Source organism: Leptidea sinapis, chromosome 12 (genome assembly GCF_905404315.1).
Source record: "Leptidea sinapis chromosome 12, ilLepSina1.1, whole genome shotgun sequence".
Taxonomy (NCBI): Eukaryota; Metazoa; Arthropoda; class Insecta; order Lepidoptera; family Pieridae; genus Leptidea; species Leptidea sinapis.
In genome coordinates this window covers 6,990,948-7,063,036 of record NC_066276.1, presented here as the reverse complement: position 1 = coordinate 7,063,036, position 72,089 = coordinate 6,990,948, and the positions used below count along the sequence as shown (strand labels likewise).

Below are 72,089 nucleotides of genomic sequence, written 5' to 3'. Positions count from 1 at the left end.
GATACGCCCTGCCCATTACAATGCAATATCGCTCAGGATTCTTGAAAAACCCAACAATTCTAAGCGGCACTACAGTTACGCTCGTCACCTTGAGACATAAGACGTTAAGTCTCATTTGCCCAGTAATTTCACTAGCTACGGCGCCCTTCAAACCGAAACACAGTAATGCTTACACATTACTATCACGGCAAAAATCGGCGCCCTTATGGTAACCATAATCTAGGCGGCATCATGTGCAAAGGGGCCTCCTACTGTATGCTCTTAAATAACATAATTTAAACTTCCTTAATGACATTATACTAAAAAAATAATCGAAGTTTGTATATAAAATGTTGAGTTATTAGAAATACACCATAGAAGTGAAAACTTATTGTAAAAATTCCATCTAGGTAATTAAAAACGTTGTTTTTGATGCAACAATATATTATACTTAATATGATGTAGTCAACAAAATGAACACAAGAAGTGATATCAAACGAAACCGAACAAATTAGAAAGCAGTAATAGGTTTTTGCATGTATAATTTAAATAAAGTATTATGAAATACTGTTAATGTATTTTTGATGATAATACGCGTGCCTAATGAACTTTTAGATCTTCAATTTTATTCGCGAAAAATATTTACGACTTCAAAAATTTAAAGAAATAAACATTTTGTCTGTTGCCTCTCAATATATTCTTAATCTAATTCTTGTGTCATGGTGTGTAACTTTGAACTCCTCCGAAACGGCTTGACAGATGAAATTTTGAGTGCATATTGGGTACGTCTGAGAATCGGACAACATCTATTTTTCATCCCCCTAAATGTTAAGGGTAAGGTCCACACGATTTTTTTTTAATTTTTTTGACATTTTTTTTTAAATTTGTTTGATTATGAGTCAGCATTAAAAAATACATACAACTTCAAATTTTCACCCATCTATGATCAACAGTTACTTTTGTATCGCGATTTTATTATCGGCAATACAACGTTTGCTGGGTCAGCTAGTATTATATATGTATGTACATAGGCACATAAGTGAATTTGGTGGGAACTGTCATAACCATAATGTTAACACCAGGAACAAACATAAACAAGATCCCAGATAATGTTCAAAGCAAATGTAATATGAAATTAAAAAGAATTGTTAAAAAAACGTTTGTGTGGTAAAGCTTACTATAACATAAATGACTTTCTTATTGATTCAACTGATTGGGAATAGAGCGACCGCCCAAAGGCTATTAAATAATAAAATGTATTGTTGCCGTTCTTCTCAGGTCTGAGGCATACCTTTTGGAATGGATGGTAGTTTTTGACTTTCAATAAGTGATTTTATATACTATTTTGAATAAAAATATTTGATTATCTATTATTACGGCTTTACTCATGTTTTTGTCGGTGTCGGTACCGACTAGTTTCGGACCATTCGGAGGCCCTATCCGGAGTACATTCTGTGCACCCGTGGACACCAATAGTGATAGTGTCAGTGATACCGTGCTCGTCATCACCGGCGCACCCCGCGCACTACGAGCACAAGACCGCAATGAGAGGTGGGACGTTATCGCGAACCAACCACACTCACCTTGATGATGGACTTCCGAATGGTCCGAAACTAGTCGGTACCGACACCGACAAAACGTGAGTAAAACCGTATTAATAGATAATTTAATGAAAGTTTTAATAATTAAAAAAAATTTGAATTTGAACAGAATAACCAGTAACATAATATGACAGTGAGCTATGTAACATTTTGAAGTTATTTCTTATAGATGCGCGAAAACGGTAAAATCAAATATTACTGTTACTGCCATTCACAGTGTACAAAGTACCCATCATATAAATTATGAAAAGCAGTAAAATAGCTTCAATATGTACATGACAACGTGAAAGAGGCGATGTTTTAATAGTTAATAATAAAAGATTTATCCCAGGAAGTCTTGTATTGAATAACTATCGTTTCTTGTCCATCATATGTTTTTATGATATTGTGTAGCTTTAACGTCATTGTACAATTACTTGACACTTTTTAAATCATCTTTTTTTTTTCATGATAATAAGGGACTAGACGAGGAGGACGTTCAGCTGATGGTAATTGATACGCCATGCCCATTACAATGCAGTGCCGCTCAGGATTCTCAAAAAAACCAAAAATTCTGAGCGGCACTACAATTGCGCTCGTCACCTTGAGACATAAGATGTTAAGCCTCATTTGCCCAGTGTTTTCACTAGCTACGGCGCCCTTCAGACCAAAACACAGTAATGCTTACACATTACTGCTTCACAGCAGAATCTAGCCGGCTTCCTGTGCAAAGGAGCCTCCCACTGGTTTTAGCTTCTTATCAATCCTTAATCTATATTTATTTATTTGTTTATTAACATATATCTACTCACATTTAACTTACATATATTTACTCGCCAAACGTTACGTTTATCGGCGAGATGCGCTCATTAATTTTATACATAACCCACTAATAACCTATAATATACAAACATAACATAAAATGGTTCTAAAATATTATACCTAATATTATCTAATAATACATCCTTAAGCTTTTTCTTACGTAATCCAATCTTTATCTTGGGGGTCTGTCTTAATATGTCTTTATTATTAAATACATTGGGTACCATATATCTATCTGTATGTTTACCGTAATAGTTTGATATTTTATTATTAACTAGCTGACCCGGCAAACGTTGTTTTGCCATATAAAGTATAATTCACGCGATAGTTTTATAAGTAATAAAATATTGCCTATATTATAGCCTGTACACCATTTTGTTCTATTGTCAATAGTTTTTGCAGCGCACGCAAAAATAGGTTTTCGATTTTACACCTTGTGTTACAAAATAGCAATTTTATTACGGATCCCTAATTTTGAAAAAAAAACATAGCCTATAGCCTTCCTCGATAAATGGACTACCCAACACTGAAAGAATCATTCAAATCGGACCAGTAGTACCAGAGATTAGCGCGTTCAAACAAACAAACACTGTAGCTTTATAATATTAGTATAGATTCGCTTTTGTTCCCTAACGCTTCTAGTATTATATTTATTATGCAGAGTGTCTTTCTACTTTTCACTATAGTAGTATTCTACGCCTATTAAGACATTGACTATTTGACGTTTGAGTGTGTCTGTTGCATCATTTTACATTTTACATATTATATTGTAATTTGAAATGATTTGTAAATCGATGTACTTAAATGTAAATGTTGATATAAAAGAGTGGCAATGAGCAATGGCAACCCTTTACGAAGTAGCGGTAGATTCAATAAGAAATTTTCTTTTTGACGTTCATAAGTGTCACCGTGACCTACGTGAATGAACTGATTTTGATTTGATTTGATTTGATTTATTAAATATTCGACTTTCTGTTATATCGGTAGTATTTCACATATATAAAATAACTTATGATACTCTTTTTTGCATGCTATTTTTACTTTATTAGTTACTAAACATTTAATCAATCGAATTTGTATATTCTTAATGTCTTTAATGTTGCATGTACCTATTCTATTATATTACTGACAATACTGTGTGCACTGTTTTTTTATGGAAAAGGAGGACAAACGAGCGTATGGTTCACCTGGTGTTAAGTGATCACCGCCGCCCACATTTTCTTGCAACACAAGAGGAATCACAGGAGTCTTGCCGGCCTTTAAAGAAGGTGTCTTGCGCTTTTATTTGAAGGTACCCATGTCGTATCGTCCCGGAAACACTGCACAAGGAAGCTCATTCCACAGCTTTGTAGTACGTGGAAGAAAGCTCCTTGAAAACCGCACTTTTGAGGATGACCACACATTCAGATGGTGGGGATGATATCCTAATTTGTGGCGTGTTGTGCGAAGGGGGATATCGGCGGCAGGAATCAGAAGAAACAGGTCTTCGGAACAATCTCCGTGATAAATGCGATACAAGACACACAATTAAGCGACGTCTCTATGCAATGACAAGTGATCCAGCCGTTCACAGAGCACTGGGTCCCCAACAATTCAAGATTGAAGGTCAAATAGATTGAGCTGATACTCGTGGCACCAGACCAGAGATGAGATGACAGCAATACTCCATATGTGGCCGAATCTACGCTTGCAAATAATAATAATAATTATATCCTTATTAAAAGGTATGCACCCAGTTAAAATTACAACTTAAAGTAAAATAATATAATACAATTAAATTTAAAATTAAATAAATTAAAATACAATTCTGTATTCACGTCTATTTATTTCCTATTAGCCTCCTGGTGCACTGAACGCCAATGCTTACACATTACTGCTTCACGGCAGAAATAGGCGCCGTTGTGGTACCCATAGTCTAGCAGGCATCCTGTGCAAAGGAGACTCCTACTGGTTTTACATTAAGTTCAGGTGAGTAGTAAATGCTTTTTTCTCTCAAAACAATGACCGATATAAATTTTCCTTCAGCATTGTTGACCTTACGTCCGAATGTGTTCCACTTCCAACATGATTTATGAGATGTAAGAACAAATCAAAGCATAGTATGAGTGACGAATATAAATGTGTTCGATTCGGTTCGTTTGGCATCAGCCAAATTGTGCAACACGCCGGTTATACGAACTATATTACTACAACGAGATGACTAAGGTTGTTAGTACACTTCTTAATCTATATATATATATATATAAATGAATTGCTGTTCTTTACTAAGCTGACCTAAGTAATGGAAAATGTGTCAAAAACATTTAACTACACCCTACTATATGGCTAATACTTTATAATGCGCAACTAGATTATTGAAACAGCTTGAAGTACAATAATTATTGTATGCAAATAAATAATGTATACCCATTAAAATGATGATGTTGTTACGGGCTACCATTTATCCATATGAAGTAATAATCAACATTCCGCTTAGAAATTATGATAATGTACCATTTCAATAAGCACATCGCTAGCATCCACCGTGCCATGCTAACCGGCTGCGTCGTGCAATCCACCACACGAGTTTCTTCTTTGGCGCCACTAAAGTACTGGTATTATAATACCAACTAGTTCAAGCAACTTTCAGTCTACTCAACACATTTATAACGTTTGTATTCCTTTGCGTAGTAAAATTACATTATTTCTCGTATCCTGAACATCCAGCTCGGATCCACAACTTAGATCATTATGAAATTTCAAAGAATAACAACTATCCCATTACCATAACTGAAGATGCGGGAATGTTGTATATTTTATACACTTTCGAAACGGATTAAGTGAAATAAATATAATCCGTTATCCGTAGGTAATATTAAAATAATGTTTGATGTTAAATCATGTTAAAGTGTGGGATGGGAATTGATTTTTATGGGAACATAAAATAGGTTACTTCTTTAAAGTTTTAAAAAGTTGTATTTTGACAGAAGCGACGCAAGACGATAATAATTCCATTCAAATATTTATTATTATGGTTAATTTCCATAGTTACGTTAAGTGTGTCTGTGTTTGTTTACTTTTGACCAGAATTATTTTTGTGACAATAAGAGACGAGACGAGCAGGATGGTAATTGATACGCTCTGCACTTTACAATGCAGTGCCGCTCAGGATTCTTGAAAAACCCGAAAGCTCTGTGTGGCACTACAACTGTTTCATTTGCCCAGTAATTTCACTAGCTACGGCGCCCTTCAAACTGAAACACAGCTTACACATTACTGCTTCACGGCAGAAATAGGCGCCGTTGTGGCACCCATAATCTAACCGGCATTCTGTGTAAAGGAGCTTCGCACTGTATGCAAAATATTGATACCTACCGGAGAGCGTCGACGGCATAGAGGTTAGTGCCGTTGCCTATCTGAGAAGCTCTGGTGCGATCTCCACCCGCCACAGATTTCAGCTACAGTAAAAGAAAATATCAATGAAACCTAAACAGAACACATACCTAAAATACCTTAAAAGGTTGTGTCTGAAATTGACCAACACCTACTGGTTTTACAAATGCTTGAACCCAGGCTGTTTTAACGTAAATTAGGCACAAAATACACGTCGTTTTTAGATGAATAATTATATTTATCTAAGATAACCAAAGAATGAAAGTATTAAAACCTAATTAAGCTTAACAATAGATAATAATTTAGGTTTTTTTAGTTCCAGTTAACAAACAAATCAGCACCAAAAATCTAGGCATTGTGTTTGGTTGCCTAACGTTTTAGTTTTAACCGTTTATCACTATTACAACATATTTATTAGTTTAAATATCAAGCAAGTAGCTGTTGTTTATGCAACCTAACGCTGTTTTCGGCCATTATTTTACATTAGTAGGACACTTGACTTCATAATGGTAATTTATTAGTTATCGTGACGCTCACCGCTGAATTATGGGGGGTAAATAAGCCATAAATGTCAGGAAGAGATATTAATTTACTTGCTATAATCACGTGTAACTAACCTGGCCTTATGGCTTATGGCTTAATAGGCTATTGATCAACAATGATATTCTTAAAGCTATAAAGCTCTTTTCAGACTACGCTATACTATTGTGATATTATATAGTATAGCAAATAAGGATCTAATGTTATATTTAACGTACGTAACGTACTTTACGCGATATAATCGCAAGTATTTATAGTAAGCATATGGCAGGCTCCTTTGCACAGGATGCCGCTAGATTATGGGTACTATAACGGCGCCTATTTTTGCCGTGAAGCAGTAATGTGGAAACATTAGTGTGTTTCGGTCTGAAGGGCGCCGTAGCTAGTGAAATTACTGGGCAAATGAGACTTAACATCTTATGTCTCAAGGTGACGCTCGCAATTGTAGTGCCGCTCAGAATTTTTGGGTTTTTCAAGAATCCTGACGGGACTGCATTGTAATGGGCAGGGCGTATCAATTACAATCAGCTGAACGTCCTGTTCATCTCGTCCCTTATTTTTATAAAAAAAACACGATCGTCACAATGGATTTAATACTGGATAGTCTTGAAAGCTTTTGTCATTAATTAGCATTAAAAAAAGAAGACAAATGCCAGACCATGGATATCAAATGATATAAAGTTCAGAGGAGAACGTGGTGATTTAAAACTTTTTGAAGATGGAAGAAGGAGGATGAGGGTGCCTCACGATATAGCACAGCATGAACTCAGAATACGATCAATTTTATTGCGTAAAGTAAGCGTATATCGTACAGTGACGTGTGAACGTGTCCATAATAATATATGGTGCTCGATATTGTTGTGCTGTAAACTATATGATATGTAGTCTGATCTGAAAAGAGCTTAACTCTGTATAGGTATCTTTTTAAGGCTTAAATAGTGGTTTCTTACTGATGGTTGGAACGGGATGTCCTCTTACCAACTCGTGTATTTAACGCTTATTTTTTTCTTATAATGGTGGCTTTTTCTTCTTCGTTTGATACCGCGGTTTTAATATTAAACCGGGTGCTCTCACCCCTGCTTCACCCAAACTTGTTTTGTTTTAGCTACAGTATCCTTAATTTTTTTCCTTTCCTAGATTTTGCTTCATCTTGTGAGTGCATATCTAAAGTTACTCATTCAAATAAGCAGCTAAAACATATAATTTAGCTGCTCAATAGGTTTTTTATGAAAATAAGGGACCAGACGCGCAGGACATTCAGCTGATGCAGTGCCGCTCAGTATTCTTGAAACAACCAAAATTTTTGAGCGACACTACAACTGCGCTCGTCGCCTTGAGACTGGCATCAGGCTCAATTGGAAAAATTAACCTTAACGCTATTATAAAATATAATTTACAATTAGCGCCTTAAAAATTATATACCGAGTTGATATTATCTGTTGCAATACAGGTGGCTTCTACTTAGCTAAAACATATATATTCACTGTATGATCTATTGCTAATATCAATAATTTAAAAAATATGGTTGAAATTATGGTTGAAAAGCGCGTCTTGGAGGAATGCAACACATTCACATTCACTTGACGATTTCTCTTAATGTAAGACGAAGGTAATTGAACCTACAGACACTTGATGTGAACATCATCGCTCACACCCTCTAGCAACACCACAGGAAATACGGCAGCGTTTCGGAGCTTTTAAGAAGGTGAACGCGCTTTTCCTTAACCATATCTTACCATCCACGAAATATCGCGCAAGGAAAGCTAGTTTGGTTGTACGTGGTAGAATGGTCCTTGCAAACCGCATTGTAAAGGAATTCGTCACATCCCCATTTTGGGGATGATATTTAAGCTTATGACGGATTCGGCGAAAGGAATCAAGATAAAGAGTTTTCGGAAGAGGGGAGTGCCCCGTGAAGTGTGGTAGAAGTGTAGTATAAATGTGGTAGAAAACACAATGAAGCAGGCCACACCGCAAGTGATGGTGCCGTTCAAAGAGGACTGGACGCCAACAATTTGAGCAGCCTGAACAATGTTCATTTTACTCCATTCTGTTATCTGCACAAGAGTGGTCTCGAAGATATACGTTTCTTCCGGCGCTGTTTGACGATTTCCTGAGAGAGACTTTAAACCTTGATTGTTTTAATGGATTCCATCATACTGTCTTTATGAACGTTTAACCCTTAATTCACCCTTTTAGGGGTATAATTTTGAGAAACGTCTTCTATTTCTAACAAAAAAAAAGATAAATGAAATGTTGGATATAATTTTACTCTCATTACATCTCCCCTTAAATGCGAATTTTCCAAAAAATACTTCCTTGAGCAAATTTTCAAGTTTGTAGTCCCAGTTGTTAGGACACTACGTCACTGAATCAGTCAAGACCATTAAAATACAAATATACAGAATATATATAAACATACTGATAGGAATTTACTGACAATCAATATTTTAGTTTGAATTTGTAAAATTAACAATGCAAAGTCATTACTACCTAGCATAAAACTTACTGCAGCATAACTAACTGTTCTTGAAAATCTATTCACCCGTGTCATATTCATTTAACATAAACCTTCGCGAGGATTATTTTCTATGCGTTTTGCTAAGAATTGTAATTACCGTCTTGTTGCACGTCTATTCCTGACAGATACTGAAGAGGGACGCATTTATCACATCCGTTGTACATTGAGGTAGGCAACCCGAATGAATAGCAAGTAATTTAAATCCCTCTTGTTGAAATCTGGTGGGTGGTGCTGCATCAATCTTAAACCAGGAATAGACACGTTCGCAACAAAACCGCGTTCATGTAACTCGGTTGAAATAATCGCTTACTATGCAATTCACACTTATTGTGTGCCTGTTTGGTTGGTAACTAATGGTTTATTTCCATTACAGTTGTAAGGATTACATAATTTCAATGCTTGAGTTATGTTAGCCTGTTGATCGAGTGGTGTATATCAAGCAACGGGCTGTGGGCTCAACCAGCACCAGGCATATTATATATTTTTCATACCTGGAAAAAGAGTTTGTGTTGCTTTTCGACGATATCACAGATCAATCTTTATCTTATATCTTTAAATGAGATGATAAATTTATATATATATATAATTGGAATCTCGGAATCGGCTCCAACGATTTTCATAAAATTTAGTATATAGGGGGTTTCGGGGGCGATAAATCGATCTAGCTAGGTTTCAATTTAAAAAAATGTAGTTTTATCCGTTTTAATGAGAAACAGCTACAATAACTTTAGAATACAAAGGTAAATTGCGACACTATATACAAGACTATAGTAGCTCAGATGGGACATTGGGTGATCCGGAAAGCAGAAGACCCGGTTCGAATAAAGATGTCCTATTAGTTTTTTTTTTAAATTCAAGTTTGTACATTCTTAAAAATCCGAGCAAGACTCGGTTGTCCGGATATTTATCTTTGAACGAGCAATTCTTGTATATATATATATATATATATATATATATATATATATATGATCTAAGTCTCGGAAACGGCTCCAACGATTTTAATTAAATTTAGTATACAGGTAGTTTCGGGGGCGAAAAATCGATTCGATTTTAAAAAATGTAGTTTTATCCGTGTTTTAATGAGAAACAGCTACAATAACATTAGAATATAAAGGTAAATTTCGCCATAATATACAAGACTTGAATAGCTCAGATGGGTGATCCGGAAAGCAGAAGACCCCGGTGCGAATCCAGATGTCATATTAGTTTTTTATTTTTGTTCAAGTTTTGTACATTCTTAAAAATCTGAGCAAGGCTCGGTCATCCGAATATTATAATATGATATAAATAAACCCAGCCAAATTTTACTGTGACTTATTTTTATAGTATATTCAACTTTGACTGACACTATAACCTTACAGCAATTACTTTACAAAGTTTCGTTACAATCGGATGAACGGTATGGTAGTAAATACAAACTTAAATTATTATGCATGTATCTTACAATTATTCATTTGGAGTTTTGTTTTAGAACCATAGATATTAAGTTGGAGGCTCCTTTGCATGCTAGATTATGGGTACCACATCGGCGCATATTTCTGCCTTGAAGCAGTAATGTTTAAGCATTACTGTGTTTCGGTCTGTAGAGCGCCGTAGCTAGTGAAATTACTGGGTAAATGAGATAACATCTTATGTCTCAAGGAGACGAGCGCAATTGTAGTGCCGGTCAGAATATTTGTTTTTTTTTTTTTCAAGATTTTGTGTTTTAATGGGCAGCGCGTATCAATGACCAACAGCTGAACGTCCTACTCGTCGCGTTTATTACTGTCATAAAAAAAAAACCCTTCAAATGTTACATTAATCGTAATATGGGGCAGGCTTCAATTACGTTTAACAGGTAAGGGGCAAAAGTAAAACTGTGACGAGTTTTGCATAAAGCTGTTATACTTACACTTCACTTTGGATGAGTGCATTGAAATGGCGAGTAAATACACGCGTAACGAACTGGAACCACAAATGGCCGGTCTCGTCTCATCTACAAAGAGGATTGCCGACTCATCGCATGGTCTCCCGCCCTGAATGATATCGTTTGCTACTACCAACACTACACAACGAGAGGAACTCTACATTTCTTTCTTATTCTCAGTGTAATGGTTAGGATTTTGTAATTTGTAACGATTATATGTATCATGGTTATGGGTACATGATGGCGGCTGCTAGTTCTGTCCCCATTTCTTATAACAAATAGCCACCTTATAGTTATTTTATTCTCGTGTTTATATAAAGATGTAGATAGTAGGCAAACAAACAGAACAAATCTTAAAACTATATTTACAATAATATAATAATCATAACACCAAGAATACTGGCTGCATTTCCACTTTGGATAGCTTGGCTGATCCGTTGACCGAAATAGCTGCCAGCACTTGGATTGCCAGTAGTTTTGTGGCGAGCAGATAGTACTTTGTACGTTCTTCGCGTCTCTGGGCTCCACAGGTTAAGTGTCTCTACACCAAACTCACTGACACCGACATATTTCCGATGCTTGCTGTCTTCGGCAGTCGAAGCGGCAGCCCCAGCACCAACTGACGTAACTTGGACATGAGAAGGAGCCAAAGTGTAGACGCCAGTCGCGTTCCACACCAGCGCCCTTCTCCGTGCCCAAGCCACCAGGGTCATTCCATCAGGAATGTATCATTATATTATTAACATTTAGATATTATTAATGTTTATTTTTTACAAACTTCGTTCATTTACATTAACATTGCACATATTATTACACCATAATTATGGGATGGGGTGTTAAAGAAAATATAATTTCAGTGATTGCCTTGCACAAAGTGGGTGTGGTCTGTAATATTCAGGGCACTTCAAGAGCTTCATGTCAGTCTTACTTACCAGTGTTAGGCTCATTTGCACAGGATGCCGGCTAGATTATTTGTATCACAACGGCGCCTATTTCTGCCGTGAAGAAGTAATGTGTAAGTTAGTGTGCGTGACAAAGTTACGTCTTACACTCGCGATTCGTATGATACCTTTGTTTTAGTGTGCGTGAATTGCTCAAAATAGAGGTTAGTTCTAAAGACTATTTTTTTGACGTTTTGACAGATGTCATAGTCAATCTAGACGTATAACGGCCGTTTTTAATAACGTATCTCTTGTTACGTTTCTACCCTGAAGCAGTAATGTGTAAACATTACTGTGTTTCGGTCTGAACGGCGCCGTAGCTAGTGAAATTACTGGGCAAATGAGACTTAACATTCTATGTCTCAAGGTGACGAGCGCAATTGTATTTTGGGTTTTTCAAGAATCCTGAGTGGCACTGCATTATAATGGGTACGGTGTATCAATTACCATCAGTTCAGCTCATATATTTTCAATATAAAAAATATAATCCTGAAATTCCACCAGTTATCATCAGTTTTTTGTTATGTTTAGTAAGTACAAATATAATATACCATAAAGATATAGACTAACACATCTTTAACTAGTGCAGAAGTCAACACATCTTAATATATAAAATTACTTTAGCAGTCCAATTCTGTTACGATAATTTACAACGTTACGGCTAAAATAAATTTTTCCCGTTTTATTACTGGACTGGCCATCTGTTTTCGAACGTAAGAAGCACAGGCATGCTAACGTTTAGTGTATGATACAATGGCTTGAAACCTATATACTTAACAAATATATTTTCCTAAAGCCCAACCGACGCAGTCGATAAAAACCGTAAAACCGTCTGTAAATATTTTGAAAAACAACAATGCCTCACTGAAGTGTTTACTAAAGAATCGAGATTCATTAGGCCAAGACTTTTGTTTACATGAATGACAAAATAAAAAGGCTTTCGAAGCTCTACAGACAATGTTGAATGATGAAACAGATACTCAATAAACACTCGACTATTGGATGCCTCTGTCTATATCTATTCAGATGGTAAGCTCTGTTACTAAGTAAATTGAATTATTTACAAGATGAAAATAATGTAATGTCTTTTAGGCGGCATCACACTGCTGCTTTCAAACGTTCCTTTAGTTATAACGGAACTAAGTGCTGGAACAATATACCTTTCTAAGTTAGTCAGTTAATTTCATTAAATTAAAAATGAAAGGATATCTTTTAAATGAATATTGAAGTCATTATTACCAGCTTTAGTTGCGTTCAAAGAGACTGGGAGTTACCAGTTAGACGTTACTAGTGGGAGGCTCCTTTGCACCGGATGCCGGCTAAATTATGGGTACCACAACGGCGCCTATTTCTGCCGTGGAGCAGTAATGTGTAAGCATTACTGTCTTTTGGACTGAAGGGCGCCGTAGCTAGTGAAATTACTAGGTAATTACGACTTGACTCCTTATATCTCAAGAGTTTTGACACTACAATGTAATGGGCAGGGTGTATAAATTACTAGCAGAACGTTCTGTTCGTCTTGTCCCTTATTTTCATAAAAAGGAGCCATTGTTTTCTTAAATTTTATGATTATTAAATAATTAAAATAGGATCATCACTTATTGAAAGTCAAAAACTACCCCACCCATTCCAAAACGAATACCTCAGACCTGAGAAGAATGGGTGCAACAATCTTAGTGTGCTTTTTTTTCATCAAAAAAATATGTTAACAAAGTAATATTAAGTATGTTTACAATTAAATAAATATTTAATAGCCTGAGAGCTATTAATATATGTGGTATTATTAAGAAAATCATTTGTGATAAAGTAACCTTTACCACACAAACGTTTTATAACAATTCTTTTGAATAACGTAATACTTTTGTTTTGAACATTTTCTGGGATCTTGTTGTAAAAGCATATACATCGCCATATTTATATGCTTTTTATAATATGAAATATTATTAATATGTGAAGTAAATATAAAATAAATTTAATTCCATAAATAAAACTAATTTACTTTGTTAGATCTACTGTTTCATCGTTGTGGTTCCGTTTACAGGATGACACATATCATCCAAAGTCTAAGGCTTTTTTTTATGAAAATAAGGGACGAGAGGAGCAGGACGTTCAGCTGATGGTCATTGATACGCCCTGCCCATTACAATGCAGTGCACAAGATTCTTGAAAACCCAAAAATTCTGAGCAGCACTATAATTGCGCTTGTCACCTTGAGACATAGGATGTGACTTTCATTTGCCTAGTAAATTCACTACTACACTACACTAGGCTGCTAGGAGCTATAGGGAATACTTAGAGTTTGCTCAGATATTAATTATGTAAAACTTAGCTGAGTGTACTCTTAACATAATCTTTGATTTTATTTTTATAGTCATGTGACAGCTGATATACTCACACACTCAGCAAAGTTTTACATAAGTAAAGTCTGACCATAGTAGCATATGAGCTGGATCTTTCATAATGTTAGTTGATTTTAAATACGTTACAACGCAAATATTTTTTTCCAAATGATTATCCCATCGGCAAAAATACAAACATAAAACATCCCTACTTATGTTATAAATGTGAATGTAAGTTTGTTTGTTACGCTTTTACGCCTAAACCACTGAACCGATTTTGATGTAATTCAGTACAAAGGTAAACTAGAGCTTGGGAAAGGACATAGACAATCTTTTATTGCAAATCTTGGAGGGGTTGGTGTAGGGGATGGAAAATTGTATAAAAATTCGTCATTATAGAAGATACTATGAAAATTTGTATTAAGGCTCTTGATAAGAAATAAATAAATTTATGGTCTAGCGTTTTTGAAAATTCGACTTGTGTCAATCTATCAAAAAGGAGTATGAAAGTTCTTTAGTTGGTAGTCAATAAAAATGTTTTATCACCACTGTTATTTGTATGCATATTATTTGAAATGAAAGTATTTTAAAAAATAAAAAAGTATGTGTGTGTAACTTTTATGCGCGATTGAAGTAAAACTTAACAATAATTAACTTTAGGAATAATAATTAACAGATACATAAATATATTAAATTATATTTATGAAATGAAGCCGTGTTACCAAATAAGCCCTCACGTATTACTGAACAGCTATGAGCAATGTTAGATTTTTTTTTCTCGGAAACGCTGACGATATAACTACATCTTTGAACAAAGTTTGCATTTTCTTTACCTAAAATAAAAAAAAAAAATGCCTTTATTAATATGTATTAATATTATTTTATCAAGTGAGATTTTATATATTTTACAAAGAATTCTATAATGTTATGTTTTGATATTATTATTAATGGTAGTATAATAAAGAAACAATAATACACCTGGAGATTTTTCAAAAATATTACTGAACAATTTGAAATATTTTTTAAAACCATTAAATTAAAATGGCTTTAAAAATCTTTCAATTGACTTTTGTACTGAGCGTTACTTTTTTTTATGATAATAAGGGACGAGACTAGCAGGACGTTCAGCTGATGGTAATTGATACGCCCTGCCCATTACAATGCATTGCCGCTCAGGATTCTTGAAAAACTCAAAAATTCTGAGCGGCACTACAATTGCGCTCGTCACCTTGACACATAATATGTTAAGTCTCATTTGCCCAGTAATTTCACTAGCTACGGCGCCCTACAGACCGAAACACAGTAATGCTTACAAATTACTGCTTCACGGCAGAAATAGGCACCGTTGTGGTACCCATAATCTAGCCGGCATCCTGTGCAAAGGAGCCTCCCACTGGTAAAATTCTGTCGGATAAAATTCTGAGTTACCCCCAAGTAGCGTCTAAAGAAGTTTTACTTCAAAAAATGCTGCCCAAAATAAGGTAGATGAACTTTTAATAAAACTATCAATTTTAAATAATAATTTCAACAAGTTTTCAAACAATTTATAACTTCACTGCAGCTTGTTGAAGAAAGTTGTGGTATAATAAGACGTAGGTACTGTTGAGGAAGGTCAGGAGCGAGCACATGCATAAATTGCGAATGATTTATCCGATTGTATAATAAGCGTTTAATGTAATTTATGACATGCGCTGCATTTATAAGGAGCCTATTAACTGCTTACTGCGATCTCGATGTATGAATTAAGATAGAGTTCTAGAAAGATCGTTTTATTGAAAACTAGATGAGGGTTAGTTTATAATTATCAATCATTGCCTATCATGTGGTTGGTGGAATGAAAATGCAACTGAGATAATCTGAACCATAATAAACCTAATTTAGTTTTATTTATATTAAATAATATTTATAAAAATATTAAAAACAAAATACCTTCAAACCACAAAAGGATAAAACGGAATATCATATTTATTACTTTATAGAAGACGCGATCATATATAATCGATAAAGGGTTATCTCGGGATCGCATGGAGGGATCAAGTTGAAATTAAAATTACAGTCTCTTACAGCTGTGAAAAAATCAAACTTCTAAGTTAACATAAAAATGGTACAGATGTTTATGGCGCCAAAAACTTATATATATTTCGACACTCCCAAGTTTTCCGTTGACATAGAGCTGCGAAATTTAAATTGTAATAAAATTTACAAAATTATATTATCGTGACGATAATACAGTGCCAAGTTAGAATGGCGACTGGTTACAGAATATATATTTGTTTATTAATTAGAACGATGTAACAAATTGAACATCGATTTGTTTCAAAGTCCCAGTATGGACAGTCATTTTTGCTTACACCAGTAAAAGATAGATATAAGATAGATATGAGATTCGTTACATCACCTATATATATAAAAATTAATTGCTGTTCGTGAGTCTCGCTAAAAGACGAGAATGGCTGGACCGATTTGGCTTATTTTGGTGTAGAATTATTTATGGAAGTCCAGGGAAGGCTTAAAAGGTGAATAAATATGAAAATTCTCGGAAAAAAATTAATATAAACAAAAAATTTGTATTTCCTTTGATGTGTCCCCCGTCGTTCAGAAATCAAATTGAAAGAATAATTTAAAATAAATAACTAATTAGATTTTATATATCTTTCTTTCTAAATGATACTAAGCACTTCTTGGCCAACATTCAGAAATATAACAGCTGTTTCCCGATGACATTTATTTTGCACACCCGTAAATTATTAGCCTAAATAATCGGTTGTCATCTATTTTTTATACCCCAAAAATTTTAATTATTAATTTTCTTATTACTTTATATGGCAATACAACGTTTGCTGGGTCAACTAGTTAATAATATAACAAAGTGCATAGAAATATTTACCATAAGGAGTGACAACAACGTAACATGGTAAACGTCAGGAAGCGACATCAGTTCGGAAAGCGGCTTTGACGCGGGGAGAAGAACTGATAAGAAACTCCCAGAACTGATGATGGTTAGCCGATCAAGATTTTATTTTATGTTCTTACATGCGAATTAAGTAAGAATTTGTAGAACAGTAAAACTAGTCGAATTTCAAGATGATAAAATTATATCATATACTAGTGGACCCAACAGACGTTGTCCTGTACACACGTCTTAAATTAAAAAAATCCGTCCAGCCGTTAGGAGGAGTTCACTAACATACACATGAGCAGGAGAATTATATTATATGGACGGAATTGAGAATCTAAACCAATCTCAAATTCACTGAAACAAAGAAAATAATTATCAAAATTGGTCCAGCCGTTTAGGAGGTAGTTTAATTGTGAATCTAAACCATTCTCGGATCTACCTGAAGACACACACCAATCTCAAATTCACTGAAACAAACAAAAAAAATATCAAAATCGGTCCAGCCGTTTAGGAGGTAGTTCAATTGTGAATCGAAACCATCCTCGAATCCTCTTGAACTCACACAAAAAATTTCATCAAAATGAGTCCAGCCGTCTAGGAGGAGTTCATTGACATACACACGCACACAAGAAATATATATATAAAGATAATAGTGTTTTAGTTATTTATGAACATTATTTGTTAACATTTTAAGAATATTACTTAGTATATTTGTAGATATTTACTGATCCTAGTGCTATCTCGGCGTTCCCCAAACATGCAATCGGGAGAGATGAAGTGCGTTGGACGATTATAAAAATTACAATTAACAAAAAAAACATCCTTAATACAAAAAATAATTTAGTACAAGTTATAATTTTTCACAAATATACTATTATTGAACTGTACATTTAGAATACAGTACTAATCTGTAACAATACACCCGAAATTTTTAATAGAAATCTTATTATTCTAATCTTTTACTACCAAATCGATGGCTGGTAAAATAGATATAATAATATTGACACACTTTTTACACAAATTATCTTGCCCCCAAGTTAAGCATATATAGCCTGTGTTATGGGTTACAAGACAATGATATATTTAATACAATATACTTACATAAACATACATAAATTCATATAAACATACATAAATACATTTAAACATCCATGACTCGGAAACAAACATCCATATTCATCATATAAATGCTTGCACCTACCGGGATTCGAACCCGGGACCTCTAGCTTAGTAGGTAGGATCGCTAACCACTCGGCTATACAGGTAGTCAAATATATATTAGAAACCTTAGATAATTTATACGTTTACGTATTTATACGTGGATGAGTCTCTTGCTATTAGACAACCGAAAAAAAAGGCCAGGTGTAATACTATAGTGTGCGTGACAAGTTACGTCTTACACTCGCGATTTGTATGACAGTTTGTGTTAGTGTGCATGCATTGCTCAAAATAGAGATTAATTCTTAAGTCACTTTTTTTCGACGTTTTCACAGCTGTCATAGACTATCTAGACTGAGTTTATATATTTACTATTAGTCTATCTAGATCTAAGTTTGAAGCCTTTATAATATTTAGCTTACGCCTGAATGTAGTCATTATAGTTATATATACAACGTAAATACTCCCACGTACCTGCCTTGTCAACCGGATATCTCTAACATCTGCTCTGCCATGACTTTTTCTACCGGTGAATTTGGTTCTCACTTTAGATTATATTCTCACGCAAACAAATGCATTCAATCTGTCATTTTTTATTTCCCATCCGTCAATACTTATTTAAAGGTATAAATTGTTACTTTCCATAGCTTCGAATACAATTTCTATCGTATTTTTTTTTATGAAAGTATGGAACGAGACGAGAAGGACGTTCTGCTGATAGTTATTAGTACGCCCTGCCCATTACAATGCAGTGCCGCTCAGGATTATTGAAAAACCCAAAAATTCTGAGCAGCACTACAACTGCGCTCGTCACCTTGCGACATATACGTTTTTGGCGGCATAAACATCCTTACTTTTTAACTTAGAAGTTTGATTTTTTCACAGCTGCAAGACTTGAATACATAGTTTAAATTTCAACTCGATACCTCCACGCGTTCCCGAGTTAAAGGGTCTTGACAGACAGACGGACGGAGAACAAAGTGATTCTTTAAGCAAAAATAATATAATATTCCGTTTTGTCCTTTTGTGGTTTGAAGGTATTTTGTGTTTAATATTTATATAAATATTATTTAATATAAATAATATAAAATTCATGAAACAATCAAATTTAGTTTAGATTAAAGAAATCTTAATATAAGCACCTAAAATTAGAATCATTAATCTTAAATTAATCAATTATATATTGTAAAACTAAGTTCTTGACCGCGTCTGTCTGTTCGCGATAAACTCAAAAACTATTACACCGATTTTCATTTTGTTTTTACCAATGGCTCGATTCTCGAGGAAGATTTTTGTATATAATTTGTTAAATTATTGTATACATTAACTATATTTGTGGGAGGTGTCGGAAAAAATTAGCCGTCGAGAGTTATGTTCGGACGATCATAAAAGGTCTTTTGAAAAAACATTATTTACTAATTACAATGATATTGAAATATGTGTTACTTATAGCAAGACTGGAGCAAAAGTGAACAGTAAAAATATTATATTAGAGACAATCGAAGTTCAGCGTCGGCGCCTATTCACTTGTTCAATCTGCAACTTAGCTCTTTCACACCGATGGGGCCCTGGTAACGCGAGATATAACAAAATAATGTATCGTGGAATTGTGTATCTTATATAGGTCTGTAGAGAAAAGTCCGCGATGGCATATGTCTCTTAAGCATAATGTACTTACTATGTCCATTTTAATGAGTAATTTTTTTTTTATTTTTTTTATGCCAATACGGAACGAGACGAGCAGGACGCTCGACTAATGGTAATTGATACGCCCTGCCCATTACAATGCAGTGCCTTTCAGGATTCTTGAAAAACCCAAAAACTGAGCAGCACGACAATTGCGCTCGTCGCCTTGAGACATAAGATGTTAAGTCTCATTTGCCCAGTAATTACACTAGCTACGGCGCCTGATACTTACATATTTTATTCCTGAATACTTACATATTTTTTTTTCTATTGACAGAACAGCGTATGTCGCATCAGCTAATAAATTAAGGTGACAGAATGACTGACACAGCACAAGGTGCGGATGATGTGAGATACATCATACAGCTTAGGTTGTATTGCAGTGCATTTCGTCTCAGATCATGCTTATCTACTGTTGCTGTTACTGCTGTCGCAAATTACAAGTGGACCATCTGCTCTGCCATTTCATATTCCCATATAATATATATGATCTAATAGATATATATCTGCAAAAGTAAAAATACTATCTAGAAGCTAATAACCAGGAATACCTATGATGTATATTTTTAATATTACTACTATATGTTATATTAAGTCTTAAGTAATTAAAACAATTATTGTAATGCGAACTTACCGCTCGCACATAAACCTTAGAGGTTTTGCGAATATGTTTTTATTATTATATATATTAAGATAATTATGTTCATTGAATAAATAAATAAATATGTCAGAACATATTTATTACGAGCAGGGGCTTTCATATCATATAGGCAATCAGGCAGTGTCTACCTCGTTATGAACCTAAATAAATATAGCACTAGTGTTAAAGTTAATTTAGTTGAATTTGGTTCCGTTATTTTATTACCAAACTTCTATTGAACATCCACTCAATTTTTCCGTAGCTAGATAGTAAATAGCTACAGTAATGTTTGCTTATTCCAAAGCTCAACCACGACTAGTTACATCCACAGCCTACCTTGCTAGAAAGCCAATGCCCCTGACTACGAGATATAAGCCAATTCACCTAAAAGGTAGAACCGTTGACTCTCACCACTGAGCCCCAGGTTCCTTGTTCGCCACGTACCAATTTTCGGTTTTCAAACAGGTAGGTTCGACGCTTTATAAGGTCGCCAACGCTCTTCTGATTCCTCTGGTGATCCAAATGAGTCTGGGCGGCATTGATCGATTTTTAGTTATTTTATACTTTTCAGTTTTTGAAGTCGGTTTTTTAAACGTAGTTTTTTTTTTACTTTTAGTGTCTTAGTTAATAATAATATATCATCAACCTGAATGAAAACTCCTAAAAAAGCCATACACAAATGCCAATTACATCATCCAGGTAGACAAAAATTTTGCATAAAAAATGTTCATAAAAGGAAAACCACTAGGCCAACCTTTATATATTTTTATTTAGAATTACGGAAATCGTATATAATTAAAAAAATAACGATCGAATTGAGAACCTCCTCCTTTTTGAAGTCGGCTAAAAACAAGGAAAATGTGTTACTTTCAGTACATTTTATATCTGTGTTATCATAATCATTTCGATTCGCATCCGCAGCAAACGCATTCTTACTCGTGTGTATGCAAGCGGTGTTATTTTTCCAACACGTAACACAACAGCTCTTTAAACCCAACATCATACAAATTGCGGATAGAAAATTGGAACTTTATCGTTCGGTGAAAGGCTTCAATGTACTTGTTGCCATGTTCGAGCATTTGTTCATATTTATCGTTGTTACTTCAGATTGTTAGAGCGCATTCACACCGCCATCAAGAACGCTTTCCAAACGCGCGCGTTTAATTAATGTGAACAGTAACTGTATCGAGCATTCATAATACAATTACGAACTTGTCGGAAGCTGATCCTAATGAATTGAAGCAGAGTTAATGAAAACACGCGTGGGTAAAACATGTCCTCGAATTTGCAAGTAAATTAACGTTTATTTACTTCAACTGGAATGCGGTTTTCCCTTTACATGTTTTATTGATGCCGGTTTGTAAGGAATGTGTAGAAATTGTGTTGAAAATTCATAAGGTCGTATTGGATGCGACGCTTGTAACTTGTTCGGAAGACGCCACTTCATAAATAAATATACAGGGCGTCCCAAAGTTATAGGACATGAAGGGAAAGTACCTTAAATATCGTAGATAGGGTATTTTACTGAAAGAAGACTTTATGTTATTTTTAAAAGTTAGTACTTCTGCATTCATAGATTTTCTAAAAATTACTTGCCTCGTCTGGGAATCGAACCGACTTTAATGTAAAAAAAAACCCCTTCTTTTATGAGGCCAATCGAAAGAATGGATAAAAATAAAAACTCTTCTTAAGTAACATAGTATTTAAAGGAAAGGAACAACGTAAAATGTTTGAGAAAGTTATTTACTACCGACGACGACGTTCGAAAAGTAGCGATATTATCATTCCATAGATAGCATTGATTATTTGAGGCAAGAAATTTTTAAAAAATCTTTGAATGCAGAATTACTAACTTTTAAAAATAACATAAAGTCTTCTTTCAGTAAAATACCCTATCTACGATATTTAAGGTACTTTCCCTTCATGTCCCATAACTTTGGGACGCCCTGTATATGACCAGTGATGATGACCCTTTTAGCAACAATCACGACGTATCGATGATAAATCTTGTGTTCTTTGTTCAACTCTCAGGTTGTGGCTTCATCTACAGGATCTATTTTACAGTTGATAACCTGCTCAACCCCAATATTTGCATATTAGGAAATTGACTTAACTTGTCGCTCTTTCAAACCTATACAATTTGTTATTTTTTAAAGTAATAACCCTCACTTCTGGGATTAATTACACAATTTAAAATTGAGATCAAAATTTATGAAAGATGCGGGACTCGAACTCGCGACCTCTCGCGTTCCATGCGATCGCTCTTTCCACTAAGCCAACCGTTCGATAGAAAACTTATGCTGTCGAGACGTATCGTTGATAAACCTTGTATGTCTCGTTCAACTCTCAGTTTGTGGCTTCATCTACACGATCTACTTTACACTTGATAACCTGCTCAAACCCAATATTTGTATATTAGGAAATTGACTTGAGATGTCGCTCTTTGTATCAAATCGTGGAAAATATCCAATAAATCATACTAATAGTGTACAGAAAAGTATTCGTTATTAAGTTTACTATACATATATATGCTGTGCATATAAATGTGTACAGTAAAAGTGCTTTACTTGTGTTACAATATGAAAGCAAAAGCAATATGAAGTAAACTCTTGTTTCGCAGCAGTTATGGATACTGCAAATTGAGCAATTGACCGCTTTAAAGCCAATTTTCGAATAAAATATACTTACTTTCGATACCTAGGTCTAACTCTTGTGTTTTCTATTGTACTTTGAAGTATATAAAGCTTATTTCAACTTACTATAGGTAGACAAATCTATCCTTTTACGCTTACTTGCATTTCAATAATCTATTGACAGATAGCGTTGGACTATAACTATATTGGAAAGAACTATGGATATCTATTCATTCAAGATCTTGTCATTAAACGGTGACAGCAATATATACGTAACTAGAGATACGTTATTGAAGCTGTGAAAACGTCAGAAAAAATAGAGTTTAGAAATAACCTCTATTTTGAGCAATTCGCACACACTTACACAAAGTGTCATACAAATCGCGAGTGTAAGACGTAGCTTGTCACGCACACAAAACTTATATTCCTGGCCTGTTTATTGATAGTCTAACAGCAAAAACTCTATCTAGACGTATTAATTATCTAAGTGCCAAAGTTTATTTATTTCAAAGTGAAATAGAAAATTTATCTAACAGGCTTAACATCTCAGGCTATTAAAAATTATCAGGCTATTAAATAATAAGTTTAATTGTACAATATTACTTTGTAAACATATTTTTTCGATGAAAAAAAAAAGCCCGCTGAGTTTGTTGTGGCCATACTTCTCAGGTCTGAGGCATTCGTTTTGGAATGGCTGGTAGTTTTTGATTTTCAATAAGTTAGTGATGTCACACCCTAGTTTGAATAAAAATATTTGAATTTGGATTAGTAAATGTTGGAGGGTAAATGATAAAACATAATTCAACAAAAACTATATTTATAATAATAACTATATTGTTTTACAAAGTAGTAATTAAATAATATAACATAATTATATATAGCTAATTACAAAATCATAATGGTGATTAACCTAATTATGGTCATAAATTTTTATAAACAGTCTCGTAAAAGAATCAAGGCACTTATTATAACATCGCCTAGACTATATTAATAAAACGAAGAGGTGGGATCAAACTTAAAATAAACCTTACAAGAATTATTAAGAAAAACACTGAAATTTTATATTACGAACTTGAAAAATCTCCATTCAGATATATATAGCTAGTTCGTGTTACAAAAATATTATTTATAAACCCGATATCTTAAAGCACGAATATATTCAGAACCAGGTAATCACAGTGTAACCGCAACATATCGGTTACTTCAAGAATTTTGGCAAAATAATATTACATAAAATGAAACTTGTATTAACAAACGAAAATATTGAGACACATTACTTTCAAACGGATTATTTTGAGCCAGACATTTATATTTTCATCGACAAGTATCATGAAAACATAAAAGATATCAAAATAATTCGAATAATACATATAATTTGTTATGTTTTTAAAATTATACCATACCCTCACTTCTAGGATTAATACACAAATAAAATTTGAAAAAAAAAAAAAAAATTATGAACGATGCCGGACTCGAACCCACGACCTCTGGCGTTCCGTGCCAGTGCTCTAACCAACTGAGCTAACCGTTCGAGTGACGTATCGTCATAAAATCTTGTATGCTTTGTTCAACTCTCAGGTTGTGGCTTCATCTACAGGATCTACTTTACAGTTGATAACCTGCACAACCCCAATGTTTGCATATTAGAAAATTGACTTGAGATGTCGCTCTTGTAAATCTAAACAATATGTTATGTTTTTAAAGTGATAACCCTCACTTCTAGGATTAATACACAAATCATTTTTTTTTCAAATTTTATTTGAATATATATTATGTATGGTAAGCTAACGTAAATACATACTTACAAATAAACATCGTAAGCAATTTATTTGAAATATTGAAAGAGAAAATAATAAATGACTATAAGACCCACAACAATGTACCCATTACAGGACTGATTAAAACTACTCGCTATTTAGCGAGAAATAAAAGTTACAAACTATCAGGTTTATGCAATACGAAATCAACTCTGGTTATTTATTTAAGTGTATCGGACACTATGTACAAATACATATTCACATCAACTGCATATTTTGAAATAATTGCCGTCTTAAAATCCATCTTTCCAATTCTTCGCGCCGTAACCTGCTTCATCGCAACAGCAATCTAGATCCTTCCAGAAAGCGACTCTGCGAATGTGTCGATAACAAACTCCATCGTGGAGTAAACAAAATCCAAAAGACCATCTAGCAGTCATATCATATGCTTAGTGATGGCCGTTTCTTCCTAACACTCTTATTGCTCAAGCCCAAAATGGTGCCAATTACCTGTTGAAGAATAAATTCAATTAGAAAATCTACATATATTTTTGCAAAATCTTATCTATTTAGTATACGTTAAAGTTCGTACTAACGTAACGAAAAATAGTAACTAAATCAGCCTGAAAATTACGGAGTCACCTCTATGTGTTTTATGTGGAATAATAATTGAGGATGTTGAACACTTATTAAATGAATGTGTCCGATTTCAGTCTAGTAGAGACGAAATTGTAGGACTTATGGGTTTGAACAGATTTGATACGGGCATGTTTGTAAATATACTTGCCCGTCCTGCATCTAAAGATGCCATAAGTTTGTTTGAATCCATAAGTTTTATTTGTTGAAGACGGTATAACTTGTTTTTCCTTTTATTTATTTTTTTTAGTTTGTGAAGTTAAGAATCTGTTTTAGTGTTAATGTAGCTAGATTATAATGGGGCTGTCATATACATGCATATAAAATCCCCTAAATAAATAAAGAAAAAAAACTAAACACCCAAACGCTGCGCTGTTCTGTGTTAAAAGTATGCTTAGATGCCAATTTCGGGTACGTTAATTGTTGCTGGTAATTTATTAAACTCGGATTAACTAACTACTTTCTAAAGACATAAATATAAGTACCTTTGAAACAGAGTAAGCCGCAAGTTTGCGTCGAGGCGTTGGTAGCAACATTGTTAGTGAACGAGATTCTCGGAGTAATGCGTGGAACGCTAGCGCGCCGCCTGCAGACGACTCCGCCGCTGATATCTCGTAGAACTGACATCCAAACCGCAGGGAGAGCTCTTGACCTTCCTCTGTTTTCACCACTCTGTGTATCAAATTAATTAGCTGGTTTTGTCAATAATGCCTACTACACGGATAAGTCGAGTTAGTAAGTCTTTTGTGGGGCGATGTGTATGCTTTTACAACAAGATCACAGAAAATGTTCAAAACAAAAGTTACGATATGCAAAAGAATTGTTGAAAGACGTTTGTGTGGTAAAGGTTACTATAGCATAAATGACTTTCTTAATGATTCCACAGATTGGTAATGGAGCGACCGCCCTCGGGCTATTAAATAATAAGTTTAATTGTACAATGTTACTTTGGTACTTTGTAAATGTTACTTTAATTGTAAAACATATTTTTGATGAAAAAAAAAGCCCGCTGAGTTTGTTGCGCCCATTCTTCTCAGGCCTGAGGCATTCATTTTGGAATGGGTGGCAGTTTTTTGACTTTCAATAAGTGATTTCACATCCTATTTTGAATAAAAATATTTGAATTTGAATATAGCATAAATGACTTTCTTAATGATTCCACAGATTGGGAATGGAGCGACCGCCCTCGGGCTATTAAATAATATGTTTAATTGTACAACATTACTTTGTAAACTTATTTTTTGGTGAAAAAAAAGCCCGCTGAGGTTGTTGCGCCCATTCTTCTCAGGTCTGAGGCATTCTTTTTGGAATGGGTAGTTTTTCACTTTCAATAAGTGATGTCACATCCTTTTTTGAATAAAAATATTTGAATTTGAATCGCAATAAATTGGGTATTTTTCATTTAGGATTGGGCACCGTCTAATTATTTTCTGGTTACTTTGGCGCAAATTATTGCGGCAATTATAAATAATCGAATAACGATTGTATATATATATAATATGTATTTTAAGATAACGATATATTTTACCGACACTACATCTTCGAGTATTTAGAAAAGAAATATTCCAATAGTGTTAGTCCATAAGGTAAAATTTGTACGATCATATACGGAGAAAAGCGGCAGGTTTATACAAATCTATAGACTTTCATTGAACATTTTATACAAATAACACGAAGTATAATTAGCGTGGTATCTGCCTGATTCACAGAGATCAAGAACGCAGTGTACTCTGAGCATGAAAGCTGGTCGGCGCCAGTCCGCAGTCCACACTCGCCATTCAAGTCGATACGAGATCGCGTCGCCACATAGCGCCCGTGCCGCGTGCGGCGAGTAAAAGTAATGTGATAACTTATTAAACTATTACAACATAAACTTGTTAGGGCTATTTATAGGCATAATAAGTTGAGACTAAAATGACGATAACTGGCTAAATGCGAAGTTGCAGAGTAAATTATGACGCGACATTGTGGCCACTGCATTGCATGGTCTGCCTACTTCACTGCTGATAAGTTGGAGGCATTTAATAATAGGCACACAAATGTTCTAGTATTATTAATCTTGTGTGGATATATTATTACGTGGAAAGTTTATATTGCGTTGAGATTGCAGGCTTGCAAGCATGATAAGTGTAAAATTGTATGATAAAGTGTGGAATAGAGAATTTAGAAAACGATATCGTATAAAAGATATACCTATAACGTTTGTTACATGTTGATGAAATGTTCTGCAAATTAAGAATGATTTTATGTTATCTTTGGAAAGAGTATCTTTGATATCACCTCTTTTATATAAGGTTTTGGGGGCAGCTTAACAGTGCCACTAATAATAAAGGGGTAGACCTTTCTAAAGATGGGTGGACGTGAAGGAGTAATGTAGTGTGTTTCGGTCTGAAGGGCGCCGTAGCTAGTGAAATTACTGGGAACAAATGAGACTTAACGTCTTATGTCTCAAGGTGAAAAGTGCAATTGTAGTCGCACAGGATTTTGGGTTTTTCGAGAATCCTGAGCGGCACTGCATTGTAATAGGGCGTATCAATTACCATCAGCTGAAAGTCCTGCTCGTCTCGTCCCTTAAAAAAATATGGAGGAAATTGGAGGAGGCCTTTGCCAACAATATTGTTGAGGGAGCCTAAATTTAATTTTAAATATGTATAAATATTTTAGGTTAAGTGAAGCACTTTGTATAACTTGTCTGAATAAGGGCTTATATTATTAATTAATAATACCTTGCATGTTCCAGATCTCGCTTGTTTCCCAGTAGAGTGACTGCTGTACATCCGGGAAGTCGTGTTCGCTCCAGCAACGCCAGTAGTTCTGCTGCCGCCAAAAATGATCTTCTATCGCAAATCGAGTAGACAACCGCAAAGGCATCACCCCACCGAAGATGCTCAGCTAAACATCCTCTTTTCTACAACAACATCAATTTTATAACTACAATCAACATTATTTAATTTGTTCTCAGGATAGTGGAAAGAAACTGTCAGTCAAAACTGACAATTGACAATTCTGTCAGTGACAAAGAAGTTTTTTTATACGCTTTTTATTAGCTTCTTTGTTTGTAACCGACTCATTTGGGCGCGATTTTGAACCACTTTAAACGGCCAGATTTCGTTCACATTTCATAGATTTATAGAGGACCGATGACAATACATAAATTTGATAAAATTATTCCATTTAACTTATATAATTTTCAACTATCGTTTTTAGTTCGGTTTTCTATAAAATATATATTATATAGGTAAGTGTGTTTTTATTTTTTTAAACTATTATTTATTTTATTTAGTAAAATTGTAGTATCAATAATTTTGATTATAAATAGGAATTTTTAATCTATACTACTTTTATTATACACTAGCTGACCCGACAGACGTTGTTCTCTCAATAAACGGTTCGAGAGATATGGTAAATGCACGCATTTACCATTAAAGGAAAAAATACGAGGAAGGTTTACAATATATAGTTTGTCGTGACAAACTATATATGTAAACCTTCCTTGAGCTTCAACGAATCTATTACCAAAGATTTCAGTAGTATCGGTCGAATAGTTTAGGAGTGTTTAGGGAACATACAAACATACATTCTCTTTTATATATATATAGATAAAAACACATGATGGGGTATACAAAATATAAATACATTTTATCAAAAATAAAGAAATATTTATTGAAGTGTATTTTAAGTATAAACTGAACTATCGCATTGTAATAAAGTAATAAATATTCATAAAAATATGTCGTCTGCAAGATACTGGTTTGAAATGTAACAACTAGAAATACTAGAATGTTCGATTAAAAGTAGAGCAAAAGCGTACGTAATTATAATATCATTATGTTCTTTATTGAAATTGAATTCGCATTAACAAGTTTTGGATTATATATATTATACCTACTTATAAAATGGTTGCTACATAAATGGTTAAATATAACATCTGCAATATGTCCATGTATTTACTATCTGTCCCTGTTCTGTTCATCTATACTAATATTATAAAGAGGAAAGATTTGATTGTTTGTTTCTTTGCATTGAAAAGGCTCCGCAACTACTGAACCGATTTGAATAATTCTTTCACTGTTGGGAAGCTACATTATCCCCAGGTGTTATAGGCAATATTACATTTAAAAAAAATTAGGGATCCCTACTAAAAGTGCAGTAATGTAACCCTAGGTGTAAAAATACATACGCGAACGATGTCGCGGGGTATCAGCTAGTCTTCTAATCATATAAATAAAATTGAAGTGTCTGTTTGTAATATTGAAATAACCGTTTTACTACATATATATGAATATGTATACAGTACATACACGAAACAACATTTTTTACAATTTTTGTCTGTCTGTCTGTTTGTTCCGGCTAATCTCTGAAATGGCTGGACCGATGTTGATTTGGACGATTTTGAAGAAGTAACTTAGGCTACGTTTATTTTAGAAAAATTCTTTTATTTAAAAAAAAAATAAAGTTATGTTGCAATGTCCGAGAAACAACCTCTTAAAGTAATTTATATGGCAAAACAACGTTTGCCGGGTCAGCTAGTAATATATAAAAACTCTTGCGGGCGAATGTTCTTAGCTGACTTGGCTTGGCGAAAGGAATATTCCTAAGAAATTTCAAGTCGCTACGACTAACGGTTCCAGAGATATCATGATGAGTCAATATATTAGTTGAAATCTCTTATATATATAGATTATTGCTATAATATTTTATAAAACGGTCTAATGTGTTGGTCTTTGTAATTGTTGTCGTCATCATGTGGGTTGGTTACCAGTGGGAGGCGACTTAGAACAAGATACCGGTCTTGGGCGACACCAGCGCCTTTTTCTACCAACAAGTAGTAATATGGAAGCCATTTTTTATCGACATCATTGCCGGAAGACTTCCACTGCTGGAAATAGGCCGCCCTCAAAGATCGGCATGACGATCGGTTCTGCGCTGCCCTCATCCACCCTACTCCGGCGATCTTGACCAGATCGACGGTCCATCTTGTGGAGGGCCTACCAACACTACGTCTTCCGATACGTGATCGCCATTCGAAGACTTTACTGCCCCAACAATATACAAGCATTTTTGTGAAATTATTGAACTATTGCGATGCGATATTTGAGGTTCAATTAAGTATTAATGAGCAGGGCGTATCACATACTATCACGTAGACGTGTTGCTCAACTCATGACATTTTCTCATAAAAAATGCTATATACGCCTTGACTCAAGAAGCAGTATGCGCGAAAATACCAAATTCATTAGTATTGTTGAAATCACATTCAAAAAGCTACTGTCGTAATAGATATGTACAGTTGCTAAGAGAAATACAAAAGTTGTGAATGTAATTATATTATTCTTTACTAGAAAAAATATTCTTTTTATATTACTTACAGCACATCCACAGGTGTCCAATATTTCAACTTCTGATGAGGCACCGTCAAAGGCAACGCGATGTTGATATAGAAAATCTGTAACAATACATACACTTACTAATAAATCATTATTTAAAACACATGAATCACTTGGTCGGTTTATGTTTGTTTCAACTGTCGATAAATGAGCTTTTTTATGAAAATAAGGGACGAGACGAGCAGGACGTTCAGCTGATGGTAATTGATTCGTCCTACCCATTACAATGCAGTGCAGCTCAGGATTCTTGAAAAACCGAAAAATTCTGAGCGGTACTACAATTGCGCTCGTCACCTTGAGACATAATATGTTAAGTCCCATTTGCCCAGTAATTTCACTAGCTACGACAACCTTCAGAACGAAACACAGTAATGTTTACACATTACTGCTTCACGGCACAAACAGGCGCCGTTGTAGTACCCATAATCTAGCCGGCTTTCTGTGTAAAGGAGCCTCCCACTGTTGAGATAAATGAGTGATGCATAAAATAAAATTTGTAACGGTTCTATCTACCCTCAGATCATTTACGGCCGTTTTCAATAACCTATCTATCCTTAGTTTAACTTACTAGAGGTAGATAAATCTATCCTTTTACGCTTACTTACATTTCTATAACCTATCGACATAAAGTATTGGACTGAAACCCATGGATAGATAAGTATTTCTCATTAAACGGTGACAGCATTGTACCCGTAACAAGAGATACGTTATTAAAAACATCTGTCAAAACGTCAAAAAAAATAGTCTTTAGAACTAACCTCTATTTTGAGCAATTCACGCACACTAAAACAAAGGTATTATACTAATCGCGAGTGTAAGACGTAACTTTGTTACGCACACTAAACTAATATTCCTGGCCTATTTATATATCTAGATACAGTCACATATATCTAGATGTATAAATTATCTTATATCTACTATCGATTTCCAGGCGCCCACTTGGTAACCCGCAAAAAGCCCCTAAGTTCGTCTAAAACGGGACAAGCGATTAAATCCGGAATTACTATGTCCTTGTGATTCAATAAACATTAAACTTTCGCTGGCACTCAATTAATCACTTCTGTTACATAAAGTGATATAATGTTAACGGGATGTAAGATTTTTCAACACATCATTTGTTTGTATTAGAGTCAACGGCCGGTTTAAATAGCGCCACTCTTAGCCACCTTGGACCGGGCTTGCCAACTTGCAAATATAGACTGTTGGCAATTGCAAACGCTTGGCATACGATAAGGACCTGTCTAGCCCCTGTTATTGTCGCGAAAGAGATTTCTTTATAACATTATTATATATTATATTTGGATATATCTTCTGTCTGATAATTATATTCATATTTATATGAATGGGTATTTATACCACCATTTGGATGTGTGTCGGTCCTCCACAGAGCGGTTTTCAAGAAGCTTTCTTCCACGTACAAAGCTGTGGAATGAGCTTCCTTGTGCGGTGTTTCTGGGACGATATGACATGGGTTCCTTCTTGCACCTTCCTTTAAGGCCGGCAACGCTCCTGTGATTCAAATGGTGTTGCAAGAGAATGTGGGCGGCGGTGATCACTTAACACGGACATCTCGAATACTTGGGCAGTATTTATAATTATATAATTATCGGTTATACCAACAGTAAATACAATCTACTTCCCTGTTTAAAATTGTACTAGTGTAATTGATGAGTTTACAGTTGCCTTATTTTTGGCAACGAACTATTTCCTTTGTTCAATGAACAATAATTTTGTATGATTCTATTTCAAAAGGCGTATTGTAACAAATTAAATCTTTTTTTTTATTATTGTCTAAGATGAGTTTTAAGAAGTGTTCACATACATTAATATTATAAGCTTCAGCTCATTGTAAGTAGCATCTATAGAATTATTGTAAGTAGCTATCTTAAGAATTGCATTGTCTTTTTTCCCACTTAAGTATTTAACAACCAATTCTAAAATTGGCTCGTGATTTTTGCTGAAGTCTGGTAAATCTTTTTTTATGTAAAAGGAGGACAAACGACCGTACGCGCGATCACCGCCGCCCACATTCTCTTGCAATACCAGAGAAATCACAGGAGCTTTGCCTTTACGGCAGGTAGGTGTACGCGCTTTTTTTGAAGGTACCCATGTTGTATCGTCCCAGAAACACAGCACAAGAAAGTTCATTTCATAGCTTTGTAGTACGTGGAAGAAAGATGGTTGAAAAACGCACTGTGGAGGACCGCCACACATCCAGATGGTGGAGATGATATCCTAACTTGTGGCGTATCGTGTGAAGGTGGAATTCGGCGGCAGGAATCAGGTGTAAAAGCTCTGCGGATAAATGCGATTGAAGACACATACATATCTAAGCATATTGTCGAACCTTTTGAGGTTTGGATGTTTAAAGATTTAATATTCGAATCGTTCGTACAAATATCTTGACACTTGGATGTATATATATAGATTTGATAATATCCGAATCTTTGTACACAATCTTTTGAGTCTTGGATGTTAATACAGATTTGATATTAAACAGGTTAATGAAGTTACTGTCAATATAGTATTGACATTCAGTTTATGAATCCCTTACAATTGAACAGTTGTATTATATTTTCATAATTACAGTTTTAACTTTGATAATCACTACTCCAGCACAAATCTAACACCTTTCTTACTAACATTTTAATGTACGTTCAATTTTAAAGATACACCATTAAGTACTCAATGCTATGACATAGATTACATTTTAAAATTGACAAGGGTGCGGGATATAACCGAATTCCAAGCGGGTACAGCCGCGGACAGAATCTGGTAATTTATTTAATCAACTTCGAAAAGGAGGAGGTTCTCAATTCGATCAGTTTTTTTATGTATGTACATCGATCACTCTGAGATTTATGATCCGATTTACGTTATTTTCCTTTAGTTCGATGCGGAATAGATGCCATTCGGTCCCATAAAAATTTTACATAGTGTGGCCTAGTAGTTTACATTTTATGAAAAAAAAAAAATCTACGTTGATGATATAATTGTTTTTTGTATACGACTTTTTTAGGAGTTTACATTCAGGTTAATTATATATTATTAGTATTAACTGACACTAAAAAGTAAAAAATAAACTACGTTATTAAACCGACCTTAAAAACTGAAAAGTATCTTATGCGAAATATATATAATAGCATTTTATTAATATTAAAGGTAAAGGTTTGCATAAGAGATGTATTAAATAAAATTTTTAGCAATTTGATACTTTTCAGTTTTTGAAGTCGGTTTTTTTAATCGTAGGTTTTTTTTCATTATTTCTCTTATTGATATGTTAAATATTGTTATAAGTGAAATACAAAGTACTGACCTCCAGTTGAGCTATATTCACCAATATATCGCTTCGTCAGGTAACGAACCACCACAGCTGCAACAAGAATAATAAACACTTCGATTAATTCCACAACGAAATGGCCTAATTAATAAACAATGCCTTTCTGATAAGATATTTACTTCAAATTAAGTACAAGTTTGCGACAGAGAAAGCACAATTAGTATTTTATCGGTAACTGTTACAAAAGTCATATCAATTAATGAAGTTTAGATATTTCATAAATGTACTGAGAAATAAAAGTATCTGGGAAATCATTATTAGTAATCCCGTTTACTCTTACAAATACTTTCATGCAGCATGTCAGCTATATAAAAATTATTGCCAAAAGTAATAAGTAATATATGATCGAAACATAATACAATAAAAATATTATCTTCACCTATATAACATAATATTTCTTCATATTAAATTCAAATATTTTTATTCAAATTGGATTTAAAACCACTTATTGAACGTAAAATCTACGCATCCATTCTAAAATGTATGTCTAAGAGCTGAGAAGAACGGGCGCAAGAAACTCAGGGGTTTTTTTTCTATAAAATTTCATTACAATATAATATTGTACAGTAAAATTTAAAATATTATAAATAAAATAAATTAATTAAATAGTTTGGTCGCTCTATTCCCAATCTGTGGTATCAGAAAGTCATTATGTTATAGTAACCTTTAGGACCAAATAAAGTTTTTTAACAATTCCTTTCGATTTCGTAACACATTTGTTTTGTACATTTTCAAGGATCATCATCGCCTCGCCACGCACACAAGCATCTAATAGTTGCCGTAATAAAAAAGCTATTGTTCTTAGGTAGTGCGGTATCTATTTGGAGCGCAGCGGAGACCAAAGATTTTACACTGTCATTGACATTTTTCATCGAAAGAAAATTGGGACACGAATAAAATAGTACTCCAATTAATTTTAAACCAGTTAAGTTTTGGTTAACTTAATTAATACCATCAAGAGGCGAGGTTGACAGAATGTCTCAATAGCGTTGATAACAATATGTCAGCCACATTTACTTCAATATCGAGGCGGTTGCTGAAACGCCTGATAAAGCGATTGAGTTCTTTAACCAAGCTATTCAATTAGGGCGTGTTGAATAGACCACAATAGTTACCGTCTGTTTACTCTTATCACTTTTCGTGATGGCCTCGAACATAAACCAACGCTATAACGCAACACAAATAAGAACAGACAAAACCTTTTGAAAGAGGTGTGGGTTCTTGAGAACATAGACTTAAGTATATTAGCTTAAAGACCGGACAGCCCGATAGACCGACTTGATTTTTCAATAAGTGTGTTAGTTAGTTTAATAGTCAGTCCAAGCGTGGCTGACTGTTTACGACTTGTAAATCAAAATCGGTTACAGTAACAATAGATACGCTTTCCTTTTTTAGAGATTTATTGATTTCGTTGTTATTTGATACTCGATGAAACGAAAAAGCGAGACGATAGAGACACAAACAGGTAAATGCATAGGATTGGCCGGCGAGAGATAGAGACAGATACATAGATTCATAAGATTTTAACGTGGGAGAAAATGAGATAGAAAGTATTATGCAGTGTTTTGAACCAAGCGATCATAGGTGAAGAAGAGATTGTCCTATGTATGACGCGAGTATAACTTAATATATTCTGACGTCATGCGCACGACGTATTACAATACTACATAGACACCAGGAGAACATAAATATGGTAGCGGTGATAGCAATGTCTTTCATAGCAGTTGAAATCATGTGTCATCCTAGCAATATGTACCAGGACTTCATATGCAGTTTAGAGGTTCATACACAATGCACATCTTAATTGTTGTCTATGGTGTTTAATGTTTTGTAGATGACGTAGAGCTATTAGTTTAAAGAACGTGCTTTGTAAAGATATACCTACTTCCAAATTTATTTTTATTATATAAATCTTAAACTTTCCCCAATCTATTGGCTATTGTGCATGTCTTAAGCCAAACAATATGTTATGATTGTTAACTGAACCAATAAACTTGTCTTCGTAAATTTCACAACACGGCTTCTGCTTTACGACGCATTCAATAGAATGTCAATACATAAGAGATCTGAATCTATGTTTGATTTTAAACGTGACCTTAACATGTGACCTATTTAGCAAATAAATTAATCGTACTATTGAACTCGAAACAATACACACAAGACCACCGCATCTATTATCTTATAAGGTCGACAACCATTCGTTCCAATACTAAGTACCGGTATTAACGACTTATCCGTTTAGTTCATTAGAAGTAAAACCAAACTCTCAAATAATCAACAATTTAAACCATATTTTATTACCACCTTCCTATAAAAATTCTCGATATGTTTCATATTAGTATTACCAATGGGAGGCTTCTTTGCACAGGATGCCGGCTAGATTATAGGTACCACAACAGGGCCTTTTTCTGCCGTGAAGCAATAATGTGTAAGCATTATTGTGTTTCGGTCTGAAGGGCGCCGTAGCTAGTGAAATTACTGGGCACATGATACAACATCTTATGTCTCAAGGTGACGAGCGCAATTGTAGTGCCGCTCTGAATTTTTTGGGTTTTTCGAGAATCTGCATAGCGGCTCTGCATTGTAATGGACAGTGCGTATCAATTACGATCAGCTGAACGTCCTGCTCGTCTCGTCCCTTATTGTCATAAAAAAAATATTAACTATACAAATTTCTGTCCAAAACATATATTATTCCTGTTTATAAATTAAAATGATAAGCGTCAAAAATAAACGATGTTTTTAGGTCTTTTTAAGTAACTCAGACAAGTACTTTCACCGCTGATCGCCGTCAGTTCAAGGTGGACCTCGAAATCGAAGTGTCATTATTTTGAGACTACCAGATATCGTGTGAACATAAAGCCGTCACGCAAAAGAATGCTTAATTTTCTGAACACCAATGACCATTTTGTAATACATGCCTGACTAATTTTGAAATATCGATTTTAGCTGTTGATATTTCTTAAACTCATAAATTGCTAAGTGATTTATTTTAATGAGGATTAACATTTGCTTAGTGAAAGTATAGGTAATAAACACATTAAACGATCATAATTTTCTAAAACTTTGTATTGAATGGATCACGGAATTGGAAAAAAATATCTGTCATTTACAGCCATGATCAGTAATTTCAGTACAAACTTTATTAAATCTGAAAAAGTCTATCCTCTATGGCCTAAAAAAGCATTGTTTACCGCACTATAATGTCGCCAAAAAAGCATAGTTGATTTGATGCCACAGACAACTAAATCTAGGTTAGGTATGGTAGGTTCATAGAAATAAACTCGTGGCGTTAATCATTGCGATGATCACCTGCGCAACCCAGGCCACTCGTGTTTTTTGGCCCTCATTATACAACTGTCGCATAAAATAATATTAATTAACGAGCATAATTTTTCTTTAAGCATATAGGAATACAAACTATATGAAAACAATATAATTTATGTAACTAGGGCTTTAGCGGGATCAGTAGAAATAAGTAGAATTTAAGTAAAATATATTCAATTTAACAGTAAAAGGTAAATGTTAATTAAGCGAATCAATTCATGTGACCGGGGCCACGATCTCACCGCTTTTCCACAATAATTGAACGTCTTATAGAGGCACTGAGCTGCCATTTTTAATCCGTCGCAAACTGCAAAGCATTTTATTACCTTACACACAGTTATAAAAACTTTATTAAACTTTCACCAGCTCGTCGACAGTAATGCGACATGTGATTTCCTCTTTTATGATTCTGACAGGTGATGTGTCTAAACAATGCCGAATAAGTGACCTAAAAGTCTAGATTCTAGATAGCTAAATGCATATCTACGGGCCATGTCAAATGAGAGAACGTTTAACGCAATGTTCATCATAGCAATTATTCGAAACAAGGTTAAACTCGTTTCCTTTTAATTCGTGTGAAATCTTCCAAACGTTTAAATGAACGCCGACTTTGTATTTCGAACGTTCGAAGCGTTCGCGTCTGCTACGTAATTAACGTACGGTTTTTTTCGGAGCTTCTTGCGAGAGCCCATCTCATTATAGGCTATTTTCGTTACGGTGAGTATCAAATATTACGGCAGTCACAGATACGTGAGTAAACATTTGAGGCGGGTGTCCCAGTCGACGATTGGCCGAGTGACTCACTCGCTAGTGGCATGCGGCTAAAGACACTATAAATACGATTGCAGTTGGCATTAAACATTCACGATCTATGATCACAGAACGCATTTTGTGATATTCGTGTCTTGTTATAATACGCGCTAATTTGTGCCATAGCTTATATTTTAGAACTTACACAGCCGTAAACCAAAACCAGTTAATTGGTTTGTAATTTATTGATAAACTAGCGGCCCGCTCCGGCTTCGCACGGGTATAAAATATGCAGCCTATGTCATTCACTGAAATAATGATAAAAAGCTCCGTCTCGCAATTTTTTAATCTGTAATATCTTCGACAATATTCATTTAAATCATATGCTGTAAAGGGCCATATAGATCTATATTAAATCAACAATATTTTAAGGTATTTAAATCACTTCTAAAATTAGCCATTATTTGTCATAAAAAGTAAATGAGAAAAAATGTTATTGTGGGATATCCATAAGAGATAGACATATACCATAGCGGAGTTTTCTGTAGACCTTTTCAATGAATACAATACTGAGTATATTATTTTGATAAATCTCGTAGGGTTCAGCCTGCGTTTGCAATGTAAGCGGAAAAATGTCATTATTTACGACATCACATTGGAAACCTCAAGAACAAAAGTATTTCTCCACTATTTAATGAGTGTTATTATACATATAAACCTTCCTCTTCAATCACTCTATTTATTAAAGAAAACCGCATCAAAATCCGTTGCGTATTTTTAAAGATTTAAGCATACATAGGGATATAGGGACAGAGAAAGCGACTTTGTTTTATACTATGTAGAGATTACAATTTAATTAAGTGTGTTTTATTAATACTGACATATCACATCAACCCTATAGTATTTTGTTATGAAATTTAGATTACAAGTGTTGATATTTTGCCCAATATATGTTACGTTTGGACGAGATAGCCTGATTACAAGTTTTAATTTCTATGTCATGGCAATAAGTGATTTACATAATATAAACATGTTAATTAATGTGAAACTGATAACACATAGGAATTTTAATTTTGATATATTGTGAATTGGCAAATAAATTTTAAAGTAGTTTCACACACCTTTGCACAGGATGCCGGCTACATTATGTGTACCACAACGGCGCCTATTTCTGCCATGAAGCTGTAATGTGTAAGCATTATGTTTCAGTCTACCCTTCAGGCAGCGTAGCTAGTGAAATTACTGGGCAAATGAGACTTGACAACTTATGTCTCAAGGTGATAAGCGCAGTTGTAATGCCGGTCAGAATTTTTGGGTTTTTCATTTTTTGGAATCCTGAGCGGCACTGTATTCTAATGGGTAGAGCGTATCAATTACCATCAGTTGAAAATCTTGCTCGTCTCGTCGCTTATTGTCATAAAAAAGTGGGGATAGCCTTCGGGATGTTCTATTCGTTTTTGAAATATTTTTTTACCAATAATACCAATTCGGAAAAGTTGTACTAAAATGAATAGAAGTAACATGAAGTTGGTAATCTCTTAACTCAAAAAACAACCTCCGTGTTTTGCAACACAAGTACTTCTATACACGAATAACAAGTGATTTATCAACCTTGACACCGATACAATACTGCCAATTAGATTTATTTTGTTTAGCCATTTAATTTCTGTTAAGTCACTTGGAAGATTTATTTTTATTTTTATAGGAGTAGGTTCTCCAAGGAACGAGCATATGATCCACCTCAGCCAATTACTGTGACAACATGATATAAAATCGCCATTAAATTCTCTAAAATCTCGACAACATAGATGTGTAAATAAAAAGGTACTAGAAGTGACATGTCACCTGTCAAAGTCAATGCCAAATAAGCTTTATTCAATTAAGCATAAATTAAGTGCTTATGAATCGTAATTTTAGATATTTCTTTTATATTACTGAATTTCCCTTATGTTCGGAAAACGTTGAGCTCATGAGAAGAACATAATATAAGTCAACAAAAATTAAAGTTAAAAACAAAATTTATTAACGAAGCGGGACTCGATTCTGCGGCCTCTCGGGTTCCGTTCGAGCGCTCTTTCACTGAGCTAACCGCTCGAATGTCGTATCGTTCAAAAATCTTGGTATCTTGTGTTCAACATTGCGGTTGTGGCTATGTGTGGTAATCTAATGTAATTTAAAGAAATTATTAAATGTAAAAAAAAAAACAAATTGTTTAAATTTGAAAGAGCGACAATTGTCAATTTTCTAATATGCAAATATTAGGGTTGAGCAGGTTATCAACTGTAAAGTAGATCCTGTAGATGAAGCCACAACCTGAGAGTCGAACAAGACATACCAAGATTCATAAACGATACGTCACTCGAACGTTTATATCCCAAAATCCCACAAAAATGAAGTAAATAATAAATGTCAAATTTTGGCCCTCAAATTGTTCATTCGTTTAAAAATTGACCTATTTATAAACCTAATCGGAATCACGAGATTAGACTGCACTGCAATTTGATTCTAATTATCTAAATCAAAGCGTTTAAAGTTAATTGTTATAGATTGTCATTATTATCTCTATTGTTCGACTCTATAGCTGGCGGCCGGCTCTAATGCATGCCCTAAAGTTAAATGCTAATCACATAATAGGGATATGCAGTCAGTCAGGTCGTGATTGATGTTCTTCACAGTAATAGTTCTGTAAATTGATGGCTTAGTTGTGCAATTGTGTAATACTCATTCCACCTCCATCTTATGTCTTCATACAACAGCGAAAGTATACAATGTTTAGACCTTGTTTGTAATATGCTAGCTGATGCTGAGACTTCGTCCGCATAGATTCTCGATTCTCGTCGTTCTTCAAATAATAATGAATTGAAGATTATCTCATGTCCTATTCCAGTTCCGGTTCCCGTTTTCGCTCCCGTTCCCAACATATTATATGAATCTTATTTCGAGGAAGATTGCTATGGCAAACTAAACCTACTATTGGTATACCAATAACTATAGTTATAGCTCATCGATTTTTCATAAATCAAAATGTGAATTGTTTGTTACGCTTTTACGCCGGGATACTGAATTGATTTTGATGAAATTTGGTACAGCGATAGACCTTGAGAGCCTTGGTAGGTACATAGGCTACATTTTATCCCGGAAAAATCCATGGTTCCCAGGGGATGTTTGATCAACTAAAATTCAGGTGGACAAGCCATAACTATACCAATAGTAGGTTTAGTTTCCCATAGTAATCTTCATCGAAATAAGATTCATATAATTGGGAACGGGAGCGAAAACGGGAACCGGAACTGGAATAGGACATGAGATAATCTTCAATTTCAAACTTGCTTATTATTTTTTTAAACTCTTTATCTACGCGGATGAAATCGCAGGCATCAGATAGGCGACCATAAAGATTTTTATTTATTTATTTTTATTTTATTTATAGCTTTATTTCCTTACATCTATACATTAAGATATTTACTTATAAATTGTATTTGTTAGTATGTGTTAGTATTCACTATTTTAAATAAAAATATAAATTTTGTTATTATAATTAGTTATTAATTTCGACATAAGGACCGCCTTTAGCGGTAAAAGCCTCCTCCATTGATTTCCACTTGTTCCTGTCTTTTGCAATTCTTGTCCACATCTTTCCTGCTGTTTCTACTATGTCATCGCTCCATCTCTTATTAGGCCTGCCTCGATTTCGTTTCCTATTTATAGGGTACCAATTCGTTACTACTTTGGACCATCTTTCGTCTTTTGTTCTTTGTATATGTCCAGCCCATTTCCATTTTAAACGCAGAACAGATAAGGCTACATTTTTTGATTTTGTTTTATTTCTTATTGTGACATTTTTAATTTTGTCTCTTATTCTTAGCCCCATATAACTTCTCTCAATTCCTCTCTGACAAACTTTAATTTTTTCTAAGTTTCTATAGGTTAGAGGCCATGTCTGACAAGCGTAAGTGAGGCATGGCATTAAATAGGTCTCCATAGCTTTTGTTTTAAGCTTCGTTGGCAAATTTGATTTGAAAATTTCCTTCATCGACCAGTATTTATTCCAAGTGCTTTTAGTTCTACGTTCTATTTCTTTCTCATTGCAGGATTTGAAGGATATTACATGCCCTAGGTAAATGTAATCGTCAGCATATTCAACAAATTTTGCATTAAGACTTATAGGTACCTGTTCTCTGTTAGTCATTATTTTTGTCTTGTCTTGATTTATTTCGAGGCCCACTTTCTTACTTTCTTGGCAGAGTGAGTTTATCATAAATTGCATTTCTATTGCATCTTCTGAGAATAATACAATATCATCTGCAAACCTGAGGTGTGAGAGAACTTTGCCGTGAAGTTGGAGGACCATAAAGATTACTTAAATTAAATAAACTTAGTTAAGGAACATAAATAGAATATACTACTTTCGCTGGTTCATAGATATCGATAGAAGAAATACCCACTATTAAGTCAGCGATCATAATATACATTTAAAAATTTCCAAAGCTTGTTCTTTGAACCATAAATCTGTAACGCATAGAGTTCTTAACCATCTATGGTATTAATGAAAGTGAAAGTATATTCGCACGAAGTATTTTAAATAGTCATCTGCAGAAGAATTTCTGCTGAATTTGATGATATTCTAGATTCTTCTATTAGACCTGAGGTTTAGGAGGATTTAGTAACAAATTCAATGGGAGAAACAGATAACCGAGATGAGAAAAATAACGAGCTCAGTTACATAAGACTTCCAGAGATACATTAATACATACATACATTTGACGACCCCTATAGCCAAGTCGTTAGTGACCCTGCCTACTGAGCTATAGGTCCTGGGTTGGAATCCCGGTAAGTGCAATCATTTATATGATGAATATGAACGTTGGTTTCGAGTCATAGATGTTTATATGTATTTATGTATGTTTAAGTAAGTATAATGTATTAAATATATCGTTGTCTTGCACCTATAGTACAGGCTTTGCCTAGTTTTGGGGCTAGATAATTTCTGTAAGAGTGTGTCAATATTATTATAATCATTAATTTATATTTGTCTTTCAGTGAGGAAAATAATTTAATAAAAATAAATTCATTTAGCTGGTCCCAATACATCGAAGAATCTTCCAGAAGAATGAACTCATGGAGTAGTTCACAAGTCGGTTTTAAGTCATATGGCGGAATTAACACTAAGGAAAACTTCAAATATTTATAATATTAGTAGGGTTTGCAATATGACTAACAATGTTACTCAATAAAATGCTACTATTGAAAATTAATAGTGTAACGTATAATAGAAAGTATAAACAATACGTTGGCGAAAGTTAACATGGGAGAAATTGATTTATAGTGACGGCTGCGGCAATCGTATGTCGTCGGAAAACACTCAAACACATCAGTATTAACATAACAATTAAGATATATTAGGTAAGATGATGTAGCATTTGTCACTGTTCAGCAATATCTGCGAATTTATTTGATCTATGACCAAATTTGAGAGGTGAAAGAGAAACATATGACTAAAGAAGTGTTACAATGTGCATTAAGACCGACGTGTGAACGATGGAGTCGGTATATTTTTTTTATAAAATTGAGGGAGGAGACGAGTAGGACGTTCAGCTGTTGGTAATCGATACGCCCTGCCCATTACAATGCAGTGCCACTCAGGATTCTTGAAAAGCCCAAAAATTCTGAGCGGCACTACAATTGCGCTCGTCACCTTCACATGAGGTGTTAAGTCTCATTTGCGCAGTAATTTCAGTAGCTACGGCGCCCTTCAGACCGAAACACAGTGCTCACACATTACTGCTTCACGGCAAAAATAGGCACTGTAGTGGTACCCATAATCTAGCCGGCATCAAGGAGTCACCCACCGGTAAATTATATATATTTAAATAAATTGAATTTTTTTAAGACCTTTCTATTGTACACTGCAAATGGATGGCTATGAGGCAACTTTAAAGTAAAACAATTACCTCAAATAACATTTCATTTAATTAAAAAAGGTGTGAAGTGTGAAATATTGCGTTATCGTCTGTGATTTGCTGACCTCAACCATAAATATTCGACGAAAGGTTTATAATCTCATGTTGCTTCATTTGCGTGATCTCGTATCATAAGTCGTGATTATCACTTTAGTATTGATCGGTTCCAAAACAATCACGAAATATTCAAATCAATATTATCAATCAAAGCGCACTGACATCTAAACATAGATATATCGGTCAGTAAAACGGCCGATTAAACTAAATACTAAAACCGTAATATTTGGTCTCGACGCCTAATTTCGATAAGAATGTTATTGATATAAGAATATTACATGCCGTGTACACACGTCCTGATGTAATATTGATATGTTTCGATTGTATGTTTATGTTCACGCAATTTAGTCATATATTATGTTGCTAAATTGTGTGAAACTATATCCATACTAAACACTTATTTATTATTGAAATTGATCTAATTTGATCTTTACTAACTGATACTATATATCTAATATATAAAATTCTCGTGTCATGGTGTTAAGCTTTGAACTCCTCCGAAACGGCTTGACCGATTCTCATGAAACTTTGAGTGCATATTGGGTAGGTCTGAGAATCGGACAACATCTATTTTTCATCCCCATAAATGTTAAGGGTGGTCCACACGAATTATTTTTTTACTTTTTTTTAGTCAGCATTAAAAAATACGTACAACTTCAAATTTTCACCCATCTACGATCAACAGTTACTTTTGTATCGCGATTTTAATATCGGCAATACAACGTTTGCTGGGTCAGCTAGTATAATATACTATATTTCTTTCGCCTGTATCGATGTATGTAAATAAAATTTTGAATTTGAATTTTACTCAATTTTCAAATATCTTAACGTCCATATTAATTGAAATTTCCACGCGTAACCAAGGACCCATAACAAATTGTATGAATTGTATATTTTATTAAAAAGAGCGCAAGAAAGTAATGCTTGGAGAGTTGCGCCGCATCTTCTCTCTCAGAGCGCCATTTATTTCCGAAGCGGTAGTAGTGTTAGAAATGACATCAAAAAGAATTCTAAAGGAATCAATTTTGAGAAAGTAAATACCTTTTAAAATATAATATTTTAATGCCTTTGGACATGAATTCTAAACAGGATTACGAAATAATAAAAATAATAAGGTCACACATCGAGAAGAAATCAAGGCTTTAAAATATAAGCACATTTGATACTGTTTTTAATAAATTATAGTTAAAAAATAATTAAACACGTTTTAAAAGTAGAAAATAAATTTTAAATATGGAGATGTCGTTCTACATGAATATAATAAGAAGGTTATTTTATTTTATTTTTTTTATTGGGAACAACAAACAACTATACATGACATCTTACTTAATTGTAATAAAAGAATTCTGATTCCATTTTTTAAATTTACTAAACTATTGTCTACCTTTCATAGTCCGGTCAATCTAAACCAAAAAATGAGAGTGCATAAATTTCTAACAAGCTGAAAATCAGTTAAAGTGTTCAAAACATAAATGAAATTTTCATGTTCCCCATCATTCCCGTGTATGGAAAAAAATTCAGGTCAAAGATGAAAAAAAGTCGTTTTTCGCGTAAAAGTAAAAGTATGATTATAAATATATTGACACACTTTTTACACAAATTATCTTGCCCCAAGTTAAGCATATATAGCCTATGTTATGGGTTACAAGACAATGATATATTTAATACAATATACTTACTTAAACATACATAAATTCATATAAACATACACATAAACATACATAAATACATTTAAACATCCATGCCTCGGAAACAAACATCCATATTCATCATATAAATGCTTGCACCTACCGGCATTCGCACCCGGGACCTCTAGCTTAGTAGGTAGGATCACTAACCACTCGGATATACAGGTCGTCATATTATGGGGAACTTAAAAATTTAATTTATGTTATGTATTTAACAATTTTACTGATTTTCAGCTTCGCATGTCTAAATTGACCGGACTATTAACACAATAGCTATTAATTCATGTTATTTAGATGTCAAATCAACGAAAATTTGACTTATATCATGCGGTACTCTCATAAAAATAAAATATGATAATAAGATACAATTTATGATAAAGCATTCATTCCAGCTTAATAATGAGTGAGATACCTGAATGATGAAGTAAGAAATATTTCAATGTAACAATATTTTAACAAATTATTACTAATACCGTTGCCAAAATACAGGCGACATCGTGCGAAACATATTTAGCATATTGTAGCACATGATTTATTTCATTGTATTACAATACCTTCTTTTTTTGTTAAATAACATACGAGAAGACGAGCTGGACGTTCAGCTGATGGCAATTGCCCGGCCTATGGCATAGGGCCTGCCCATTACAATGCAGTGCCGCTCAGGATTATTGAAAAACCCAAAAATTCTGAGCGGCACTACAACTGTCCTCGTCACCTTGGGACATAAGATGTCAAGTCTCATTTGCCCAGTAGTTTCACAGTAAGTAGCTATGGCACCCTTCAGACCGAAACACAGTAACTGCTTCCCACTGAGAATCTTGCTTGCTTGGTTGCTTATACCGGTCACAGTATACTTAACTGCTAAATTTAGTATTAACAAGAGTGAATTGCAAATATACAATTCTGTTTCGGATTAAACATAAATTTCTTCAAATTTCTACTCGAACGTAGAAGACAAAACATGCATATTTGAGTACGTACATAGCTGTATAATGAAATTTAAAAAAATATTTATAACTAGCTAAGCTGACAGACGTTGTTATGTACATAATAAATAAAATATTATTTTTTCGCAAAATATGTCCAATATTGTTATAAAAAAAAATGTTTCACAGCAGAACTATCAATAAATTCTCTCATAGAAAATATTGATGCCCGGATCTCATAGATTTACCCCCTGATTCATAATGGTCCGCTAACTTTAAACAGCCGCTTAGGAGTGTTTTTTCTCATTCTGACTTAGGTCAATAGAAGAAGAAAGAGTGAGAATTAGCAATGCTTTAAGTTAGCAGACTATTATGAATGAGGGGGATAATATATTAATGTTCATTCGTTTAAGAGTTCACTGGACAAAAACATCAGGACACTGGATTTAAATATATTACTAGCTGACCCAGCAAAGGGTGTACTGCAATACAAATTAAAAAAAAAAATTTGGGCTATAAAAATTAGATGTTGGCCGATTCCCAAAATTTCATACAAATCCCTTCAGCCGTTTCGGAGGCGTTTGGTAACAAACACCGCGACATGAGAATTTTATATAATAGATGTTGTTTTAGCCATGTTTGTTTTAATTATCTGTGTATAAGCCAATCATATGTCTTTCTCAAAATAAAAATCGATATTGCGAAGGCCGTTGTCGTGTGGAATGTTCATCCTTTTAATTTTAAATCATTATTAAGATCGTGTATACAATTTTTTTTCAGAATATCATACCGAACGGTGCGTCTATTTTGGTTGGATCAGTAACGCTTGTTGAGTCAACAATCTATGTTCAGAATAAACAACACGTCCATAAAGCTATACATAGAGTATTATTCTGAAACTCCCACCATTTTTACCAGGAATTATATTACAATTTGACACCGCATTATATTACGGGTGGGTTAAAGATTATAAAATATAGTTAGGGTTTACTTATTTTTTTTATTAAAATAAGTGACGAGACGAGCAGGACATTCAGCTGATGGTAATTGATACGCCCTGCCCATTATAATGCAGTAAAGGCATAAAAGACATTTATTTTCCCGAAATTGATTACTTAAGAATTCTTTTTGATGTCATTTCTAATAACTACTAGATACTACTACCGCTTCGGAAACAAACTAAGAAACACTCCCAGCATTTTTTTGCGCTCTTTTCAGTAAAAATATACAATATTGTACCGTCATTTCTATCGCTATAAAATAATCACAATCTAGTCCCAGGCTGTCCGATCATTTAGATAGTCAGCAGTGTAGTAATAGGATTTACGACAGAGCCATTTTTTATATTGCAGTGCTTCTCAGGATTCTTGAAAAACCCAAATATTCCGAGCGGCACTACAATTGCGCTCGTCACCTTGAGACATGATGTTAAGTTTCATTTACCCAGTAATTTCAGTAGCTACGGCACCCTTCAGACCGAAACACAGTAATGCTTAAACATTACAGCTTCACGGCAGAAATGAGCGCCGAAATTATGGACGCAATCTTATGTTAATCAACCCAGAAATCATGTATTACGTAAAACTTCGAGCGGGGATAATATCCATGAAATTATTTTGTTTATTATTGTTCACGATTCACGTCAGCGATCAGCTGGAGTCAGGAAGTTCGATCACTGCAAGGTGTAGCGGGACCTTGGTGGGTTCAGCTCTTTTGTGAAGGTTGTATCATACGCACTATGTCAATGTAACAATATTAAGTTGCATAATTACTTTCGCCCCTTGACGTCTGTTAATTTTTTGCGCAATTCTTTGCTATTTCCGACAGCAGCGCTCACTTTCATATATATTCTGGTATTGATTTCCCGTTTCTGGATGCGTAGTTACATTTGAACAGAGAAGAATTGCAAATTATATTTTTAAACAAAATTTATTATCGATGGGTGACTCGAACCCGCGACTTGCGACACTGGAGTCACAATCTGAGAATAGAACAAGTGGTTCGCTCAGTGCAAGAGCGCTCGGACGAAACCCGAGAGGTCGCGGGTTCGAGTTCCGCGTCGTTCAAAAATTCTGTTAACAAATTTAATTTGTAATTAATTCCAGAAGTGGGCGCTATGTCTTTAGAATAATAACAAGTTTTTCTATTTGATGTCATTTCTTATACTACTACCACTTCGGAAACAAATGACGCTCTGAGAGAGAAGATGCGGTGCAGCATTTTTTTGTACGCTCTTAAGAGTACAATAGTACTGTCATTGTTATTGCTACAAGATAATCATAATCTAGTCCCAGGCCACAGTAGACATCCTGGGCTGTCAGATCACTTAGAGAGCTGTGGAGTAGTAGGATTTAGGACAAAACCATTTTTAAATAAAACATTAATTTTTTTTTTATAGTTAATACCTGAACAGTGCCTGGGCTTTATTATAAAAGTGTATGTATACATTTACCCTTAAAGCTATTATGTATCTTACGAAGCCTACTATAAAATAATAAGTACCTACAATACTAGACTGCTTATACACTATAGCTTCCTTTTATGTAGTATTCCAAACGATGTTTAGTCATATTAATGTAATAGGGAAATATTTATAATCATTTTATCCTTCTTGTAGCGAAAGCTGGGGATATAAAAAAGTGCGTTAAACAGGTAATATACTTTTCAAATACGACAGCTTCTAATCATATCTCGAAAAAGTCTTCACGTCATTAAACGCTCTGAGAGAGAAGAAACGGCGTAAGAAACTCAAACAGTCTTTTGCGCTCTTAATAATAATAGTACCATTTCATTTATATTTGCTAAAGACCAGACAACCTCATCGTTTAAATAATCTGCATTTGAGTAATAGGATTAACTGCAACACCTATTTTTAATAAAACTTTAGAAGTTAGTTAGAGTAATAATTATTCAGAGAAAACATCTAAACAAAGGCTGGGGACTTTCAATAAAAATGTATACCTTTGACCTTCAAAGTATTGTCTGTTTTATGGAACCTACTAGAATTTGTAACCAAATAAGCAATAATAACCAAAATTCCTATTACCACCCAGATATTTTTGGCAAACAACACTTCATTGAGTACTTTGGAATGCATCACCGCCAACAAATAGTCGGGTATATTCCTCTGTTGTGTGTGATGCGTTCATGTTTATCAAATGTGTCAAATGAGAGAAAACAGAGCCAAATTGACTTCAAAGCGATAAAATAACTATTGAATTTGGCAAGTGCTCGTCTGAATACACATATACAATATGATTATATTAATCGCTTGTACCAAACAACCGTTTCGACGCCATTTTGGACGTAAGTATATTATAAACAAAAGTACCCGCAATAATGCAGCACAATAGCCGAGTAGTGTTGTACCGTACGAGTATTTATTGTATTTACTATAATAACATTAATCTTACGAATAAGGATTTAATATGATATTGTACAGGCCACTTCATTATTTTGCAGTACTGAAAATTTTCCAAGCGCGCGGAGTTGGTATAAACAATTCGTGAATAACTGCGCAAATGATATGATATAAGAATGCATTGAACAAATAGCTAGTGTTGATACAGTCATTAGAACATTATCTTGTTTATATACTCGAGTACGAATCGGCCACCAACCTATTGACACAGTACCTACATACAAACTGCTTATCAATTTTGCAAGTTATTAGCGCAAGAGCGGTTGATAAATTTATCTCGATCTATAATTCACTATTGTATTTATTGATGAGAACTGAAACAATGAATTGATGAATTTTTATATTAAATAAATTATGTTATAAGTTTGTGATAATAAGTACTGAGATTTGATAATGTTTGAGGCAATTAAAACCTAAATAATTTATAGTTACCTATCGTTTGATATACTACAATGTCTTTTCCAATAGTTACGTCAGTAGTAATACTCATGGTTTGATAGCAAAGCTCTTTTATTTAAAAATTGTCAACTCTTAGACTACAGATAAGATTGGACTTCGTCAGTGAGTGTTCGACGGTTTAAAGCAACAATATGGCAGTACATAACAAATGCTGTATGTAAAGCGTAAATATCATAAAACTTTGGGAAAACAAGTCAACAGAACTGACTTATTTTTATATTAGGTACCTTTTAACTAGGTATAGGCATCTTCATTCATAGTTCACTACCAAACAACTTTTTTCTTCATATAAAGTAAACACGGTGACCTAAAATAAAATGCAAAGCAAGCATTTTTATAGATAGCACACGTACGTTCATAGTTCAAACCTGTGTAAGAAATATCCTAGTTAGAACAGAATTAAATTATGTTGACAAATATTTCTATTATTTCAAATAATAACTTACCTACATATTTTAAGTTAAATTTATAACATGCTATTGTTTCGGTGCCCTAATAGGCTGGCTAATGCCAGTTCAGGCATAGCCCTTACGATCATAAAACCACAACAGTAATTTAGCTGTGATCATTAATTCACAAACAAAAATTATTTATAATAAAAGAAAACCCACAAATCTTCGGGCCTTAATGGAAGGCCGAATAATTTCAAGTTTTACTTTTTTTTATTAAATTTTAAAACATAACTAACTCTCTTATAGCCCAAATTGATTGGAAGCGGCGATGCTTCATTATTTTGTCGAATAAAAAATTCAGATTGTAAAACTCGATCAAATAATAATCGAATATCGATGATGAAGTAAAAAATTCGTTAGCCCACTATTAAAATTCCATTGTTATGAGCAACGATAAAGTAGTCGAATCAACTCACCAGACTTGCCGCTTCTTGCGCTCCCTAAAACCACAACTCTTATTCGATTTACTGTCATCTTCATTTGTCCGTTATCACAACACCATAAAACAGTCAATAAATCATCTAAATAATGCAACTCGATTACTTCGATGTGTCTTTTATCGATACTCGATCGGCACGATTGGCGCCAAATCAGCTGTTATTCAAATATGGCGGACACACGCGCGCTCAACGCACCTGCTAGTGTACGACTGTTCACTGTTCACTCAATGCACTGTCAAAAGGAATTGGCGCAAGCCTCTGTCCCAACACTATAATCTAGATGATAATTTTTAAAAAGTGGTTTATATTCAGCGTATCTTTTTCCTTAAACCTATCTCTGTGAACCAAATATTGCTGTCACGAAACATAAACTGAAACACCAGTGGGAGACTCCTTTGCACAAGATGCCGGCTAGATTATGGGTACCATAACGGCGCCTATATCTGCCGTGAAGCAGTAATGTGTAAACATTATTGTGTTACGGTGTGACGGGCGCCGTATCTAGTGAAATTACTGGGCAAAAGAGACTTAACATCTTATGCCTCAAGGTGACCAGCGCAATTGTAGTGCCGCTCAGAATTTTTGTGTTTTTCAAGAATCCTGAGCAGCACTGCATTGTAATGGGCAGGGTATATCAATCATCATCAGCTGAGCGTAATGTTCGTCATGTCCCTTATTTTATTAAAAAAAAACTTATTATGCCTAGTACTCGGCTAAGACGAGTAAGTAAATCTTTTGTGGGGCGATGTACATGCTTTCACAACAAGATCCCAGAAAATGTTCAAAATAAATGTAAATTAACGAAATTCAAAAGAATTTCTCAAAACGTTTGTGTGGTAAAGAATACAACTAACATAAATTACATTGGTAATTTTTAACTTGCAATAAGTGATTTCTTGAATCTAAAAATTTGAATGTGAATGTCATTGAGTGTATTTTTTATCAGACCAAAACCGCATACGAATAATCAATGACCATAAAGTACCCACCTATTTACCGCTTCGAATTCAAAGATTACGCTTGAGCAAAAAGTTTAATTTTCCCGAGATAAAACCTCCTTCGACATGACATTAATCTGTATTGATCTACATTGCAACGTAATTGAAATACAAATGTAAAACGGTTAGCAATTAATTTACAGTTACGATGAAAATCGGCTAATACCTGTCATGGTTTTATACAAAGCTTATAATCTCTATAAAAAGTTAATTAAACATATAATTAAATAAAAAAATAACAAACATTTGTGATATTAATATATATTTGTCAGCACAGTTACAACTTACTGTGTCGGCTTAACCTGTCTTGGGTATACACGGTATATCTATATCAGCAGCTAATGTGGTTTTTTTTTGTTTAAGATAATAAGGGACGACTCGAGCAGGACGTTCAGCTGATGGTAATTGATACGCACTGTCCATTACAATGCAGTGCCGCTATGCAGATTCTCGAAAAACCCAAAAATTCTGAGCGGCACTACAATTGCGCTCGTCACCTTGAGACATAAGATGTAAAGTCTCATTTGCCCAGTAATTTCACTGGCTACGGCGCCCTTCAGATCGAAACACAGTAATGTTTACACATTACTGCTTAACGGCAGAAATAGGCGCCGTTGTGGTACCCATAATCTAGCCGGCATCCTGCGCAAAGGAGCCTCCCACTGCTATATGGCTTCTTGCTTATTGTAAACATTTTTAATGAAAATGTCTTAGATCATTTATACGTTTAGACAGACTATGAACTTTCTTGTGTGGTATTTCCGGGACGATAAGACATCAGCGCGTACACCTTCCTTAAAGGCCGGTAACGCTCCTGTGATTCCTCTGGTGTTGCAAGAGAATGTGGGCGGCGGTGATCACTTAACACCAGGTTACGCTCGTTTGTCCTCCTTTTTCATAAAAAGAAAGTGTCATTACAGTAAATTCATACTTCAGTTGTAAGTGAGTAGCTTACCTACCGATATATAACGATTAATAAGAACAGAGCTCGTGTAATGTTCCCATGTTCAATCGTCTTTTATCCACCGTGGAGTTTCTATGTATCCCGTTGCACAATTTTTTCTTGTAATTGTTATTATGGTAAATGCACACTATTTTAATATAACTTCATTATATTATTAGTGATCGGTGATGCTTTTTACAGGAATTTTAACGAGGTCTTTGTTAAAATTCCAATGGATAATTTCGTAGAATCTGGTCAAGTTCGATTTTCAAATCAAAATTCAGTTTGTCTCACTACACTTTCTCGAAATGTTTAAATATGTTATTATTATGTTTGAAAATCTTTTTCTCATATGTTTCTTTTTGTTAATTTATTAAATCAGAAATTTAAATAAAAAAAAATCACTCAAAGACAAATTTATAAAGGCATTATCTATAAATCAATTTATATGTTTTATTAAAATATGGCACTATCGTAAATCCTACTACTCCAACTGAATATCTAAGTGATCGGACAGCCTGGGACTAGATTATGATTATTTTATAGCAATAGCAATGACAGTACAATCTTGTGTATTTTATTAAAAAGAGCGCAAATAAAGAATAGTGGGAGAGTTTCTTGCGATGCTTTTTCACTCTCAGAGCGCCATTTGTTTCCGAAGTGGTAGTAGTATCTAGTTTATTAGAAATGACATCAAAAAGAATTCTAAAGGAGTCTATTTTGAGAAAATAAATGCCTTTTATGCTTTTTAAATATAAGTAATTTAAATACTTACGGCCTTACAAATAAAATTGGCATAAAGTAATAACTAAACATTAACCAAGAATATGTAAAATGTTTACAAATAGACATTTTGCTTAGGAATGGTTTGTTCGGACGTATAACGTTACCCGCGTTTATTTACAAGGCAGCTTGTCATTCGGAAAACTAAAGAATTATCATTGTATTGACAGTGTTGGCAACGACATTGTAAACATTTTGCATTTTCTTTGTTTATCATCAGTTATAACTTTATACCAAGTTTATTTGTACGGCCGCTACAGAATATGTAACACACAGCTTTTTAATGAAAAAATAATAAGTCAAATTATAGCTCTTAGCATTCTAAATTTGATGATTGATTAGTTTATCAATTGTTGTATATTAATTACTTTAATGTTTCTCGTAAGTAGGTGCAGTACAATAATTGTTTTGATTATACGCGATTGTACACCTACCTTTTGTTTTCCGTTGTAAATCAATATTGCTGAGCAATCTTAATATTTTGTTCAACGTAAGATGCCCGCATTCCATTTTATGTTCGCGGTTCCACAATACAATATGATATTAATCGTATGTGCAAAATATTGATATAAAAAAATGTTTAACTGGTGTACCCTGGCGTACGTCTGGTGGGGTGTATTGAAAGACAAAAATAGTTTTTTTTTATGAAAATAAGGGAAGAGACGAGCAGGTCGTTCAGCTGATGGTAATTGATACCCCTGCCCATTATAATGCAGTGACGCTCAGGATTCTTGAAAAACCCAAAAATTCTGAGCGGCACTACAGCTGCGCTCGTCACCCTGAGACATAAGATCATTTGCCCAGTAAGTTCACTAGCTACGGCGCCCTTCAGACCGAAACACAATAATATTTACACATTACTGCTTCACGTCAGGGAGAGACCCCGTTGTGGTACCCATAATCTAGCCGTCATCCTGTGAAAAGGAGCCTTGATTAATACAACTTTTTCTAGGATTTATTCATCAACAAATGAAGCATTAGTGTACATCAGTTACAGAAAATAGTTCATCATTAATAATTGGTTAAACGGAACAGACGAAGAAGGCTCAAAATGGCCACCTAAAATTCTCAGCGAAACCTATTTCATGGTTAATAACAAGAAGCTCGTAAGTAATTATAACAACTATTTTGAAGAGATCTAATGAAAATAGTACTATCGAAGTCGTATTATGGCGACGTGACATAGCATCATATATGGAAGGTCGGCATCAGAACACTAGTAAAACCATGTATCCATGCCGTCACAAAATAATAATTTGATAAAAATATAAAAATTGTTTAAAGTCAAGATAAGAATAATCTATTTACGGCCGTTACCAATATTCAATCAATCTCTTACTTGAGTTAAAAATCTTAACTATCGTTGACTTTTTCTCAAAAAACTTATCGACGGTAACTCACCTTATCCGTGCACGCTGTCTGTCAATGGGACGACGTAAAGCTTACCAGCGATATAAAGTTTGTATGGAAATTCCAATTCACGCGTCCCAATATAAGGCGATAAGAATGACTTATCGGGTATATTGGGACAGCTTCAGATTATTGACACCTAATTACTCCAGTAGAAGGTAGTAATTTATGTCTATCTGTAGATAGTATATTGGGAACGGCCGTTAGAATGCAGTGTCAAAATCCTTTATTTTCCCTTTGTGGTCAAAAACCTCTTCAATAGAATAAAGTGAGTTTTGAAGAAGCCAACAATGTAAGGATTATTTTAAATCTTGAAAAGGGAAACAATTTAATTGAATCCGGGATCTTATTAAAAATGTTCATGCCCATCCAGAAGCAATTTTTCTGAAATAATAATACGTGTATAGCCCTCAAAATAAATAGTATACCCTCATACACGGACTAGTAAAAAAGACGGACTCCGCGCCGTTATATTAGCAAGTGAAGCACCTTTATGCTAGTGTGTGTGCGGTTACGGGGTATATCAGTTATACTTTTTATATATTATAATTAGATTTTTGTACCTTAAATAATCATATATCCACAAATACTTTTATAGTATTGTTTTCACATTTTTTCAGAACGCACGACGGCATTTTAAAAATATTTTATTGTGACGCAAACTTTGTCACAGACGATGGCAAATTAGATCGGCTTGTATTAGTGTAATTGTATACGTGGGGCTATTGTATTTACACGTTTACCGGCTTGTTTTAGTGCTTCACTGCTATGTAAGGTGACACGGAGTCCTTCTTTTTTTATTCGTCCGTGCCCTCATATGATACTTATGACGTAGGTAACTCTGACAGGATTTAACAATTTATTACTCTTGCTTCTCGGGCGATATGGTTGAAAATAAAAATAGCCACAGTATACAGGTAAAACTCCACTTAGGTGTACTTTCAAGGAAAATATAGAATTTGGTGGGAGAATTACGTTAATAATTTCATGAAAGTTTACTGTAGCTATACGACACGTGTTGATCCAATATATTACAATGATCGACTTTTAGCCAATGAGCGCTTTGTCGGCTCTGCGTGCACTTAAGAACGACCAATGATATATGCTCATGATTCGTGCTGGTATCTGTACCAACAACCAGTGGGCATGAGAGTTTTGATAATAGTGGCAGAAGCCGGTCAAGTAGGATATTTATTTATTTACTAGTTGACCCAGCAAACGTTGTATTGCCATCATAGTTAGCATCTGTAGTTATTCTACCAACTATAGCTAAAATTATGTTTGCTTCTTACCTCTTGAGAAAGATACAAAGATTCTAATTAGTTATTCATTTGAAACTATTCTTTCAATTTGATTTCTGAACGACCCCTGTCGTTCAGAAATCAAAGGAAAAACAAAATTATTGTTTTTTTTTTTTTTAATTGCGAACATTTTCATATTTATTCACCTTTTAAACCTTCTATGGACTTCCACAAATAATTCAAGACCAAAATTAGCTAAATCGGTCCAGCCGTTCTCGAGTTTTAGCGAGACTAACGAACAGCAATTCATTTTTATATATATAGATAGATTGGTTCCCAAACAACATACATGTATTAATCATTATAAAATAACGCTAGTTTAAGTAAACCATGATTAACATATACATTAAGCAAATGATGAAAACACTAATGATGTCGTGATATTTAACTAAAATAAATGTAGAGTTATATAATACAATAGATAATGTTACTAGGCAAATACATGTAAACGTGTTAACTAATAAAAAAATATATACTACAAAAATCTAAAACACACGAAGTAAAATAATTATATCGTAAATATTATAACATACAATAAGACAAAACTGATACACATTTCAAAATATATAAGTATTATGAAACTCGTAAAGAAAAGCTAAATCTCTAACAGGCGCAGAGTGTCTAAAACTAGGCGTCGAAAACTACAAAGAGCCTAGCTACGGCACCCTTCAGACCGAAACACAGTAATGCTTACACATTACTGCTTCACGGCAGTAATAGGCACCGTTTTGGTACCCACTATCTAGCCGGCATCCTGTGCACAGGAGCCTCCCAATGGTTTAACATATATATCTATCTATATGGTATCTTAGGCAAATGAAAGTCCGTATTTTCTAACTACCATTCTTCGCATACATGTATGTATGACGTAACTAAAGGATTTGCGGTTAGAGTAATACAACTTCGAATTCACTTCTATGTATGTACGAGCAATAAAACCACCACACGACACCTGTGGATATCGTAGGACTTCGTTGCGGTTACAACGCATAATATTACGCAGTGCATCCGCCCTTATTTATTTAGCACGATTGAATCGTTTTTAATCTTTTAATAATAAAATATAAATAACTACTTATATGAACAATTTTTGTTTTTATGAAAATACCGGACGAGACGAGCAGGACGTTCAGCTGATGGTAATTGATACGCACTGCCCATTACAATGCAGTGCCACTCCGTATTCTTGAAAAGCCCAAAAATTTTGAGCAGAACTACAATTGTGCTCATCACCTTGAGACATAAAATGTTAAGTCTCATTTGCTCAGTAATTTCACTAGCCACGGCGCCCTTTAGACCGAAACACAGTAATGCTTACACATTACTTTTTCACGGCAGAAATAGGCGCCGTTGTGGTACCCATAATCTAGCCGGCATCCTGCGCAAAGGAGCCTCCCACTGGTATGTTATAGCCCTCAATTCTGGGGTAAATTACACAAATCAAATTTGTAAAGAGTTAAACAAGACATATAAGATTTATCAACAATATGTCACTCGAACGGTTGGCTAAGTTGAAAGAGTGCTCGCACGGAACGCGAGGTCGTGAGTTCGAGTTCCGCGTTGTTCATAAATTTTATTTGTGTAATATTTATATGAATAAAGGTTAAGTCATTTGATATTCCTGTCTTAGCAAAAATATCCAGCACTAAACTTAACCTTAAGAGAGATATGTTGAATTCTTTGTAAATGTGAATTACTGTCATCCTAACGTTTCTGGGGTACCTATGTGTCGTATTAAATAGCTTTCTCCGCGGAAATGACCTAACAATGAACTTAACGTTGCTCTTTTACATACAAAGTTACGATTTAAATAAGTTTTGAGTTTAAAAACACATCAGAAAAATAATGTTGAATTCAATACCGAAATAATATTTGAAAACAAAATTTTATGAACGACTGCGGGACTGGAACCCACGACCTCCAGCGTTCCGTGCCAGTGTTCTAACCAACTGAGCCAACCGTTCGAGTAACGCATCGTTACAAAATCTAGTTTGCTTTGTTCAACTCTCAGGTTGTGGCTTCATCTACAGGATCTAAATTACAGTAGATAACCTGCTCAACCCCAATATTCAAATTTTATTTGTGTATTAATCCTAGGAGTGAGGGTTATCACTTTAAAAACATAACATATTGTTTAATTGAATACTGTTTGAACTTCTCAGCGGACACTCTCCAAGATTAGCCTAATCCATTTGACCCCATACAATGAAGATATTGCGTTGGCTTGATTCTTTGGCGTTACCTACAGATGTTGTGATACTATCTGCATCTTTAATAGCATATATCACTGGTAGTGCTCAGCAGCAAATCCTCTTCAGGTTAATACTAGCAGCCAAATGACACCACCGGATTTCGAGGCCCTCAATCTTAAAGCATACTCCTTAAAGTGCGGTGTCGTATCATTTTTAATATGAGGTTTTTTTACATTCTATTACATGAATGTATTACAATCCCCCAATTATCATCCCTTATAATATAAAAGAGGCTCCTTTGCACAGGAAGCCGGCTAGATTATGGGTACCACAACGGCGCCTATTTCTACCGTGAAGCAGTAATGTGTAAACATTACTGTGTTTCAGTCTGAAGGGCGCCGTAGCTAGTGAAATTACTGGGCAAATGAGATTTAACATCTTATGTGTCAAGGTCACGAGCGCAAGTGTAGTGTCGCTCAGAATTTTTGGGTTTTTCAAGAATCCTGAGCGGCATTGCATTGTAATGGATAGGGCCTATCAATTACCATCAGCTGAACGTTCTGGTCATCTCGTCCCTTACTTTCATAAAAAAAATTCAAGCGTTGCAACTGAACCTTGTAATAAGGTGTATGTTAAGTTAGCAGGCAGTCATCAGTATACAAACGGTATTTTTACCTCACTAAGATAGAAACCTATCCCTATATCATCGTGCGGAGAATGTATAAAAATTCTGAGTGAATATTAGAACACGACGAAATGACCAATATTGTTCAAGTGCAGTATGTCATGACGAGCGATTGATTGAGCTCATCCGTTGTGACGGCGTATGTGAGGAATCCGTCGTCTCTGATTACAACAGGGACTTATTCGGTAGCTTTATCAGATATTAAACTAAATAGATTGAACTTTTGACTCTCACCACAGAGGCCCCGCTTCGATCCTCGCTCACCACGTACCAATGTGTTATCGGTTTTCGAATTCATACCAACGTTTATTCAATGCTTTTTAAGGTTGGCAACGCTTTTGTGATGCCTCGTGTTACAAGAGGGTATGGAGTATGCGGTGATCACTTACCGTCAGGTGACCCTAATGCTCATTTGTCATCCTCTTCCATAAAATAATTGATTCATCAAATTCAAATATTTTTATTGAAAATAGGATGTGACATCACTTATTGAAAGTCAAAAACTACCACCCATTCCAAAACTAATACTTACCTCAGAGCTAAGAAGAATGGGCGCAACAAACTCAGAGGGAATTTTTTCATAAAAAATATATATATGTTTACAAAGTAATATCGTACAATTAAACTTATTATTTAAAAGCCTGAGGGCGGTCCCTCCATTTCCAATCCGTGGTATCATTAAAATATGTCTTTGAAAAATTATAATATATCATATAGTCAAATATGTATAAAAAACCTGTAAAGAGCAGGAAGCTATAGTAAAAGATATAGTTATCCAACAAAAAAAAAGAATCTGAATTTTAGAAAATATCCATGAGATGGATTCCTATAGACCCTATTTTATAAAACACAAGATTGTTACTGCAATTTCAATATATACCGATCTTAGAAACATGTAAATTGTTTTACATTCGAACTTATATTCAAGTCTACATAAAAACAATTTCATGTTCAGGTGCTTTCATTGTTTTAATTTAACAAATGGGGTGAGAATATGTAGGTGTAGATAAGTACCGTTAACACTTTCAATCCAAAAACGAGAAAATAAAAGATTTAAGGGCATAGATAAGAGATCGATTTACTTAATTGGTCTCTTCGAAGGCTTCGACGTTTATTCTGAAAGTAAAATCGAACAATTTGCAATGAAAGAAGTGTTAAACTTTCACATCTTTCGTTAATGACTTAACGAAAGCGATTAAGGCCAAAAAAGGTGAGTTTAAGTATGAAGTTCGTACCTTGGCCTAATTTCCTATCGAGTTTTTTTGGGAACAGGTCATGCATAAATTTATCACCATCTCTCGATCTTGCACTGCATTATTATAAAAGTCGTATACCCTCTCTTCTTGATGACAGTGCGATGGCAGGAGGGCGGTTTTTGAAAGTCGAACGCTCAAATTTATAAACGCGTGGTCGAGATTAACTCACATAAATTTATTGAATTAGGCGTTGCTTTGCGGAAATTCATAATTGCCTCGTGTAGAGGCGATGTTTCGCCTACGTGTCGAATTGTTTTAAAGACAAATATTGGCGGAATTAACACTAAAGAAAACTTAAATCATTTGTATAACTTACATAAACTTATAATATAGTAGCTTAACCCGACAGACGCTATTCTGTCAATAGAAAAAAATATGATGTAAGTATTTTTTTATCTATATATAATATTTATTTATCTATATTAGTATTTTTTTATCTATATATAATATAAAAATATGATGTAAGTATGGAACGAGACCCTGCTGGTCTCGTTCCTTGTTCAGCTGTTGGTAATTGGATATGCCCTGCCCATTACAATGCAGTGCCGCTCAGAATTCTTGAAAAACCCAAAAATTCTGAGCGGCACTACAATTGCTCCCGTCACCTTGAGACATAGGATGTATAGTCTCATTTACCCAGTAATTTCACTAGCTACGGCGCCCTACAGACCGAAACAATAATGTTTACACATTACTGCTTCACGGCAGAAATAGGCGCCGTGGTGGTACCCATAATCTAGCCGGCATCATGTGCAAAAGAGCATCTCACTGGTAAGCGGTATCCGGGAGTAATGTAGTCTAAAGCCATTGGAATTGTCTAATCTTATTTAATTAGTTAAAAATGAAATAAAAAACGTAATTCTAAATGATCAAACCCTTCCTTGTTTGTAGTAGGCAGGATGGTGCGAGGGGTTGGTCGTATCGCATCAAGCAATTTGGTATATGGTGTAAAATATCTAACTTGTTTAACATAAGGATTGTTATGGTCTTTGTGTAAAAAACTTTTACATAACCGCTTCATAAAGATACACAATTCCACTATAAATTATTTTGTAATATCTTGGCTTAGACAGCGTTTTCGTTGAAAGCTTCTATATAAGTTAATATATACAAAAATGTATACTAAAACTTAACAAATAATAAACTAAAACTTTCCTCGAGATCCACGCTATCATTGGTGAAAACAGCATGAAAATTGGTGCAGTAGTTTTTGAGCTTATCGCGAACAGACAGACAAACGCGGCGTAGGACTTTGTTTTAAAATATGTAGTGACTATGTATCCTGTAGGTTAACTAAGCGAGAGAGAAGTATATCTGCGACTGAGATGAACCAAGATGAAAAAGGAAAGCGAATCTAATGTTACTACAACCGATTGATTGTCAAGTCATAAGTCATAAATAGTCAGCCACGCTTGGCATTAAATTCATAGTAGTATTTTAGTTGACGCATTGACAAATATAATTGTTATTTTTTTTTATGGAATAGGAGGACAAACGAGTTTACGGGTCACCTGGTGTTAAGTGATCACCGCGGCCAACATTATTTTGCAACACCAGAGGAATCACAGGAGCGTTGTCGGTCAGGCATTATCAGGCTGCCAGGTCTATAGCCCAATATGTCTTCAAATTCAAATTCAAATATTTTTATTCAAAATAGGATTCAAAATCACTTATTGAACGTCAAAAACTACCACTCATTCAAAAAAGAATGCCTCAGACCTGATAAGAATGGGCACAAGAAACTCAGCGGGCTTTTTTTTTATAAAAAAATATGGCTTACAATATGATTTTGTACAGTAAACATTTACAATTAAAGAGCCTGAGGGTGTTCGCTTAATTTCCAGTCTGTGGTGTCATTAAGAAAATCGAATTAATTTAATTTTAATATTTAATCTATGAACTCACAGCAGAAGCTAAAACTTCTTTTAGTGCAAAGCAATGTACTTTGTATGGGTATTGAATGAGACTGAGCCGTCATACGCGAATATGTAACATTGAGTAGGTAATATACAGACTACAGTACAGCGGTTTGAGTCGACTAAGGGACCGCGATCAGTCACAGCAAAAACTACCAGAGTAATTTATACTCAATTAAAATTATATACATTAAAATATTTAATAATATAGAAAATAAAATTGACGACCCATATAGCCTAGTGGTTAGTGACTCTGAAAAAGTTCCTGGATTCAAATCCCGATAGGTGCAATTATATATATATGAATACGAATGTTTGTTTCCGAGTCATGGATGTTTATTTGTATTTATGTATGTTTAAGTAAGTATATCGTATTAAATATATCGTTGACTAGTACCCATAGTACACGCTACGCCTAGCTTGGGGCAAGATAATTTGTGTAAGAGTGTGGCAATTAATCATGTTGTTTTCAATTCTATCTTGTCCATAGCATACAAGTTAAGAAAAAAAAATAAAAAATATTTCTGGTCTTAAAGAAAAGTATTCGTGAACAATTTGGTATTGTGTGACAATTATAGTTTCAAACCTCGTCTGGCATTCGAACGTTCGAAACTCAAAAATAACCTCCCAAGCCTTCCCAACGGACAGGCCGTCGACTGATTTATAGCCAATAACATTTTAACCAACTTAACATGACAGCTACTACTTACGCCTTCAATATTTCATCTTAAAGGAAGCCTAATGATCGTGTTTAAAATGGAAAAAATTGCCAATAATGACTGTCTCTACCCTGGTTTTTGTTGAAGAAAGTGGTTTCTGAACTTAAGACATTTTTTGCCTTTTTTAAATAACATTTTTGAATTACAAAAATAATGAGTACATCTTAGATTAAGGATTGGTTTCCGATGCGCTCCAACTAGATACCGCATTACATAAGAACAATAGCTTTTTTTTATTACAGCAACTACTTATAAGATGCTTGTGTGCGTGGCATTATGACACTCAATGCATCTTTCAAAGATATGCTTCGTGTTATTTTACTTTAAAATTAATAAAATATAAAATACTTACTGATGATATGTGATCCCAGTGTCTTTCTTATTTCTTGTAGTATTATTTTTACAAAGTCTTACTACGCAACCCGGCATTTTAGTTTCAATTATTATTACATTGTTCGAGATTGGCTCAAGTACTCTCACTTTGGCGTAGTATTGGTTGCCGCACTTTGCGACTACGCCAGCGGTATTTAGTTTGAGACGGAGCGGAGATCAATCCTTATTCTAAGGAGTACAAAATTATTTTGTATAAGTTCCACAACGTTTTTTTTGGTTTTGCTAAACTATAGTACTTATTCTAGTGAATAAATTTAAATAATTTGGTCTGTACGTTTACTGCGACTAATTTACGAAACGTATTTTTTTTTGTTAATGAAAAAAAGGGACGAGACGAGCAGGATATTCAGCTGATGGTAATTGATACGCCCTACCCTTTACAATGCAGTGCCGCTCAGGATTATTGAAAAACCTAAAAATTCTAAGCAACACCACAATTGCTCTCGTCACCTTGAGTGATAAGATGTTAAGCATCATTTGCCCAGTAATTTCACTAGCCACGGCGCCCTCCAGACCGAAAAACAGTAATGTTTACACATTAATACTTCACGGCAGAAATAGGCGCCGTTGTGGTACCCATAATCTAGCCGGCTTCCTGTGCAAAGGAGCCTCCCACTGGTGACTGTATAAAAGTAAATATTTATACTAATATTGTTACAGAAGTATAAAATTTAGTCATTACTTTTGCTGTCTTCTGTTACATTAAGGAATCTTAAGGACTGTCTTATTTCAAATGAACTATAAACATCAAACATAGATAGATCTACAAAAGACTTATATTAAGCATTGTTCTCCGCTGCGCTCTAACTAGATACCCCAAGCGTAGTCTCAAAGTATGGCAACTAATACTACGCCCAAGTGGGCGTACTCGAGTCAGTTGATGTGCCATATGTTTTGTTAAACTTTGCTTATAATTGAAACTAAAATGCCGTGTTGCCGTAATAAAACTTTATAAAAATAATACTACAAGAAATAAGAAAGACACTGGGATCACATAACATCAGTAAGTATTTTGTATTTTATTAATTTCAATGTAAAATAACACGAAGCGTATGTTGCACACACAAACGTCAAATAGTTGCCGTAATAAATAAGCTTTTGTTCTTAGGTAGTTGCGGTATCTAGTTGGAGCGCAGCGGAGACCAATGCTTTATCTAAGAATTTCAGCTTCTAGCTTGGTATGAGTTGGAAAAGATAATTCAAATACGTCAATATCTGACTACACGTGCGTAAACATAATTGACATAATTGTTACGTTATCAGACAGTATATTTACGTCATATGTAACGCAGTTGTATGTGTTTTGCGTTTTGCTTGATTAAAACTTAAAATTGTATGACGACAGTACTGATACTTAAAGGTCGCAGCGAGATCTATTTTGTGTCTGTTCTGTTTTTTTTTTATACTTTGCCCAGCTAGATGGCCAAGCATTATTGTGTTTCGGCATGAATGAATTTTAATGAGATTGGAAATATAATAGGAAATTTTAAGTTTGTATTACATATTCGTAACCTCCCTGGGCCCGTCCATATATCACGACTCACTGACAAGAGATGCACGATACAGACAACGAAATGGAAAGGGCCGCTAGGCACTAGAAAAGTTGGAAAACCGTGTAAGAGGTGGGCTGATGGTATAATGGAATACGCTGGAAAGGACTGGCTAATATTGGGCAAAGGCTGTATAGTGTGGAAGAAAATGGAGGAGACCTTCGCCCAAGGAGGGGCCCATACTACTTATTAAAACGTTAAATATGAAGAAATAGATAAAAAATTAATAACATAAAACTTTTTCTCTTTTTTTATTTTTTTATTGGGAACCTTAACGAACCGTCCTTAAAGTCACCTAAAAGGCCGGCATCGCTCCCGGTATCAGATTTACGTAAAAAGTGTGTACTTATGTATGCGCACAGGAAGTTATACTTCTTTGGCCTAACAAAGCAAAAATCCTTAAAATAATTTATTCTTCCTGCTATTCTATGGTTGTAGAAAGTACAATATTGTAAAAATCTTGCAACGAAGGCTTTGATAATTAATTATTGAATAACGAATACGGCTGTACGGGCTTGAACCCTTTGCCTATCCTATGTATGGACGGAGGAAACAAAACAAAAAAATAACGAATGTCGCAAAAGTCAGAAAATTTTATGATCCAACTTCACACTGTTTCTTTTGTGTTACAGTAATGCGCGTGCATCTTAAAATTTTACTCTCATAACTTTTTCATAACGCGCCTAAAGAAGTATAACTTCAAATAAGCTATTAGAAATGTTAATAATATAGGAAAAACAAGAAGCAGCCATTTTGAACTCAGCAAACAGTACCAGGTCATCATAAATCTTAGACACACATTACTACATTATCTGCAGACACTCCAGGCCCATCAAAAACAACATATTTAATATAATCTCGTTCTATTCATCTCATCGATCCAATCGGAGCCGATGCTTGCGCATTTAATTCTCACCGACGCATCGAAGTGTTAATAAAACTCAAAGAAGCGCATAAGATATTTGCACGCAATAAAAAAACAACGTGCAATCTGTCAAGCAATTCTATTTCCATACAAAGAAACCTCAAGGTTTGACAGATAACTGGCGTGCTTAATTATCATGGTGAGGCTGCGAGATGTGGTCGTGTCACGCAACAGGTATTTCGCTCGGCTCGTCGCATCATCCAAATTATATTACCAACCGTAACATAACACTCGGCCACTCAAGAAAGGCACAGACTCGTGCCTTCAATATAAAAAACAAATTATAAAAGCGACTGTAACGCCGCCGACAAACGTTTTTATTTGATTAGGTTGCTGATTAAAATCAATTTTAGTTTTGTTTTTTTTTTATTTATCAGCGCGTATTAAGTCTTAATACGTTTGATACTTTTATAATACCACACAATACTAAAACCATAATACTCACTGAAATTATGGATGAATGTTGATTTTTCTGAGAGATAATCTTTTTGATGTAAAATAATTGTAATAGTTCTGTTAATTTTTTTATGTAATAATAATTGTCATTTTTGTGTACGATAGCGCAATAAATGAATATTGTATTTAACCACATAAATGCTAGTATTTTTATCACACCTTTATACTGATAAATAAAGCAATTCGTGTGACTATTCCCTAATCATTCCAAAATATTCAAATATGCAAAACGTTAATGTTCAAGTTTTCAGTTTCTGCCGGCACTCCAGGATTGCAGCCCGTTATTTTTGAAATTTGTCGTCAATACATTCAAAATGTCTATTAATTTTTTTTGGGAATAACTTTAAGCTCTTTCTTTTTAATGTCAGTATAATATGTTATAGAATAATAAATATAATAATATTGAAACACTTTTACACAAATTATATTATTCCAAACTAGGCATAGCCTTTACTATAGGTACAATATAAACATCCATGACTCGGAAACCAACATCCATAATGTTCATCAATTATAAAAGATTGCACCAACCGGGATTCAAACCCAGACCTCTATTTTAAATTAATGACGTTCAATTTTAAATATTTAATGTTACTGGAAAGCTTTACTATCATGAAACAGTATTTGAAGTCACACTAAAGTAATAACTGAAAGCTTGTAGGTTGACCCTTATCTTAAGTCGAGATTCATAATCCTAGTGGGAGATTGCATCGCAAAATTATTTCTGTACAGGATGTATTTGCTTTTTGCCGAGATGTTTATCAAGTAACATTACGCGATGCGCGTGCGCAGCGATCGCACTAGTGCCATAAATACGACGGCGCCGTACGAGATGAGTATCCACCTGATACCGCATCTAGTTTACCTTACTTCTTCATACCACTCGCAGGATTAAATTTATCACCTTTGCGGTTACAGATGAGTTAAAATTAGTTTATTTGGACTTTAGTTATCGTACTTATAAGAAAAATGATTTTGTTGTATTGTCTAAAGTCATAACCCTCACTTCTGGGATTATTACACAAATTAAATTTGAAAACAAAATTTATGAATATGGGTTTGAATGCCGGTTGGTGCAACCTTTTATAATTATTGATGAATATTATGAATGTTCGTGTCTGAGTCATGAATCTTTATATTATGTATTTATGTATGTAAGTATATTGTATTAAATATATCGTTGTCTTGTACCCATAGCACATGCTATGCCTAGTTTGGGGCAAGATAATATTTTACATATATGTGTCAATATTATTATATTAAACGATTTTTACAAAAAGAGATTACAGTTATAAAACATTTTTAATATATTAACGACAAATTAAAGCATAATATGATGACCTACCTCTACTTAATGGGAGCCTTTTTCTTGTAATCTCGCAAAATTTAAAAATAACGGGCTGCACTCCGGGACTGCCGGCAGAAGTGAAAACTTGAACATTAACGTTGTGCATTTTTCAATATTTTGGAATAGTGATGGAATAATTAAGCACGGTTTGCTTTATTTATCAGTATAAAAGTGTGATAAAAATACTAGCATTTATGTGGTTAGTTAATACAATATTCATTTATTGCGCTATCGTACACAAAAATGATAATTAATATTACATAAAAAATTAACAGAACTATTACAATTATTTTACATCAAAAAGATCATCTCTCAGAAAAATCAACTTTCATCCATAGTTTCAACGACTGTCTTACGGATTTTCGATTAGGCCACGTGTCCTGACGCGAGTTTAACATTTTATACCCATCCTAAGAAAAGTGCTCGATGCCTAAAGCATTGCTAATTGTCACTCTGTCTTCTTCTATTGACCTAAGTCAGAATGAGAAAAAACACTCCTAAGCGGCTGTTTAAAATTAGCGGACCATTATGAATAAGGGGGTAAATATTTCAGACATTCATCAGGCATTATTAACTTTTTTTTAATGAAAATAAGGGACGAGACTAGCTGGACGTCCAGCTGATGGTAATTGATATGCCCTGCCCATTACAATGCAGTGCCGCTTAGGATTCTTGAAAAATTACAACTGCTCTCGTCACCTTGAGACATAAGATGTTAAGTCTCATTTGCCCAGTAATTTCACTAGCTACGGCGTCCTTCAGACCGAAACACAGTAATGCTTCTCGGCAGAAATAGGAGCCGTTACCATTATTTAGCCGGCATCCTGTGCAAAGGAGCCCCCCACTGGTATAAAAATTAAACTTTGTTTATTTAAATCACCTTTACTCATACTATTATATATATACGCTTATCTTTTTAATCTTGCTGTATCTCTGTAAGAAATGTCTTTCTCTCTCGCTCGCTTTGATTTTCTATTCGCTAGTAATTTGTAAGTGTATGTACTGGAAAACGACGAACGGAAGATGTTAGGACGTAGTTAGACTGGTTTTAATCCGCCTAATAAATTTAATAAAAATCGCTAGAGCCATTCCCGAGATGCATACTTGAGACTTCTAGAATTTACATTTGAGTATTTGTAAATGTTATGTTTGCAAGACTTTATTATAATGACTTTATTGTAATCTTATTCGTACTTGTAATGTACTGGAATAATTATGTATCTGGTTGGTAAACCTGGATAAATAAATAAGTTTTAAGTAAGTTAGTAGTAGTTAAAGTGCTAAGTTATAAGAGTAGTACAAACGAGAATACGAATTACCTGATGCTGTGATCACCGCTGCCCGCAAAACCCTAGGAATCACAGGAGCGTTGCCGGCCTAGGAAAGTACACGTTTTTTGAAGATATCCAAATAGTATTATCCTGGTAACACCGCACAAGGAAGTCCACTCTATAGTTTGGTGGTAGAAATGGTAGAAAGGTCCTTGAAAATCATATCTACTCTATAGGTAGAAATAATTATTTCGTATATGAATTTAAATATAATATTACTTTATTTCTTAAATATGCTGCAGAAAATCTGAAGCAATGGGGAAAACCGGTCGTTTGCGTTACATATCAGCATTACCTAATATGTAAGTATATATAATTAGTCAAGAACGTCGAGTGACACTCAGAGAAGATGCGGTGCAGGTGCGCTTGAGATCGGGCGCCGGGCGAGCGCCGAGCAGGCACTAGGCAGTCAGGGAATAACTATCGAGCGTGGCGGTTGTGTCGTACGCATATGTCGGAAACACCACGGTCTTATTACGACTGTTATATGTAGAGAAAGCAGAGACAATCTCAGCATCCAAAGGCTTCATCTTCAATCGTTGATAGGCGTAGGTGATCGAATAGGAAAAATAAAACACATCATGTGGTTGAACGTAATTAATATTCTCTAATCAATTGTTAAACAGGAAATATAGCTTAGGCTTAATAGTTTGATAAAAGACACACATTGATTCGATGACAGTGTCAACTGACATCTGACGTTAGTGACGATTGACACTTTGTTCCCTCGTATCAAAGGCGCCATCAATATGATTGTTGCTTCCCGCGTCATGAATGTTTATTATGGTTATAACTGATGCTCATAAAATAGACTAAGTAGTAGATTGTTTGTAATAACTATAATTGGTCAGTAAAACGAAATAATTGAATCATTTGGTGCATCATCAGCATCCCCAAGCCCAAACCATTTGACCTCGTGTAACTCTGCGAATAGCTCGATCGCTTGTCGTTGTTCTCAGTGTCAACAACGTCAACACACAACGAGACGTCCGTCGCGACGTTGTGTGTCTTCTACCGCATTTATCACGGGGAGTGTTCCGAAGAGCCCTTGTATATTATTCCTGCCACCCAATTTACATAAACGTAAACACTATTTTAATGTGGATATCAGGCTTTCCCCGCAGTACGGTTTGCTAGGAACTTTCTGGCACCATTTGGCGCGGGGGCACTTGCCGATCCTGGAAGGTTAAGTCACAACCAATCTGATTAGCGTGCTTGAGTGGTGATTCCAGGTCAATTCGACATGGATACCTGAAAATTAACTCGTGTACCCAAAAACCTTAGCGACGCTCCTGTGTTGCCCTTGGTGACAATTACCCTTAAGTGACATTCCATCGAATTACTGCATGAAATATGGAATGAGTTTTAAAAAGTTTATACAAAACTTGAGTTACTGACGAAAACGAGATTGGCTGGATTCACTTAAGTTTAAAACTTAATTATGTTGAATAGTTGCCGTAATTTTAATTATTGCATTTAAATAAATACAAGAAAATATTTTCTCAATTCACAAAACGGCTTTAAGTTATATGAAATCGGTTAAAACTCATTTAGCCTAAATATTTGCACGCAACAAAAACATGAACGTCCGCCATAAGTCGAGCATGAACTTGTTGTAATGGTTATAATGCCAGTAATACACTGTGACTAACACTCTCATGTTATCTCAGGGCTTAAAGCTGACACACACTAAAATGAAATCTCTGATCAAGTTCTTTGTCAATGTCTTTCATTAACGTATTATCCTTAGATTAAGGATTGGTTTCCGCTTCGCTCCAACTAAATACCGCAGGCGTAGTCGCAAAGTGCGGCAACTAATAGTTTCAAAAGTGCTCAAAACAGCTTTAAGCGTAACATAAAAGCAGTCCGACACAATATTACCTTCTTCGTAATTTTCCAAAAAATCGTTACGCATGGTTGAGTTTCAGACAATTTTCTATGATTTTTATGATAAAACGAGAACGAATCACTGATTGTTGAGATTTTAGTCGGAGCTTTAGTTGCCTTCATCACACTGATTAACTTCTTGCCCGCGTTAGCGGAACGGTATGTTTTTTTAGAATTCGAAATTTGAAAAATACCTCAACTAATATTTCCACGCAAAGGTCCAGTGGGAATTAACCATTCGATTTTTAAAAAAGTTTTTATTATGCACATAATATAGTCAAAGTTAAATAAACTTTCTTCAATAAGGCCTTAATTAAGCGCTTTTGAATCGTCACTACAAATGTTTCTTTTCAGTTACAGAATTTACCATATGTTCGTAA

The 72,089-nt window shown here is 34.5% G+C and overlaps 1 protein-coding gene across 1 annotated transcript; it reads right to left on the bottom strand.

Moving 5' to 3' along the window:
* Positions 1-23,816: 23,816 nt before the first annotated feature.
* Positions 23,817-51,840, bottom strand: LOC126967239 (ras-related and estrogen-regulated growth inhibitor-like protein). Its single transcript, XM_050811730.1, has 6 exons — positions 51,593-51,840; positions 34,113-34,169; positions 30,779-30,855; positions 28,136-28,317; positions 25,895-26,081; positions 23,817-25,283 (listed from the first exon to the last, which is right to left on the bottom strand). The coding sequence occupies exons 1-6, from the start codon at positions 51,654-51,656 to the stop codon at positions 25,215-25,217; spliced, it is 636 nt and encodes a 211-aa protein (XP_050667687.1). The 5' UTR covers positions 51,657-51,840; the 3' UTR covers positions 23,817-25,214.
* Positions 51,841-72,089: the final 20,249 nt, after the last annotated feature.

What these genes read in the sequence shown, in the direction of transcription:
- LOC126967239 (XM_050811730.1), bottom strand. Translation starts at nt 51,656, where the DNA reads ATGAAGATGACAGTAAATCGAATAAGAGTTGTGGTTTTAGGGAGCGCA. An exon ending in TGAATATAGCTCAACTGGAG is followed by an intron (nt 30,856 to 34,112) that starts GTCAGTACTTTG and finishes GTATTGTTACAG; the next exon opens with ATTTTCTATATCAACATCGC. An exon ending in TGGACACCTGTGGATGTGCT is followed by an intron (nt 28,318 to 30,778) that starts GTAAGTAATATA and finishes ATGTTGTTGTAG; the next exon opens with AAAAGAGGATGTTTAGCTGA.